Below are 50,820 nucleotides of genomic sequence, written 5' to 3'. Positions count from 1 at the left end.
TATTTCCATCAAGTTATTTTCATTCCTTCCATTGGTATGTTTTACCCTCAGCATTGCCCCCCTCCCCCCAGCCCATACCATCCTACTTGAGCAACCCTGTCGCCAATTGTTCGCTGACACACTGCTTACTTTGTTCTGCTATTAACACATTCTGATCTCTTGAGGCGCCACTATCAGCACCTTTGTTAGCCTTGATTAGCCTCATTTACATTCCCTTTTTCTTTCTGTCCGAGACATTTTCGTCATTTTCCACCTATTGCTGACCACTCTATCGAGGCCCAATAGGGCACGCCAACCCCGCCCCATCCACATTAGTCTGAATCTGACCCCATTTCCAGTTCTCCAGCTTTGACAAAGAGTCACCCAGGCCCGGAACGACCGCTGCCATCTCGCTCCACAGAGGCTGTCAGTCCTGCTGAGATTGTCCAGTATGTTCTGTTTTTGTTTCAGAATGAAGCATCCGTAGTAAGTTGCATTTGTCGTTTATTTAGACATGTTTGAGATGGTGAATAAGTATGTTTATCTGCATTTGTAAATGCATGAAATTCTGTTGTGGATGAACTAGCTCCGAATATCCAAAATAGGAAGGTCCTTTCCTTCTCTTTGCCTGTCGATAATTCAGTGCTTGTGACTTAATGTGGAATTTATTTTAGTGGCTCATGAGAGACTAAACCTCATAATCCTCGAACATACGAGATGGGGGAACAAAAGTACTTTGTGCAAACATTCCTCACACAACATGAGAAGCACTTGATGTTTCTACCCGGTATGGCCCCGGGGACCTTTCGCATGTTAGGGGAATGTGCTAACCACTACACTACAGAAACCGCTGGCGGTGCAGTAATCAATGGACTTATGCAATGTTCAACCTCACTGTGTTGCTGCAGCTTCTCATGGTTCGTCTGAGAGGCCATGTCACTTATGACAAGAAGACAGCCGTTTCTTTAAAACCGATGTCTCAACTTAGAAAACAATCAGGAATCGAAATTTACAGACCTGAAGATAAGTTATGTTTTGCTTGAAGTGGAAGTTAAATTGAGAAGGCAGGGCTTTCGAAAATAACCACAACCTTACGGGTGCATGCATTTTGCTATTTTTCAGTGATGAAGACCAGTTATGATATTGCGGCAAAAGTCAGCAACAGAACAACCTGGTAGCCCGAGATGTTTCTGCCCGGTTTCGAACCGGGGACCTTTCGCGTGTGAGGCGAATGTGATAACCACTACACTACAGAAACAGCTGGCAATCCACGGACGTGTACAATGTGCAACCTCACTGTGCTGCTGCAGATTCGCATGGTGAGGCTGAGAGGCTAGGCCACTTATTACAAGACGACTGCCTTTTCTCATTTAATCTCTCCTGACTTGCACCCTGTCAGAGCGCTTTCCTGTTGTTCTGTTTGCTCCCACCGGGATTTGACTTGGTTAAAACGTCCGACATTTCTAACCCGTCCCGGTTTTAATGAAAGGTGATGGTGAAAGACGAGCTTTGTTGTCCTGTCGACAAATCCCGCCTGACTCGCTGAGTTGTTCCAGTATCTTCCGCAGATGTTGGATCAACTTTCGATGGCTATAACAGCGTGCTTCTGTGCCAGTTCCGCGGCTCGTTGGTCTAGGAGTATGATTCTCGCTTTGGGTGTCTCGATTGCGAAACTTGCGGGAGGTCCCGGGTTCAAATCCCGGGCGAGCCCTTTGATAACGTTTTCTGTTGGTCTGGCGATATGTTTTCTTCATTTCTATGCGGCTCATTCGGCGGGATTCATTCACATTGGGTTTGCTTTGAGAAGCTGAGCTCACACAGCAGGGAACCAATAGGTTCGCGAGACAATCGCGACATTGTCTAAAAGCTTGTCTATGTGTGGACATTCACTTACCTCTATTGACTTATTCCAGTAGATTCAGGCAGCTCTCTGTATGTTTCATTTTATTCAGTTCAACAACATCAGACTGTGTAATCTCTCTTCTCCCTCCACCATCTGTTTATTTCCATCAAGTTATTTTCATTCCTTCCATTGGTATGTTTTACCCTCAGCATTGCCCCCCTCCACCCAGCCCATACCATCCTACTTGAGCAATCTGATCCCTGTGGCCAATTGTTCGCTGACACACTGCTTACTTTGTTCTGCTATTAACACATTCTGATCTCTTGAGGCGCCACTATCAGCACCTTTGTTAGCCTTGATTAGCCTCATTTACATTCCCTTTTTCTTTCTGTCTGAGACATTTTCGTCATTTTCCACCTATTGCTGACCACTCTATCGAGGCCCAATCGGGCACGCCAACCCCGCCCCATCCACATTAGTCTGAATCTGACCCCATTTCCAGTTCTCCAGCTTTGACAAAGAGTCACCCAGGCCCGGAACGACCGCTGCCATCTCGCTCCACAGAGGCTGTCAGTCCTGCTGAGATTGTCCAGTATGTTCTGTTTTTGTTTCAGAATGAAGCATCCGCAGTAAGTTGCATTTGTCGTTCATTTAGACATGTTTGAGATGGTGAATAAGTATGTTTATCTGCATTTGTAAATGCATGAAATTCTGTTGTGGATGAACTAGCTCCGAATATCCAAAATAAGAAGGTCCTTTTCTTCTCATTGCCTGTCGAAAATTCAGTGCTTGTGACTTAATGTGGAATTTATTTTAGTGGCTCATGAGAGACTAAACCTCATAATCCTCGAACATACGAGATGGGGGAACAAAAGTACTTTGTGCAAACATTCCTCACACAACATGAGAAGCACTTGATGTTTCTACCCGGTATGGCCTCGGGGACCTTTCGCATGTTAGGGGAATGTGCTAACCACTACACTACAGAAACCGCTGGCGGTGCAGTAATCAATGGACTTGCGCAGTGTTCAACCTCACTGTGTTGCTGCAGATTCTCATGGTTCGTCTGAGAGGCCATGTCACTTATTACAAGAAGACAGCCGTTTCTTTAAAACCGATGTCTCAACTTATAAAACAATCAGGAATCGAACTTTACAGACCTGAAGATAAGTTATGCTTGAAGTGGAAGTTAAATTGAGAAGGCAGGGCTTTCGAAAATAACCACAACCATACGGGTGCATGCATTTTGCTATTCCTCGTTGATGAAGACCAGTTACGAGATTGCGGCAATAGTCAGCAACAGACTAAACTGGAAGTACGAGAAGTTTCTGCTCGGTTTCGAACTTTTCGCGTGTTAGGCGAATGTGATAACCACTACACTACAGAAACAGCTGGCAATCAACGGACGTGTACAATGTGCAACCTCACTGTGTTGCTGCAGATTCGCATGGTGAGGCTGAGAGGCCAGGCCACTTATTACAAGACGACTGCTGTTTCTTTCAAAAACAGATGTTTCAACATATAAAACCACAAGATGTAGAAATTAGATCGAACTTAACATGATCTGCGTTACCTTCACAGGGACGTGACCCATCTAATCCACAGAACCAAAGTGGAGAATTGAACTGACTGGAGAGCTGCATCTTAACGCTGACCTCCCGGACCTCGGCCTCCTGAAATGTTCCAAAGAAGCTCAACAAACACTCGAGGAACAGCAGCGCATCTTTCCACTGGGCTCAATACAGCTTGCACACTCATAGTGTGTGCAACAGTCTCACACTGCAAATGCTGCCCCCATTCTGTGTGTACTTCCATCGCAGATTTGGGTTTGAATCTTGTTTCCACTTCTTCTTTGTATCCGGGCGGTAGTTGTTGAGAGCTGGCACAGACACAGCGGCTAGAATGGCCTCATACTGTGGTGTAATTATCCTCTCATTCGATGCTCACCTCTCTCTGTGGCCAGGGAACCCTAGGCCTTTTCTCATTTAATCTCTCCTGACTTGCACCCTGTCAGAGCGCTTTCCTGTTGTTCTGTTTGCTCCCACCAGGATTTGACTTGGTTAAAACGTCCGACATTTCTAACCCGCCCCGGTTTAAATGAAAGGTGATGGTGAAAGACGAGCTTTGTTGTCCTGTCGACAAATCCCGCCTGACTCGCTGAGTTGTTCCAGTATTTTCCGCAGATGTTAGATCGACTTTCGATGGCAATAACAGCGTGCTTCTGTTACGTTCCCGGGGCTCGTTGGTCTAGGGGTATGACATTCACTTACCTCTATTGACTAATTCCAGTTGATTCAGGCAGCTCTCTGTATGTTTCATTTTATTCAGTTCAACAACATCAGACTGTGTAATCTCTCTTCTACCTCCACCATCTGTTTATTTCCATCAAGTTATTTTCATTCCTTCCATTGGTATGTTTTACCCTCAGCATTGCCCCCCTCCCCCCAGCCCATACCATCCTACTTGAGCAACCCTGTCGCCAATTGTTCGCTGACACACTGCTTACTTTGTTCTGCTATTAACACATTCTGATCTCTTGAGGCGCCACTATCAGCACCTTTGTTAGCCTTGATTAGCCTCATTTACATTCCCTTTTTCTTTCTGTCCGAGACATTTTCGTCATTTTCCACCTATTGCTGACCACTCTATCGAGGCCCAATAGGGCACGCCAACCCCGCCCCATCCACATTAGTCTGAATCTGACCCCATTTCCAGTTCTCCAGCTTTGACAAAGAGTCACCCAGGCCCGGAACGACCGCTGCCATCTCGCTCCACAGAGGCTGTCAGTCCTGCTGAGAGTGTCCAGTATGTTCTGTTTTTGTTTCAGAATGAAGCATCCGCAGTAAGTTGCATTTGTCGTTTATTTAGACATGTTTGAGATGGTGAATAAGTATGTTTATCTGCATTTGTAAATGCATGAAATTCTGTTGTGGATGAACTAGCTCCGAATATCCAAAATAGGAAGGTCCTTTTCTTCTCTTTGCCTGTCGATAATTCAGTGCTTGTGACTTAATGTGGAATTTATTTTAGTGGCTCATGAGAGACTAAACCTCATAATCCTCGAACATACGAGATGGGGGAACAAAAGTACTTTGTGCAAACATTCCTCACACAACATGAGAAGCACTTGATGTTTCTACCCGGTATGGCCCCGGGGACCTTTCGCATGTTAGGGGAATGTGCTAACCACTACACTACAGAAACCGCTGGCGGTGCAGTAATCAATGGACTTATGCAATGTTCAACCTCACTGTGTTGCTGCAGCTTCTCATGGTTCGTCTGAGAGGCCATGTCACTTATGACAAGAAGACAGCCGTTTCTTTAAAACCGATGTCTCAACTTAGAAAACAATCAGGAATCGAAATTTACAGACCTGAAGATGAGTTATGTTTTGCTTGAAGTGGAAGTTAAATTGAGAAGGCAGGGCTTTCGAAAATAACCACAACCATACGGGTGCATGCATTTTGCTATTCTTCGGTGATGAAGACCAGTTATGAGATTGCGGCAATAGTCAGCAACAGACTAACCTGGTAGTACGAGATGTTTCTGCCCGGTTTCGAACCGGGGACTTTTCGCGTGTGAGGCGAATGTGATAACCACTACACTACAGAAACAGCTGGCAATCCACGGACGTGTACAATGTGCAACCTCACTGTGCTGCTGCAGATTCGCATGGTGAGGCTGAGAGGCTAGGCCACTTATTACAAGACGACTGCCTTTTCTCATTTAATCTCTCCTGACTTGCACCCTGTCAGAGCGCTTTCCTGTTGTTCTGTTTGCTCCCACCGGGATTTGACTTGGTTAAAACGTCCGACATTTCTAACCCGCCCCGGTTTAAATGAAAGGTGATGGTGAAAGACGAGCTTTGTTGTCCTGTCGACAAATCCCGCCTGACTCGCTGAGTTGTTCCAGTATTTTCCGCAGATGTTAGATCGACTTTCGATGGCAATAACAGCGTGCTTCTGTTACGTTCCCGGGGCTCGTTGGTCTAGGGGTATGACATTCACTTACCTCTATTGACTAATTCCAGTTGATTCAGGCAGCTCTCTGTATGTTTCATTTTATTCAGTTCAACAACATCAGACTGTGTAATCTCTCTTCTACCTCCACCATCTGTTTATTTCCATCAAGTTATTTTCATTCCTTCCATTGGTATGTTTTACCCTCAGCATTGCCCCCCTCCCCCCAGCCCATACCATCCTACTTGAGCAACCCTGTCGCCAATTGTTCGCTGACACACTGCTTACTTTGTTCTGCTATTAACACATTCTGATCTCTTGAGGCGCCACTATCAGCACCTTTGTTAGCCTTGATTAGCCTCATTTACATTCCCTTTTTCTTTCTGTCCGAGACATTTTCGTCATTTTCCACCTATTGCTGACCACTCTATCGAGGCCCAATAGGGCACGCCAACCCCGCCCCATCCACATTAGTCTGAATCTGACCCCATTTCCAGTTCTCCAGCTTTGACAAAGAGTCACCCAGGCCCGGAACGACCGCTGCCATCTCGCTCCACAGAGGCTGTCAGTCCTGCTGAGAGTGTCCAGTATGTTCTGTTTTTGTTTCAGAATGAAGCATCCGCAGTAAGTTGCATTTGTCGTTTATTTAGACATGTTTGAGATGGTGAATAAGTATGTTTATCTGCATTTGTAAATGCATGAAATTCTGTTGTGGATGAACTAGCTCCGAATATCCAAAATAGGAAGGTCCTTTTCTTCTCTTTGCCTGTCGATAATTCAGTGCTTGTGACTTAATGTGGAATTTATTTTAGTGGCTCATGAGAGACTAAAACTCATAATCCTCGAACATACGAGATGGGGGAACAAAAGTACTTTGTGCAAACATTCCTCACACAACATGAGAAGCACTTGATGTTTCTACCCGGTATGGCCCCGGGGACCTTTCGCATGTTAGGGGAATGTGCTAACCACTACACTACAGAAACCGCTGGCGGTGCAGTAATCAATGGACTTATGCAATGTTCAACCTCACTGTGTTGCTGCAGCTTCTCATGGTTCGTCTGAGAGGCCATGTCACTTATGACAAGAAGACAGCCGTTTCTTTAAAACCGATGTCTCAACTTAGAAAACAATCAGGAATCTAAATTTACAGACCTGAAGATGAGTTATGTTTTGCTTGAAGTGGAAGTTAAATTGAGAAGGCAGGGCTTTCGAAAATAACCACAACCATACGGGTGCATGCATTTTGCTATTCCTCGGTGATGAAGACCAGTTATTAGATTGCGGCAATAGTCAGCAACAGACTAACTTGGTAGTACGAGATGTTTCTGCCCGGTTTCGAACCGGGGACCTTTCGCGTGTGAGGCGAATGTGATAACCACTACACTACAGAAACAGCTGGCAATCCACGGACGTGTACAATGTGCAACCTCACTGTGCTGCTGCAGATTCGCATGGTGAGGCTGAGAGGCTAGGCCACTTATTACAAGACGACTGCCTTTTCTCATTTAATCTCTCCTGACTTGCACCCTGTCAGAGCGCTTTCCTGTTGTTCTGTTTGCTCCCACCGGGATTTGACTTGGTTAAAACGTCCGACATTTCTAACCCGTCCCGGTTTTAATGAAAGGTGATGGTGAAAGACGAGCTTTGTTGTCCTGTCGACAAATCCCGCCTGACTCGCTGAGTTGTTCCAGTATCTGCCGCAGATGTTGGATCAACTTTCGATGGCTATAACAGCGTGCTTCTGTGCCAGTTCCGCGGCTCGTTGGTCTAGGAGTATGATTCTCGCTTTGGGTGTCTCGATTGCGAAACTTGCGGGAGGTCCCGGGTTCAAATCCCGGACGAGCCCTTTGATAACGTTTTCTGTTGGTCAGGCGATATGTTTTCTTCATTTCTATGCGGCTCATTCGGCGGGATTCATTCACATTGGGTTTGCTTTGAGAAGCTGAGCTCACACAGCAGGGAACCAATCGGTTCGCGAGACAATCGCGACATTGTCGAAAAGCTTGTCTATGTGTGGACATTCACTTACCTCTATTGACTTATTCCAGTAGATTCAGGCAGCTCTCTGTATGTTTCATTTTATTCAGTTCAACAACATCAGACTGTGTAATCTCTCTTCTCCCTCCACCATCTGTTTATTTCCATCAAGTTATTTTCATTCCTTCCATTGGTATGTTTTACCCTCAGCATTGCCCCCCTCCCCCCAGCCCATACCATCCTACTTGAGCAATCTGATCCCTGTGGCCAATTGTTCGCTGACACACTGCTTACTTTGTTCTGCTATTAACACATTCTGATCTCTTGAGGCGCCACTATCAGCACCTTTGTTAGCCTTGATTAGCCTCATTTACATTCCCTTTTTCTTTCTGTCCGAGACATTTTCGTCATTTTCCACCTATTGCTGACCACTCTATCGAGGCCCAATCGGGCACGCCAACCCCGCCCCATCCACATTAGTCTGAATCTGACCCCATTTCCAGTTCTCCAGCTTTGACAAAGAGTCACCCAGGCCCGGAACGACCGCTGCCATCTCGCTCCACAGAGGCTGTCAGTCCTGCTGAGATTGTCCAGTATGTTCTGTTTTTGTTTCAGAATGAAGCATCCGCAGTAAGTTGCATTTGTCGTTCATTTAGACATGTTTGAGATGGTGAATAAGTATGTTTATCTGCATTTGTAAATGCATGAAATTCTGTTGTGGATGAACTAGCTCCGAATATGCAAAATAAGAAGGTCCTTTTCTTCTCATTGCCTGTCGAAAATTCAGTGCTTGTGACTTAATGTGGAATTTATTTTAGTGGCTCATGAGAGACTAATCCTCATAATCCTCGAACATACGAGATGGGGGAACAAAAGTACTTTGAGCAAACATTCCTCACACAACATGAGAAGCACTTGATGTTTCTACCCGGTATGGCTCCGGGGACCTTTCGCATGTTAGGGGAATGTGCTAACCACTACACTACAGAAACCGCTGGCGGTGCAGTAATCAATGGACTTATGCAATGTTCAACCTCACTGTGTTGCTGCAGCTTCTCATGGTTCGTCTGAGAGGCCATGTCACTTATGACAAGAAGACAGCCGTTTCTTTAAAACCGATGTCTCAACTTAGAAAACAATCAGGAATCGAAATTTACAGACTTGAAGATAAGTTATGTTTTGCTTGAAGTGGAAGTTAAATTGAGAAGGCAGGGCTTTCGAAAATAACCACAACCATACGGGTGCATGCATTTTGCTATTCTTCGGTGATGAAGACCAGTTATGAGATTGCGGCAATAGTCAGCAACAGACTAAACTGGAAGTACGAGAAGTTTCTGCTCGGTTTCGAACTTTTCGCGTGTTAGGCGAATGTGATAACCACTACACTACAGAAACAGCTGGCAATCAACGGACGTGTACAATGTGCAACCTCACTGTGTTGCTGCAGATTCGCATGGTGAGGCTGAGAGGCCAAGCCACTTATTACAAGACGACTGCTGTTTCTTTCAAAAACAGATGTTTCAACATATAAAACCACAAGATGTAGAAATTAGATCGAACTTAACATGATCTGCGTTAACTTCACAGGGACGTGACCCATCTAATCCACAGAGCCAAAGTGGAGAATTGAACTGACTGGAGAGCTGCATCTTAACGCTGACCTCCCGGACCTCGGCCTCCTGAAATGTTCCAAAGAAGCTCAACAAACACTCGAGGAACAGCAGCGCATCTTTCCACTGGGCTCAATACAGCTTGCACACTCATAGTGTGTGCAACAGTCTCACACTGCAAATGCTGCCCCCATTCTGTGTGTACTTCCATCGCAGATTTGGGTTTGAATCTTGTTTCCACTTCTTCTTTGTATCCGGGCGGTAGTTGTTGAGAGCTGGCACAGACACAGCGGCTAGAATGGCCTCATACTGTGGTGTAATTATCCTCTCATTCGATGCTCACCTCACTCTGTGGCCAGGGAACCCTAGGCCTTTTCTCATTTAATCTCTCCTGACTTGCACCCTGTCAGAGCGCTTTCCTGTTGTTCTGTTTGCTCCCACCAGGATTTGACTTGGTTAAAACGTCCGACATTTCTAACCCGCCCCGGTTTAAATGAAAGGTGATGGTGAAAGACGAGCTTTGTTGTCCTGTCGACAAATCCCGCCTGACTCGCTGAGTTGTTCCAGTATTTTCCGCAGATGTTAGATCGACTTTCGATGGCAATAACAGCGTGCTTCTGTTACGTTCCCGGGGCTCGTTGGTCTAGGGGTATGACATTCACTTACCTCTCTTGACTAATTCCAGTTGATTCAGGCAGCTCTCTGTATGTTTCATTTTATTCAGTTCAACAACATCAGACTGTGTAATCTCTCTTCTACCTCCACCATCTGTTTATTTCCATCAAGTTATTTTCATTCCTTCCATTGGTATGTTTTACCCTCAGCATTGCCCCCCTCCCCCCAGCCCATACCATCCTACTTGAGCAACCCTGTCGCCAATTGTTCGCTGACACACTGCTTACTTTGTTCTGCTATTAACACATTCTGATCTCTTGAGGCGCCACTATCAGCACCTTTGTTAGCCTTGATTAGCCTCATTTACATTCCCTTTTTCTTTCTGTCCGAGACATTTTCGTCATTTTCCACCTATTGCTGACCACTCTATCGAGGCCCAATAGGGCACGCCAACCCCGCCCCATCCACATTAGTCTGAATCTGACCCCATTTCCAGTTCTCCAGCTTTGACAAAGAGTCACCCAGGCCCGGAACGACCGCTGCCATCTCGCTCCACAGAGGCTGTCAGTCCTGCTGAGAGTGTCCAGTATGTTCTGTTTTTGTTTCAGAATGAAGCATCCGCAGTAAGTTGCATTTGTCGTTTATTTAGACATGTTTGAGATGGTGAATAAGTATGTTTATCTGCATTTGTAAATGCATGAAATTCTGTTGTGGATGAACTAGCTCCGAATATCCAAAATAGGAAGGTCCTTTTCTTCTCTTTGCCTGTCGATAATTCAGTGCTTGTGACTTAATGTGGAATTTATTTTAGTGGCTCATGAGAGGCTAAACCTCATAATCCTCGAACATACGAGATGGGGGAACAAAAGTACTTTGTGCAAACATTCCTCACACAACATGAGAAGCACTTGATGTTTCTACCCGGTATGGCCCCGCGGACCTTTCGCATGTTAGGGGAATGTGCTAACCACTAAACTACAGAAACCGCTGGCGGTGCAGTAATCAATGGACTTATGCAATGTTCAACCTCACTGTGTTGCTGCAGCTTCTCATGGTTCGTCTGAGAGGCCATGTCACTTATGACAAGAAGACAGCCGTTTCTTTAAAACCGATGTCTCAACTTAGAAAACAATCAGGAATCGAAATTTGCAGACCTGAAGATAAGTTATGTTTTGCTTGAAGTGGAAGTTAAATCGAGAAGGCAGGGCTTTCGAAAATAACCACAACCATACGGGTGCATGCATTTTGCTATTCCTCGGTGATGAAGACCAGTTATGAGATTGCGGCAATCGTCAGCAACAGACTAAACTGGTAGTACGAGATGTTTCTGCCCGGTTTCGAACCGGAGACCTTTCGCGTGTGAGGCGAATGTGATAACCACTACACTACAGAAACAGCTGGCAATCCACGGACGTGTACAATGTGCAACCTCACTGTGCTGCTGCAGATTCGCATGGTGAGGCTGAGAGGCTAGGCCACTTATTACAAGACGACTGCCTTTTCTCATTTAATCTCTCCTGACTTGCACCCTGTCAGAGCGCTTTCCTGTTGTTCTGTTTGCTCCCACCGGGATTTGACTTGGTTAAAACGTCCGACATTTCTAACCCGTCCCGGTTTTAATGAAAGGTGATGGTGAAAGACGAGCTTTGTTGTCCTGTCGACAAATCCCGCCTGACTCGCTGAGTTGTTCCAGTATCTTCCGCAGATGTTGGATCAACTTTCGATGGCTATAACAGCGTGCTTCTGTACCAGTTCCGCGGCTCGTTGGTCTAGGAGTATGATTCTCGCTTTGGGTGTCTCGATTGCGAAACTTGCGGGAGGTCCCGGGTTCAAATCCCGGACGAGCCCTTTGATAACGTTTTCTGTTGGTCAGGCGATATGTTTTCTTCATTTCTATGCGGCTCATTCGGCGGGATTCATTCACATTGGGTTTGCTTTGAGAAGCTGAGCTCACACAGCAGGGAACCAATCGGTTCGCGAGACAATCGCGACATTGTCTAAAAGCTTGTCTATGTGTGGACATTCACTTACCTCTATTGACTTATTCCAGTAGATTCAGGCAGCTCTCTGTATGTTTCATTTTATTCAGTTCAACAACATCAGACTGTGTAATCTCTCTTCTCCCTCCACCATCTGTTTATTTCCATCAAGTTATTTTCATTCCTTCCATTGGTATGTTTTACCCTCAGCATTGCCCCCCTCCCCCCAGCCCATACCATCCTACTTGAGCAATCTGATCCCTGTGGCCAATTGTTCGCTGACACACTGCTTACTTTGTTCTGCTATTAACACATTCTGATCTCTTGAGGCGCCACTATCAGCACCTTTGTTAGCCTTGATTAGCCTCATTTACATTCCCTTTTTCTTTCTGTCCGAGACATTTTCGTCATTTTCCACCTATTGCTGACCACTCTATCGAGGCCCAATCGGGCACGCCAACCCCGCCCCATCCACATTAGTCTGAATCTGACCCCATTTCCAGTTCTCCAGCTTTGACAAAGAGTCACCCAGGCCCGGAACGACCGCTGCCATCTCGCTCCACAGAGGCTGTCAGTCCTGCTGAGATTGTCCAGTATGTTCTGTTTTTGTTTCAGAATGAAGCATCCGCAGTAAGTTGCATTTGTCGTTCATTTAGACATGTTTGAGATGGTGAATAAGTATGTTTATCTGCATTTGTAAATGCATGAAATTCTGTTGTGGATGAACTAGCTCCGAATATCCAAAATAAGAAGGTCCTTTTCTTCTCATTGCCTGTCGAAAATTCAGTGCTTGTGACTTAATGTGGAATTTATTTTAGTGGCTCATGAGAGACTAAACCTCATAATCCTCGAACATACGAGATGGGGGAACAAAAGTACTTTGTGCAAACATTCCTCACACAACATGAGAAGCACTTGATGTTTCTACCCGGTATGGCCTCGGGGACCTTTCGCATGTTAGGGGAATGTGCTAACCACTACACTACAGAAACCGCTGGCGGTGCAGTAATCAATGGACTTATGCAATGTTCAACCTCACTGTGTTGCTGCAGCTTCTCATGGTTCGTCTGAGAGGCCATGTCACTTATGACAAGAAGACAGCCGTTTCTTTAAAACCGATGTCTCAACTTAGAAAACAATCAGGAATCGAAATTTACAGACCTGAAGATAAGTTATGCTTGAAGTGGAAGTTAAATTGAGAAGGCAGGGCTTTCGAAAATAACCACAACCATACGGGTGCATGCATTTTGCTATTCCTCGTTGATGAAGACCAGTTACGAGATTGCGGCAATAGTCAGCAACAGACTAAACTGGAAGTACGAGAAGTTTCTGCTCGGTTTCGAACTTTTCGCGTGTTCGGCGAATGTGATAACCACTACACTACAGAAACAGCTGGCAATCAACGGACGTGTACAATGTGCAACCTCACTGTGTTGCTGCAGATTCGCATGGTGAGGCTGAGAGGCCAGGCCACTTATTACAAGACGACTGCTGTTTCTTTCAAAAACAGATGTTTCAACATATAAAACCACAAGATGTAGAAATTAGATCGAACTTAACATGATCTGCGTTAACTTCACAGGGACGTGACCCATCTAATCCACAGAGCCAAAGTGGAGAATTGAACTGACTGGAGAGCTGCATCTTAACGCTGACCTCCCGGACCTCGGCCTCCTGAAATGTTCCAAAGAAGCTCAACAAACACTCGAGGAACAGCAGCGCATCTTTCCACTGGGCTCAATACAGCTTGCACACTCATAGTGTGTGCAACAGTCTCACACTGCAAATGCTGCCCCCATTCTGTGTGTACTTCCATCGCAGATTTGGGTTTGAATCTTGTTTCCACTTCTTCTTTGTATCCGGGCGGTAGTTGTTGAGAGCTGGCACAGACACAGCGGCTAGAATGGCCTCATACTGTGGTGTAATTATCCTCTAATTCGATGCTCACCTCACTCTGTGGCCAGGGAACCCTAGGCCTTTTCTCATTTAATCTCTCCTGACTTGCACCCTTTCAGAGCGCTTTCCTGTTGTTCTGTTTGCTCCCACCAGGATTTGACTTGTTTAAAACGTCCGACATTTCTAACCCGCCCCGGTTTAAATGAAAGGTGATGGTGAAAGACGAGCTTTGTTGTCCTGTCGACAAATCCCGCCTGACTCGCTGAGTTGTTCCAGTATTTTCCGCAGATGTTAGATCGACTTTCGATGGCAATAACAGCGTGCTTCTGTTACGTTCCCGGGGCTCGTTGGTCTAGGGGTATGACATTCACTTACCTCTATTGACTAATTCCAGTTGATTCAGGCAGCTCTCTGTATGTTTCATTTTATTCAGTTCAACAACATCAGACTGTGTAATCTCTCTTCTACCTCCACCATCTGTTTATTTCCATCAAGTTATTTTCATTCCTTCCATTGGTATGTTTTACCCTCAGCATTGCCCCCCTCCCCCCAGCCCATACCATCCTACTTGAGCAACCCTGTCGCCAATTGTTCGCTGACACACTGCTTACTTTGTTCTGCTATTAACACATTCTGATCTCTTGAGGCGCCACTATCAGCACCTTTGTTAGCCTTGATTAGCCTCATTTACATTCCCTTTTTCTTTCTGTCCGAGACATTTTCGTCATTTTCCACCTATTGCTGACCACTCTATCGAGGCCCAATAGGGCACGCCAACCCCGCCCCATCCACATTAGTCTGAATCTGACCCCATTTCCAGTTCTCCAGCTTTGACAAAGAGTCACCCAGGCCCGGAACGACCGCTGCCATCTCGCTCCACAGAGGCTGTCAGTCCTGCTGAGAGTGTCCAGTATGTTCTGTTTTTGTTTCAGAATGAAGCATCCGCAGTAAGTTGCATTTGTCGTTTATTTAGACATGTTTGAGATGGTGAATAAGTATGTTTATCTGCATTTGTAAATGCATGAAATTCTGTTGTGGATGAACTAGCTCCGAATATCCAAAATAGGAAGGTCCTTTTCTTCTCTTTGCCTGTCGATAATTCAGTGCTTGTGACTTAATGTGGAATTTATTTTAGTGGCTCATGAGAGACTAAACCTCATAATCCTCGAACATACGAGATGGGGGAACAAAAGTACTTTGTGCAAACATTCCTCACACAACATGAGAAGCACTTGATGTTTCTACCCGGTATGGCCCCGGGGACCTTTCGCATGTTAGGGGAATGTGCTAACCACTACACTACAGAAACCGCTGGCGGTGCAGTAATCAATGGACTTATGCAATGTTCAACCTCACTGTGTTGCTGCAGCTTCTCATGGTTCGTCTGAGAGGCCATGTCACTTATGACAAGAAGACAGCCGTTTCTTTAAAACCGATGTCTCAACTTAGAAAACAATCAGGAATCGAAATTTACAGAACTGAAGATAAGTTATGTTTTGCTTGAAGTGGAAGTTAAATTGAGAAGGCAGGGCTTTCGAAAATAACCACAACCATACGGGTGCATGCATTTTGCTATTCCTCGGTGATGAAGACCAGTTATGAGATTGCGGCTGTAGTCAGCAACAGACTAACCTGGTAGTACGAGATGTTTCTGCCCGGTTTCGAACCGGGGACCTTTCGCGTGTGAGGCGAATGTGATAACCACTACACTACAGAAACAGCTGGCAATCCACGGACGTGTACAATGTGCAACCTCACTGTGCTGCTGCAGATTCGCATGGTGAGGCTGAGAGGCTAGGCCACTTATTACAAGACGACTGCCTTTTCTCATTTAATCTCTCCTGACTTGCACCCTGTCAGAGCGCTTTCCTGTTGTTCTGTTTGCTCCCACCGGGATTTGACTTGGTTAAAACGTCCGACATTTCTAACCCGTCCCGGTTTTCATGAAAGGTGATGGTGAAAGACGAGCTTTGTTGTCCTGTCGACAAATCCCGCCTGACTCGCTGAGTTGTTCCAGTATCTTCCGCAGATGTTGGATCAACTTTCGATGGCTATAACAGCGTGCTTCTGTGCCAGTTCCGCGGCTCGTTGGTCTAGGAGTATGATTCTCGCTTTGGGTGTCTCGATTGCGAAACTTGCGGGAGGTCCCGGGTTCAAATCCCGGACGAGCCCTTTGATAACGTTTTCTGTTGGTCAGGCGATATGTTTTCTTCATTTCTATGCGGCTCATTCGGCGGGATTCATTCACATTGGGTTTGCTTTGAGAAGCTGAGCTCACACAGCAGGGAACCAATAGGTTCGCGAGACAATCGCGACATTGTCTAAAAGCTTGTCTATGTGTGGACATTCACTTACCTCTATTGACTTATTCCAGTAGATTCAGGCAGCTCTCTGTATGTTTCATTTTATTCAGTTCAACAACATCAGACTGTGTAATCTCTCTTCTCCCTCCACCATCTGTTTATTTCCATCAAGTTATTTGCATTCCTTCCATTGGTATGTTTTACCCTCAGCATTGCCCCCCTCCCCCCAGCCCATACCATCCTACTTGAGCAATCTGATCCCTGTGGCCAATTGTTCGCTGACACACTGCTTACTTTGTTCTGCTATTAACACATTCTGATCTCTTGAGGCGCCACTATCAGCACCTTTGTTAGCCTTGATTAGCCTCATTTACATTCCCTTTTTCTTTCTGTCCGAGACATTTTCGTCATTTTCCACCTATTGCTGACCACTCTATCGAGGCCCAATCGGGCACGCCAACCCCGCCCCATCCACATTAGTCTGAATCTGACCCCATTTCCAGTTCTCCAGCTTTGACAAAGAGTCACCCAGGCCCGGAACGACCGCTGCCATCTCGCTCCACAGAGGCTGTCAGTCCTGCTGAGATTGTCCAGTATGTTCTGTTTTTGTTTCAGAATGAAGCATCCGCAGTAAGTTGCATTTGTCGTTCATTTAGACATGTTTGAGATGGTGAATAAGTATGTTTATCTGCATTTGTAAATGCATGAAATTCTGTTGTGGATGAACTAGCTCCGAATATCCAAAATAAGAAGGTCCTTTTCTTCTCATTGCCTGTCGAAAATTCAGTGCTTGTGACTTAATGTGGAATTTATTTTAGTGGCTCATGAGAGACTAAACCTCATAATCCTCGAACATACGAGATGGGGGAACAAAAGTACTTTGTGCAAACATTCCTCACACAACATGAGAAGCACTTGATGTTTCTACCCGGTATGGCCTCGGGGACCTTTCGCATGTTAGGGGAATGTGCTAACCACTACACTACAGAAACCGCTGGCGGTGCAGTAATCAATGGACTTGTGCAGTGTTCAACCTCACTGTGTTGCTGCAGATTCTCATGGTTCGTCTGAGAGGCCATGTCACTTATTACAAGAAGACAGCCGTTTCTTTAAAACCGATGTCTCAACTTATAAAACAATCAGGAATCGAACTTTACAGACCTGAAGATAGGTTATGCTTGAAGTGGAAGTTAAATTGAGAAGGCAGGGCTTTCGAAAATAACCACAACCATACGGGTGCATGCATTTTGCTATTCCTCGTTGATGAAGACCAGTTACGAGATTGCGGCAATAGTCAGCAACAGACTAAACTGGAAGTACGAGAAGTTTCTGCTCGGTTTCGAACTTTGCGCGTGTTAGGCGAATGTGATAACCACTACACTACAGAAACAGCTGGCAATCAACGGACGTGTACAATGTGCAACCTCTCTGTGTTGCTGCAGATTCGCATGGTGAGGCTGAGAGGCCAGGCCACTTATTACAAGACGACTGCTGTTTCTTTCAAAAACAGATGTTTCAACATATAAAACCACAAGATGTAGAAATTAGATCGAACTTAACATGATCTGCGTTAACTTCACAGGGACGTGACCCATCTAATCCACAGAGCCAAAGTGGAGAATTGAACTGACTGGAGAGCTGCATCTTAACGCTGACCTCCCGGACCTCGGCCTCCTGAAATGTTCCAAAGAAGCTCAACAAACACTCGAGGAACAGCAGCGCATCTTTCCACTGGGCTCAATACAGCTTGCACACTCATAGTGTGTGCAACAGTCTGACACTGTAAATGCTGCCCCACTCTGTGTGTACTTCCATCGCAGATTTGGGTTTGAATCTTGTTTCCACTTCTTCTTTGTATCCGGGCGGTAGTTGTTGAGAGCTGGCACAGACACAGCGGCTGGAATGGCCTCATACTGTGGTGTAATTATTCTCTCATTCGATGCTCACCTCACTCTGTGGCCAGGGAACCCTAGGCCTTTTCTCATTTAATCTCTCCTGACTTGCACCCTGTCAGAGCGCTTTCCTGTTGTTCTGTTTGCTCCCACCAGGATTTGACTTGGTTAAAACGTCCGACATTTCTAACCCGCCCCGGTTTAAATGAAAGGTGATGGTGAAAGACGAGCTTTGTTGTCCTGTCGACAAATCCCGCCTGACTCGCTGAGTTGTTCCAGTATTTTCCGCAGATGTTAGATCGACTTTCGATGGCAATAACAGCGTGCTTCTGTTACGTTCCCGGGGCTCGTTGGTCTAGGGATATGACATTCACTTACCTCTATTGACTAATTCCTGTTGATTCAGGCAGCTCTCTGTATGTTTCATTTTATTCAGTTCAACAACATCAGACTGTGTAATCTCTCTTCTACCTCCACCATCTGTTTATTTCCATCAAGTTATTTTCATTCCTTTCATTGGTATGTTTTACCCTCAGCATTGCCCCCCAGCCCATACCATCCTACTTGAGCAACCCTGTCGCCAATTGTTCGCTGACACACTGCTTACTTTGTTCTGCTATTAACACATTCTGATCTCTTGAGGCGCCACTATCAGCACCTTTGTTAGCCTTGATTAGCCTCATTTACATTCCCTTTTTCTTTCTGTCCGAGACATTTTCGTCATTTTCCACCTATTGCTGACCACTCTATCGAGGCCCAATAGGGCACGCCAACCCCGCCCCATCCACATTAGTCTGAATCTGACCCCATTTCCAGTTCTCCAGCTTTGACAAAGAGTCACCCAGGCCCGGAACGACCGCTGCCATCTCGCTCCACAGAGGCTGTCAGTCCTGCTGAGATTGTGCAGTATGTTCTGTTTTTGTTTCAGAATGAAGCATCCGCAGTAAGTTGCATTTGTCGTTTATTTAGACATGTTTGAGATGGTGAATAAGTATGTTAATCTGCATTTGTAAATGCATGAAATTCTGTTGTGGATGAACTAGCTCCGAATGTCCAAAATAAGAAGGTCCTTTTCTTCTCATTGCCTGTCGATAATTCAGTGCTTGTGACTTAATGTGGAATTTATTTTAGTGGCTCATAAGAGACTAAACCTCATAATCCTCGAACATACGAGATGGGGGAACAAAAGTACTTTGTGCAAACATTCCTCACACAACTGAGAAGCACTTGATGTTTCTACCCGGTATGGCCTCGGGGACCTTTCCCATGTTAGGGGAATGTGCTAACCACTACACTACAGAAACCGCTGGCGGTGCAGTAATCAATGGACTTGTGCAATGTTCAACCTCACTGTGTTGCTGCAGATTCTCATGGTTCGTCTGAGAGGCCATGTCACTTATGACAAGAAGACAGCCGTTTCTTTAAAACCGATGTCTCAACTTATAAAACAATCAGGAATCGAACTTTACAGACCTGAAGATAAGTTATGCTTGAAGTGGAAGTTAAATTGAGAAGGCAGGGCTTTCGAAAATAACCACAACCATACGGGTGCATGCATTTTGCTATTCCTCGTTGATGAAGACCAGTTACGAGATTGCGGCAATAGTCAGCAACAGACTAAACTGGAAGTAAGAGAACTTTCTGCTCGGTTTCGAACTTTTCCCGTGTTAGGCGAATGTGATAACCACTACACTATAGAAACAGATGGAAATCAACGGACGTGTACAATGTGCAACCTCACTGTGTTGCTGCAGATTCGCATGGTGAGGCTGAGAGGCCAGGCCACTTATTACAAGACGACTGCTGTTTCTTTCAAAGCAGATGTTTCAACATATAAAACCACAAGATGTAGAAATTAGATCGAACTTAACATGATCTGCGTTAACTTCACAGGGACGTGACCCATCTAATCCACAGAGCCAAAGTGGAGAATTGAACTGACTGGAGAGCTGCATCTTAACGCTGACCTCCCGGACCTCGGCCTCCTGAAATGTTCCAAAGAAGCTCAACAAACACTCGAGGAACAGCAGCGCATCTTTCCACTGGGCTCAATACAGCTTGCACACTCATAGTGTGTGCAACAGTCTCACACTGTAAATGCAGCCCCCATTCTGTGTGTACTTCCATCGCAGATTTGGGTTTGAATCTTGTTTCCACTTCTTCTTTGTATCCGGGCGGTAGTTGTTGAGAGCTGGCACAGACACAGCGGCTAGAATGGCCTCATACTGTGGTGTAATTATTCTCTCATTCGATGCTCACCTCACTCTGTGGCCAGGGAACCCTAGGCCTTTTCTCATTTAATCTCTCCTGACTTGCACCCTGTCAGAGCGCTTTCCTGTTGTTCTGTTTGCTCCCACCAGGATTTGGCTTGGTTAAAACGTCCGACATTTCTAACCTTCCCCGGTTTTAATGAAAGGTGATGGTGAAAGACGAGCTTTGTTGTCCTGTCGACAAATCCCGCCTGACTCGCTGAGTTGTTCCAGTATTTTCCGCAGATGTTAGATCGACTTTCGATGGCAATAACAGCGTGCTTCTGTTACGTTCCCGGGGCTCGTTGGTCTAGGGGTATGACATTCACTTACCTCTATTGACTAATTCCAGTTGATTCAGGCAGCTCTCTGTATGTTTCATTTTATTCAGTTCAACAACATCAGACTGTGTAATCTCTCTTCTACCTCCACCATCTGTTTATTTCCATCAAGTTATTTTCATTCCTTCCATTGGTATGTTTTACCCTCAGCATTGCCCCCCTCCCCCCAGCCCATACCATCCTACTTGAGCAACCCTGTCGCCAATTGTTCGCTGACACACTGCTTACTTTGTTCTGCTATTAACACATTCTGATCTCTTGAGGCGCCACTATCAGCACCTTTGTTAGCCTTGATTAGCCTCATTTACATTCCCTTTTTCTTTCTGTCCGAGACATTTTCGTCATTTTCCACCTATTGCTGACCACTCTATCGAGGCCCAATAGGGCACGCCAACCCCGCCCCATCCACATTAGTCTGAATCTGACCCCATTTCCAGTTCTCCAGCTTTGACAAAGAGTCACCCAGGCCCGGAACGACCGCTGCCATCTCGCTCCACAGAGGCTGTCAGTCCTGCTGAGATTGTCCAGTATGTTCTGTTTTTGTTTCAGAATGAAGCATCCGCAGTAAGTTGCATTTGTCGTTTATTTAGACATGTTTGAGATGGTGAATAAGTATGTTTATCTGCATTTGTAAATGCATGAAATTCTGTTGTGGATGAACTAGCTCCGAATATCCAAAATAGTAAGGTCCTTTTCTTCTCATTGCCTGTCGAAAATTCAGTGCTTGTGGCTTAATGTGGAATTTATTTTAGTGGCTCATGAGAGACTAAACCTCATAATCCTCGAACATACGAGATGGGGGAACAAAAGTACTTTGTGCAAACATTCCTCACACAACATGAGAAGCACTTGATGTTTCTACCCGGTATGGCCCCGGGGACCTTTCGCATGTTAGGGGAATGTGCTAACCACTACACTACAGAAACCGCTGGCGGTGCAGTAATCAATGCACTTATGCAATGTTCAACCTCACTGTGTTGCTGCAGCTTCTCATGGTTCGTCTGAGAGGCCATGTCACTTATGACAAGAAGACAGCCGTTTCTTTAAAACCGATGTCTCAACTTAGAAAACAATCAGGAATCGAAATTTACAGACCTGAAGATAAGTTATGTTTTGCTTGAAGTGGAAGTTAAATTGAGAAGGCAGGGCTTTCGCAAATAACCACAACCATACGGGTGCATGCATTTTGCTATTCCTCGGTGATGAAGACCAGTTATGAGATTGCGGCTGTAGTCAGCAACAGACTAACCTGGTACTACGAGATGTTTCTGCCCGGTTTCGAACCGGGGACCTTTCGCGTGTGAGGCGAATGTGATAACCACTACACTACAGAAACAGCTGGCAATCCACGGACGTGTACAATGTGCAACCTCACTGTGCTGCTGCAGATTCGCATGGTGAGGCTGAGAGGCTAGGCCACTTATTACAAGACGACTGCCTTTTCTCATTTAATCTCTCCTGACTTGCACCCTGTCAGAGCGCTTTCCTGTTGTTCTGTTTGCTCCCACCGGGATTTGACTTGGTTAAAACGTCCGACATTTCTAACCCGTCCCGGTTTTAATGAAAGGTGATGGTGAAAGACGAGCTTTGTTGTCCTGTCGACAAATCCCGCCTGACTCGCTGAGTTGTTCCAGTATCTTCCGCAGATGTTGGATCAACTTTCGATGGCTATAACAGCGTGCTTCTGTGCCAGTTTCGCGGCTCGTTGGTCTAGGAGTATGATTCTCGCTTTGGGTGTCTCGATTGCGAAACTTGCGGGAGGTCCCGGGTTCAAATCCCGGGCGAGCCCTTTGATAACGTTTTCTGTTGGTCAGGCGATATGTTTATTTCATTTCTATGCGGCTCATTCGGCGGGATTCATTCACATTGGGTTTGCTTTGAGAAGCTGAGCTCATACAGCAGGGAACCAATAGGTTCGCGAGACAATCGCGACATTGTCTAAAAGCTTGTCTATGTGTGGACATTCACTTACCTCTATTGACTTATTCCAGTAGATTCAGGCAGCTCTCTGTATGTTTCATTTTATTCAGTTCAACAACATCAGACTGTGTAATCTCTCTTCTCCCTCCACCATCTGTTTATTTCCATCAAGTTATTTTCATTCCTTCCATTGGTATGTTTTACCCTCAGCATTGCCCCCCTCCCCCCAGCCCATACCATCCTACTTGAGCAATCTGATCCCTGTGGCCAATTGTTCGCTGACACACTGCTTACTTTGTTCTGCTATTAACACATTCTGATCTCTTGAGGCGCCACTATCAGCACCTTTGTTAGCCTTGATTAGCCTCATTTACATTCCCTTTTTCTTTCTGTCCGAGACATTTTCGTCATTTTCCACCTATTGCTGACCACTCTATCGAGGCCCAATAGGGCACGCCAACCCCGCCCCATCCACATTAGTCTGAATCTGACCCCATTTCCAGTTCTCCAGCTTTGACAAAGAGTCACCCAGGCCCGGAACGACCGCTGCCATCTCGCTCCACAGAGGCTGTCAGTCCTGCTGAGATTGTCCAGTATGTTCTGTTTTTGTTTCAGAATGAAGCATCCGCAGTAAGTTACTTTTGTCGTTTATTTAGACATGTTTGAGATGGTGAATAAGTATGTTTATCTGCATTTGTAAATGCATGAAATTCTGTTGTGGATGAACTAGCTCCGAATATCCAAAATAGGAAGGTCCTTTCCTTCTCTTTGCCTGTCGATAATTCAGTGCTTGTGACTTAATGTGGAATTTATTTTAGTGGCTCATGAGAGACTAAACCTCATAATCCTCGAACATACGAGATGGGGGAACAAAAGTACTTTGTGCAAACATTCCTCACACAACATGAGAAGCACTTGATGTTTCTACCCGGTATGGCCCCGGGGACCTTTCGCATGTTAGGGGAATGTGCTAACCACTACACTACAGAAACCGCTGGCGGTGCAGTAATCAATGGACTTATGCAATGTTCAACCTCACTGTGTTGCTGCAGCTTCTCATGGTTCGTCTGAGAGGCCATGTCACTTATGACAAGAAGACAGCCGTTTCTTTAAAACCGATGTCTCAACTTAGAAAACAATCAGGAATCGAAATTTACAGACCTGAAGATAAGTTATGTTTTGCTTGAAGTGGAAGTTAAATTGAGAAGGCAGGGCTTTCGAAAATAACCACAACCATACGGGTGCATGCATTTTGCTATTTTTCGGTGATGAAGACCAGTTATGAGATTGCGGCAAAAGTCAGCAACAGAACAACCTGGTAGCCCGTGATGTTTCTGCCCGGTTTCGAACCGGGGACATTTCGCGTGTGAGGCGAATGTGATAACCACTACACTACAGAAACAGCTGGCAATCCACGGACGTGTACAATGTGCAACCTCACTGTGCTGCTGCAGATTCGCATGGTGAGGCTGAGAGGCTAGGCCACTTATTACAAGACGACTGCCTTTTCTCATTTAATCTCTCCTGACTTGCACCCTGTCAGAGCGCTTTCCTGTTGTTCTGTTTGCTCCCACCGGGATTTGACTTGGTTAAAACGTCCGACATTTCTAACCCGTCCCGGTTTTAATGAAAGGTGATGGTGAAAGACGAGCTTTGTTGTCCTGTCGACAAATCCCGCCTGACTCGCTGAGTTGTTCCAGTATCTTCCGCAGATGTTGGATCAACTTTCGATGGCTATAACAGCGTGCTTCTGTGCCAGTTTCGCGGCTCGTTGGTCTAGGAGTATGATTCTCGCTTTGGGTGTCTCAATTGCGAAACTTGCGGGAGGTCCCGGGTTCAAATCCCGGACGAGCCCTTTGATAACGTTTTCTGTTGGTCAGGCGATATGTTTTCTTCATTTCTATGCGGCTCATTCGGCGGGATTCATTCACATTGGGTTTGCTTTGAGAAGCTGAGCTCACACAGCAGGGAACCAATAGGTTCGCGTGACAATCGCGACATTGTCTAAAAGCTTGTCTATGTGTGGACATTCACTTACCTCTATTGACTTATTCCAGTAGATTCAGGCAGCTCTCTGTATGTTTCATTTTATTCAGTTCAACAACATCAGACTGTGTAATCTCTCTTCTCCCTCCATCATCTGTTTATTTCCATCAAGTTATTTTCATTCCTTCCATTAGTATGTTTTACCCTCAGCATTGCCCCCCTCCCCCCAGCCCATACCATCCTACTTGAGCAATCTGATCCCTGTGGCCAATTGTTCGCTGACACACTGCTTACTTTGTTCTGCTATTAACACATTCTGATCTCTTGAGGCGCCACTATCAGCACCTTTGTTAGCCTTGATTAGCCTCATTTACATTCCCTTTTTCTTTCTGTCCGAGACATTTTCGTCATTTTCCACCTATTGCTGACCACTCTATCGAGGCCCAATCGGGCACGCCAACCCCGCCCCATCCACATTAGTCTGAATCTGACCCCATTTCCAGTTCTCCAGCTTTGACAAAGAGTCACCCAGGCCCGGAACGACCGCTGCCATCTCGCTCCACAGAGGCTGTCAGTCCTGCTGAGATTGTCCAGTATGTTCTGTTTTTGTTTCAGAATGAAGCATCCGCAGTAAGTTGCATTTGTCGTTCATTTAGACATGTTTGAGATGGTGAATAAGTATGTTTATCTGCATTTGTAAATGCATGAAATTCTGTTGTGGATGAACTAGCTCCGAATATCCAAAATAAGAAGGTCCTTTTCTTCTCATTGCCTGTCGAAAATTCAGTGCTTGTGACTTAATGTGGAATTTATTTTAGTGGCTCATGAGAGACTAAACCTCATAATCCTCGAACATACGAGATGGGGGAACAAAAGTACTTTGTGCAAACATTCCTCACACAACATGAGAAGCACTTGATGTTTCTACCCGGTATGGCCTCGGGGACCTTTCGCATGTTAGGGGAATGTGCTCAGCACTACACTACAGAAACCGCTGGCGGTGCAGTAATCAATGGACTTGTGCAGTGTTCAACCTCACTGTGTTGCTGCAGATTCTCATGGTTCGTCTGAGAGGCCATGTCACTTATTACAAGAAGACAGCCGTTTCTTTAAAACCGATGTCTCAACTTATAAAACAATCAGGAATCGAACTTTACAGACCTGAAGATAAGTTATGCTTGAAGTGGAAGTTAAATTGAGAAGGCAGGGCTTTCGAAAATAACCACAACCATACGGGTGCATGCATTTTGCTATTCCTCGTTGATGAAGACCAGTTACGAGATTGCGGCAATAGTCAGCAACAGACTAAACTGGAAGTACGAGAAGTTTCTGCTCGGTTTCGAACTTTTCGCGTGTTAGGCGAATGTGATAACCACTACACTATAGAAACAGCTGGAAATCAACGGACGTGTACAATGTGCAACCTCACTGTGTTGCTGCAGATTCGCATGGTGAGGCTGAGAGGCCAGGCCACTTATTACAAGACGACTGCTGTTTCTTTCAAAAGCAGATGTTTCAACATATAAAACCACAAGATGTAGAAATTAGATCGAACTTAACATGATCTGCGTTAACTTCACAGGGACGTGACCCATCTAATCCACAGAGCCAAAGTGGAGAATTGAACTGACTGGAGAGCTGCATCTTAACGCTGACCTCCCGGACCTCGGCCTCCTGAAATGTTCCAAAGAAGCTCAACAAACACTCGAGGAACAGCAGCGCATCTTTCCACTGGGCTCAATACAGCTTGCACACTCATAGTGTGTGCAACAGTCTCACACTGTAAATGCTGCCCCCATTCTGTGTGTACTTCCATCGCAGATTTGGTTTGAATCTTGTTTCCACTTCTTCTTTGTATCCGGGCGGTAGTTGTTGAGAGCTGGCACAGACACAGCGGCTAGAATGGCCTCATACTGTGGTGTAATTATTCTCTCATTCGATGCTCACCTCACTCTGTGGCCAGGGAACCCTAGGCCTTTTCTCATTTAATCTCTCCTGACTTGCACCCTGTCAGACCGCTTTCCTGTTGTTCTGTTTGCTCCCACCAGGATTTGGCTTGGTTAAAACGTCCGACATTTCTAACCTTCCCCGGTTTTAATGAAAGGTGATGGTGAAAGACGAGCTTTGTTGTCCTGTCGACAAATCCCGCCTGACTCGCTGAGTTGTTCCAGTATTTTCCGCAGATGTTAGATCGACTTTCGATGGCAATAACAGCGTGCTTCTGTTACGTTCCCGGGGCTCGTTGGTCTAGGGGTATGACATTCACTTACCTCTATTGACTAATTCCAGTTGATTCAGGCAGCTCTCTGTATGTTTCATTTTATTCAGTTCAACAACATCAGACTGTGTAATCTCTCTTCTACCTCCACCATCTGTTTATTTCCATCAAGTTATTTTCATTCCTTCCATTGGTATGTTTTACCCTCAGCATTGCCCCCCTCCCCCCAGCCCATACCATCCTACTTGAGCAACCCTGTCGCCAATTGTTCGCTGACACACTGCTTACTTTGTTCTGCTATTAACACATTCTGATCTCTTGAGGCGCCACTATCAGCACCTTTGTTAGCCTTGATTAGCCTCATTTACATTCCCTTTTTCTTTCTGTCCGAGACATTTTCGTCATTTTCCACCTATTGCTGACCACTCTATCGAGGCCCAATAGGGCACGCCAACCCCGCCCCATCCACATTAGTCTGAATCTGACCCCATTTCCAGTTCTCCAGCTTTGACAAAGAGTCACCCAGGCCCGGAACGACCGCTGCCATCTCGCTCCACAGAGGCTGTCAGTCCTGCTGAGATTGTCCAGTATGTTCTGTTTTTGTTTCAGAATGAAGCATCCGTAGTAAGTTGCATTTGTCGTTTATTTAGACATGTTTGAGATGGTGAATAAGTATGTTTATCTGCATTTGTAAATGCATGAAATTCTGTTGTGGATGAACTAGCTCCGAATATCCAAAATAGGAAGGTCCTTTCCTTCTCTTTGCCTGTCGATAATTCAGTGCTTGTGACTTAATGTGGAATTTATTTTAGTGGCTCATGAGAGACTAAACCTCATAATCCTCGAACATACGAGATGGGGGAACAAAAGTACTTTGTGCAAACATTCCTCACACAACATGAGAAGCACTTGATGTTTCTACCCGGTATGGCCCCGGGGACCTTTCGCATGTTAGGGGAATGTGCTAACCACTACACTACAGAAACCGCTGGCGGTGCAGTAATCAATGGACTTATGCAATGTTCAACCTCACTGTGTTGCTGCAGCTTCTCATGGTTCGTCTGAGAGGCCATGTCACTTATGACAAGAAGACAGCCGTTTCTTTAAAACCGATGTCTCAACTTAGAAAACAATCAGGAATCGAAATTTACAGACCTGAAGATAAGTTATGTTTTGCTTGAAGTGGAAGTTAAATTGAGAAGGCAGGGCTTTCGAAAATAACCACAACCATACGGGTGCATGCATTTTGCTATTTTTCGGTGATGTAGACCAGTTATGAGATTGCGGCAAAAGTCAGCAACAGAACAACCTGGTAGCCCGAGATGTTTCTGCCCGGTTTCGAACCGGGGACCTTTCGCGGGTGAGGCGAATGTGATAATCACTACACTAGAGAAACAGCTGGCAATCCACGGACGTGTACAATGTGCAACCTCACTGTGCTGCTGCAGATTCGCATGGTGAGGCTGAGAGGCTACGCCACTTATTACAAGACGACTGCCTTTTCTCATTTAATCTCTCCTGACTTGCACCCTGTCAGAGCGCTTTCCTGTTGTTCTGTTTGCTCCCACCGGGATTTGACTTGGTTAAAACGTCCGACATTTCTAACCCGTCCCGGTTTTAATGAAAGGTGATGGTGAAAGACGAGCTTTGTTGTCCTGTCGACAAATCCCGCCTGACTCGCTGAGTTGTTCCAGTATCTTCCGCAGATGTTGGATCAACTTTCGATGGCTATAACAGCGTGCTTCTGTGCCAGTTCCGCGGCTCGTTGGTCTAGGAGTATGATTCTCGCTTTGGGTGTCTCGATTGTGAAACTTGCGCGAGGTCCCGGGTTCAAATCTCGGACGAGCCCTTTGATAACGTTTTCTGTTGGTCAGGCGATATGTTTTCTTCATTTCTATGCGGCTCATTCGGCGGGATTCATTCACATTGGGTTTGCTTTGAGAAGTTGAGCTCACACAGCAGGGAACCAATAGGTTCGCGAGACAATCGCGACATTGTCTAAAAGCTTGTCTATGTGTGGACATTCACTTACCTCTATTGACTTATTCCAGTAGATTCAGGCAGCTCTTTGTATGTTTCATTTTATTCAGTTCAACAACATCAGACTGTGTAATCTCTCTTCTCCCTCCACCATCTGTTTATTTCCATCAAGTTATTTTCATTCCTTCCATTGGTATGTTTTACCCTCAGCATTGCCCCCCTCCCCCCAGCCCATACCATCCTACTTGAGCAATCTGATCCCTGTGGCCAATTGTTCGCTGACACACTGCTTACTTTGTTCTGCTATTAACACATTCTGATCTCTTGAGGCGCCACTATCAGCACCTTTGTTAGCCTTGATTAGCCTCATTTACATTCCCTTTTTCTTTCTGTCCGAGACATTTTCGTCATTTTCCACCTATTGCTGACCACTCTATCGAGGCCCAATCGGGCACGCCAACCCCGCCCCATCCACATTAGTCTGAATCTGACCCCATTTCCAGTTCTCCAGCTTTGACAAAGAGTCACCCAGGCCCGGAACGACCGCTGCCATCTCGCTCCACAGAGGCTGTCAGTCCTGCTGAGATTGTCCAGTATGTTCTGTTTTTGTTTCAGAATGAAGCATCCGCAGTAAGTTGCATTTGTCGTTCATTTAGACATGTTTGAGATGGTGAATAAGTATGTTTATCTGCATTTGTAAATGCATGAAATTCTGTTGTGGATGAACTAGCTCCGAATATCCAAAATAAGAAGGTCCTTTTCTTCTCATTGCCTGTCGAAAATTCAGTGCTTGTGACTTAATGTGGAATTTATTTTAGTGGCTCATGAGAGACTAAACCTCATAATCCTCGAACATACGAGATGGGGGAACAAAAGTACTTTGTGCAAACATTCCTCACACAACATGAGAAGCACTTGATGTTTCTAACCGGTATGGCCTCGGGGACCTTTCGCATGTTAGGGGAATGTGCTAACCACTACACTACAGAAACCGCTGGCGGTGCAGTAATCAATGGACTTGTGCAGTGTTCAACCTCACTGTGTTGCTGCAGCTTCTCATGGTTCGTCTGAGAGGCCATGTCACTTATTACAAGAAGACAGCCGTTTCTTTAAAACCGATGTCTCAACTTATAAAACAATCAGGAATCGAACTTTACAGACCTGAAGATAAGTTATGCTTGAAGTGGAAGTTAAATTGAGAAGGCAGGGCTTTCGAAAATAACCACAACCATACGGGTGCATGCATTTTGCTATTCCTCGTTGATGAAGACCAGTTACGAGATTGCGGCAATAGTCAGCAACAGACTAAACTGGAAGTACGAGAAGTTTCTGCTCGGTTTCGAACTTTTCGCGTGTTAGGCGAATGTGATAACCACTACACTACAGAAACAGCTGGCAATCAACGGACGTGTACAATGTGCAACCTCTCTGTGTTGCTGCAGATTCGCATGGTGAGGCTGAGAGGCCAGGCCACTTATTACAAGACGACTGCTGTTTCTTTCAAAAACAGATGTTTCAACATATAAAACCACAAGATGTAGAAATTAGATCGAACTTAACATGATCTGCGTTAACTTCACAGGGACGTGACCCATCTAATCCACAGAGCCAAAGTGGAGAATTGAACTGACTGGAGAGCTGCATCTTAACGCTGACCTCCCGGACCTCGGCCTCCTGAAATGTTCCAAAGAAGCTCAACAAACACTCGAGGAACAGCAGCGCATCTTTCCACTGGGCTCAATACAGCTTGCACACTCATAGTGTGTGCAACAGTCTCACACTGCAAATGCTGCCCCCATTCTGTGTGTACTTCCATCGCAGATTTGGGTTTGAATCTTGTTTCCACTTCTTCTTTGTATCCGGGCGGTAGTTGTTGAGAGCTGGCACAGACACAGCGGCTAGAATGGCCTCATACTGTGGTGTAATTATCCTCTCATTCGATGCTCACCTCACTCTGTGGCCAGGGAACCCTAGGCCTTTTCTCATTTAATCTCTCCTGACTTGCACCCTGTCAGACCGCTTTCCTGTTGTTCTGTTTGCTCCCACCAGGATTTGACTTGGTTAAAACGTCCGACATTTCTCACCCGCCCCGGTTTAAATGAAAGGTGATGGTGAAAGACAAGCTTTGTTGTCCTGTCGACAAATCCCGCCTGACTCGCTGAGTTGTTCCAGTATTTTCCGCAGATGTTAGATCGACTTTCGATGGCAATAACAGTGTGCTTCTGTTACGTTCCCGGGGCTCGTTGGTCTAGGGGTATGACATTCACTTACCTCTATTGACTAATTCCAGTTGATTCAGGCAGCTCTCTGTATGTTTCATTTTATTCAGTTCAACAACATCAGACTGTGTAATCTCTCTTCTACCTCCACCATCTGTTTATTTCCATCAAGTTATTTTCATTCCTTTCATTGGTATGTTTTACCCTCAACATTGCCCCCCTCCCCCCAGCCCATACCATCCTACTTGAGCAACCCTGTCGCCAATTGTTCGCTGACACACTGCTTACTTTGTTCTGCTATTAACACATTCTGATCTCTTGAGGCGCCACTATCAGCACCTTTGTTAGCCTTGATTAGCCTCATTTACATTCCCTTTTTCTTTCTGTCCGAGACATTTTCGTCATTTTCCACCTATTGCTGACCACTCTATCGAGGCCCAATAGGGCACGCCAACCCCGCCCCATCCACATTAGTCTGAATCTGACCCCATTTCCAGTTCTCCAGCTTTGACAAAGAGTCACCCAGGCCCGGAACGACCGCTGCCATCTCGCTCCACAGAGGCTGTCAGTCCTGCTGAGATTGTCCAGTATGTTCTGTTTTTGTTTCAGAATGAAGCATCCGCAGTAAGTTACATTTGTCGTTTATTTAGACATGTTTGAGATGGTGAATAAGTATGTTAATCTGCATTTGTAAATGCATGAAATTCTGTTGTGGATGAACTAGCTCCGAATATCCAAAATAAGAAGGTCCTTTTCTTCTCATTGCCTGTCGAAAATTCAGTGCTTGTGAGTTAATGTGGAATTTATTTTAGTGGCTCATGAGAGACTAAACCTCATAATCCTCGAACATACGAGATGGGGGAACAAAAGTACTTTGTGCAAACATTCCTCACACAACATGAGAAGCACTTGATGTTTCTACCCGGTATGGCCTCGGGGACCTTTCCCATGTTAGGGGAATGTGCTAACCACTACACTACAGAAACCGCTGGCGGTGCAGTAATCAATGGACTTGTGCAATGTTCAACCTCACTGTGTTGCTGCAGATTCTCATGGTTCGTCTGAGAGGCCATGTCACTTATTACAAGAAGACAGCCGTTTCTTTAAAACCGATGTCTCAACTTATAAAACAATCAGGAATCGAACTTTACAGACCTGAAGATAAGTTATGCTTGAAGTGGAAGTTAAATTGAGAAGGCAGGGCTTTCGAAAATAACCACAACCATACGGGTGCATGCATTTTGCTATTCCTCGTTGATGAAGACCAGTTACGAGATTGCGGCAATAGTCAGCAACAGACTAAACTGGAAGTACGAGAAGTTTCTGCTCGGTTTCGAACTTTTCGCGTGTTAGGCGAATGTGATAACCACTACACTACAGAAACAGCTGGCAATCAACGGACGTGTACAATGTGCAACCTCTCTGTGTTGCTGCAGATTCGCATGGTGAGGCTGAGAGGCCAGGCCACTTATTACAAGACGACTGCTGTTTCTTTCAAAAACAGATGTTTCAACATATAAAACCACAAGATGTAGAAATTAGATCGAACTTAACATGATCTGCGTTAACTTCACAGGGACGTGACCCATCTAATCCACAGAGCCAAAGTGGAGAATTGAACTGACTGGAGAGCTGCATCTTAACGCTGACCTCCCGGACCTCGGCCTCCTGAAATGTTCCAAAGAAGCTCAACAAACACTCGAGGAACAGCAGCGCATCTTTCCACTGGGCTCAATACAGCTTGCACACTCATAGTGTGTGCAACAGTCTCACACTGCAAATGCTGCCCCCATTCTGTGTGTACTTCCATCGCAGATTTGGGTTTGAATCTTGTTTCCACTTCTTCTTTGTATCCGGGCGGTAGTTGTTGAGAGCTGGCACAGACACAGCGGCTAGAATGGCCTCATACTGTGGTGTAATTATCCTCTCATTCGATGCTCACCTCACTCTGTGGCCAGGGAACCCTAGGCCTTTTCTCATTTAATCTCTCCTGACTTGCACCCTGTCAGACCGCTTTCCTGTTGTTCTGTTTGCTCCCACCAGGATTTGACTTGGTTAAAACGTCCGACATTTCTAACCCGCCCCGGTTTAAATGAAAGGTGATGGTGAAAGACGAGCTTTGTTGTCCTGTCGACAAATCCCGCCTGACTCGCTGAGTTGTTCCAGTATTTTCCGCAGATGTTAGATCGACTTTCGATGGCTATAACAGCGTGCTTCTGTTACGTTCCCGGGGCTCGTTGGTCTAGGGGTATGACATTCACTTACCTCTATTGACTAATTCCAGTTGATTCAGGCAGCTCTCTGTATGTTTCATTTTATTCAGTTCAACAACATCAGACTGTGTAATCTCTCTTCTACCTCCACCATCTGTTTATTTCCATCAAGTTATTTTCATTCCTTTCATTGGTATGTTTTACCCTCAGCATTGCCCCCCTCCCCCCAGCCCATACCATCCTACTTGAGCAACCCTGTCGCCAATTGTTCGCTGACACACTGCTTACTTTGTTCTGCTATTAACACATTCTGATCTCTTGAGGCGCCACTATCAGCACCTTTGTTAGCCTTGATTAGCCTCATTTACATTCCCTTTTTCTTTCTGTCCGAGACATTTTCGTCATTTTCCACCTATTGCTGACCACTCTATCGAGGCCCAATAGGGCACGCCAACCCCGCCCCATCCACATTAGTCTGAATCTGACCCCATTTCCAGTTCTCCAGCTTTGACAAAGAGTCACCCAGGCCCGGAACGACCGCTGCCATCTCGCTCCACAGAGGCTGTCAGTCCTGCTGAGATTGTCCAGTATGTTCTGTTTTTGTTTCAGAATGAAGCATCCGCAGTAAGTTGCATTTGTCGTTTATTTAGACATGTTTGAGATGGTGAATAAGTATGTTTATCTGCATTTGTAAATGCATGAAATTCTGTTGTGGATGAACTAGCTCCGAATATCCAAAATAGGAAGGTCCTTTCCTTCTCTTTGCCTGTCGATAATTCAGTGCTTGTGACTTAATGTGGAATTTATTTTAGTGGCTCATGAGAGACTAAACCTCATAATCCTCGAACATACGAGATGGGGGAACAAAAGTGCTTTGTGCAAACATTCCTCACACAACATGAGAAGCACTTGATGTTTCTACCCGGTATGGCCCCGGGGACCTTTCGCATGTTAGGGGAATGTGCTAACCACTACACTACAGAAACCGCTGGCGGTGCAGTAATCAATGGACTTATGCAATGTTCAACCTCACTGTGTTGCTGCAGCTTCTCATGGTTCGTCTGAGAGGCCATGTCACTTATGACAAGAAGACAGCCGTTTCTTTAAAACCGATGTCTCAACTTAGAAAACAATCAGGAATCGAAATTTACAGACCTGAAGATAAGTTATGTTTTGCTTGAAGTGGAAGTTAAATTGAGAAGGCAGGGCTTTCGAAAATAACCACAACCTTACGGGTGCATGCATTTTGCTATTTTTCAGTGATGAAGACCAGTTATGATATTGCGGCAAAAGTCAGCAACAGAACAACCTGGTAGCCCGAGATGTTTCTGCCCGGTTTCGAACCGGGGACCTTTCGCGTGTGAGGCGAATGTGATAACCACTACACTACAGAAACAGCTGGCAATCCACGGACGTGTACAATGTGCAACCTCACTGTGCTGCTGCAGATTCGCATGGTGAGGCTGAGAGGCTAGGCCACTTATTACAAGACGACTGCCTTTTCTCATTTAATCTCTCCTGACTTGCACCCTGTCAGAGCGCTTTCCTGTTGTTCTGTTTGCTCCCACCGGGATTTGACTTGGTTAAAACGTCCGACATTTCTAACCCGTCCCGGTTTTAATGAAAGGTGATGGTGAAAGACGAGCTTTGTTGTCCTGTCGACAAATCCCGCCTGACTCGCTGAGTTGTTCCAGTATCTTCCGCAGATGTTGGATCAACTTTCGATGGCTATAACAGCGTGCTTCTGTGCCAGTTTCGCGGCTCGTTGGTCTAGGAGTATGATTCTCGCTTTGGGTGTCTCAATTGCGAAACTTGCGGGAGGTCCCGGGTTCAAATCCCGGACGAGCCCTTTGATAACGTTTTCTGTTGGTCAGGCGATATGTTTTCTTCATTTCTATGCGGCTCATTCGGCGGGATTCATTCACATTGGGTTTGCTTTGAGAAGCTGAGCTCACACAGCAGGGAACCAATAGGTTCGCGTGACAATCGCGACATTGTCTAAAAGCTTGTCTATGTGTGGACATTCACTTACCTCTATTGACTTATTCCAGTAGATTCAGGCAGCTCTCTGTATGTTTCATTTTATTCAGTTCAACAACATCAGACTGTGTAATCTCTCTTCTCCCTCCATCATCTGTTTATTTCCATCAAGTTATTTTCATTCCTTCCATTGGTATGTTTTACCCTCAGCATTGCCCCCCTCCCCCCAGCCCATACCATCCTACTTGAGCAATCTGATCCCTGTGGCCAATTGTTCGCTGACACACTGCTTACTTTGTTCTGCTATTAACACATTCTGATCTCTTGAGGCGCCACTATCAGCACCTTTGTTAGCCTTGATTAGCCTCATTTACATTCCCTTTTTCTTTCTGTCCGAGACATTTTCGTCATTTTCCACCTATTGCTGACCACTCTATCGAGGCCCAATCGGGCACGCCAACCCCGCCCCATCCACATTAGTCTGAATCTGACCCCATTTCCAGTTCTCCAGCTTTGACAAAGAGTCACCCAGGCCCGGAACGACCGCTGCCATCTCGCTCCACAGAGGCTGTCAGTCCTGCTGAGATTGTCCAGTATGTTCTGTTTTTGTTTCAGAATGAAGCATCCGCAGTAAGTTGCATTTGTCGTTCATTTAGACATGTTTGAGATGGTGAATAAGTATGTTTATCTGCATTTGTAAATGCATGAAATTCTGTTGTGGATGAACTAGCTCCGAATATCCAAAATAAGAAGGTCCTTTTCTTCTCATTGCCTGTCGAAAATTCAGTGCTTGTGACTTAATGTGGAATTTATTTTAGTGGCTCATGAGAGACTAAACCTCATAATCCTCGAACATACGAGATGGGGGAACAAAAGTACTTTGTGCAAACATTCCTCACACAACATGAGAAGCACTTGATGTTTCTACCCGGTATGGCCTCGGGGACCTTTCGCATGTTAGGGGAATGTGCTCAGCACTACACTACAGAAACCGCTGGCGGTGCAGTAATCAATGGACTTGTGCAGTGTTCAACCTCACTGTGTTGCTGCAGATTCTCATGGTTCGTCTGAGAGGCCATGTCACTTATTACAAGAAGACAGCCGTTTCTTTAAAACCGATGTCTCAACTTATAAAACAATCAGGAATCGAACTTTACAGACCTGAAGATAAGTTATGCTTGAAGTGGAAGTTAAATTGAGAAGGCAGGGCTTTCGAAAATAACCACAACCATACGGGTGCATGCATTTTGCTATTCCTCGTTGATGAAGACCAGTTACGAGATTGCGGCAATAGTCAGCAACAGACTAAACTGGAAGTACGAGAAGTTTCTGCTCGGTTTCGAACTTTTCGCGTGTTAGGCGAATGTGATAACCACTACACTATAGAAACAGCTGGAAATCAACGGACGTGTACAATGTGCAACCTCACTGTGTTGCTGCAGATTCGCATGGTGAGGCTGAGAGGCCAGGCCACTTATTACAAGACGACTGCTGTTTCTTTCAAAAGCAGATGTTTCAACATATAAAACCACAAGATGTAGAAATTAGATCGAACTTAACATGATCTGCGTTAACTTCACAGGGACGTGACCCATCTAATCCACAGAGCCAAAGTGGAGAATTGAACTGACTGGAGAGCTGCATCTTAACGCTGACCGCCCGGACCTCGGCCTCCTGAAATGTTCCAAAGAAGCTCAACAAACACTCGAGGAACAGCAGCGCATCTTTCCACTGGGCTCAATACAGCTTGCACACTCATAGTGTGTGCAACAGTCTCACACTGTAAATGCTGCCCCCATTCTGTGTGTACTTCCATCGCAGATTTGGTTTGAATCTTGTTTCCACTTCTTCTTTGTATCCGGGCGGTCGTTGTTGAGAGCTGGCACAGACACAGCGGCTAGAATGGCCTCATACTGTGGTGTAATTATTCTCTCATTCGATGCTCACCTCACTCTGTGGCCAGGGAACCCTAGGCCTTTTCTCATTTAATCTCTCCTGACTTGCACCCTGTCAGACCGCTTTCCTGTTGTTCTGTTTGCTCCCACCAGGATTTGGCTTGGTTAAAACGTCCGACATTTCTAACCTTCCCCGGTTTTAATGAAAGGTGATGGTGAAAGACGAGCTTTGTTGTCCTGTCCACAAATCCCGCCTGACTCGCTGAGTTGTTCCAGTATTTTCCGCAGATGTTAGATCGACTTTCGATGGCAATAACAGCGTGCTTCTGTTACGTTCCCGGGGCTGGTTGGTCTAGGGGTATGACATTCACTTACCTCTATTGACTAATTCCAGTTGATTCAGGCAGCTCTCTGTATGTTTCATTTTATTCAGTTCAACAACATCAGACTGTGTAATCTCTCTTCTACCTCCACCATCTGTTTATTTCCATCAAGTTATTTTCATTCCTTCCATTGGTATGTTTTACCCTCAGCATTGCCCCCCTCCCCCCAGCCCATACCATCCTACTTGAGCAACCCTGTCGCCAATTGTTCGCTGACACACTGCTTACTTTGTTCTGCTATTAACACATTCTGATCTCTTGAGGCGCCACTATCAGCACCTTTGTTAGCCTTGATTAGCCTCATTTACATTCCCTTTTTCTTTCTGTCCGAGACATTTTCGTCATTTTCCACCTATTGCTGACCACTCTATCGAGGCCCAATAGGGCACGCCAACCCCGCCCCATCCACATTAGTCTGAATCTGACCCCATTTCCAGTTCTCCAGCTTTGACAAAGAGTCACCCAGGCCCGGAACGACCGCTGCCATCTCGCTCCACAGAGGCTGTCAGTCCTGCTGAGATTGTCCAGTATGTTCTGTTTTTGTTTCAGAATGAAGCATCCGTAGTAAGTTGCATTTGTCGTTTATTTAGACATGTTTGAGATGGTGAATAAGTATGTTTATCTGCATTTGTAAATGCATGAAATTCTGTTGTGGATGAACTAGCTCCGAATATCCAAAATAGGAAGGTCCTTTCCTTCTCTTTGCCTGTCGATAATTCAGTGCTTGTGACTTAATGTGGAATTTATTTTAGTGGCTCATGAGAGACTAAACCTCATAATCCTCGAACATACGAGATGGGGGAACAAAAGTACTTTGTGCAAACATTCCTCACACAACATGAGAAGCACTTGATGTTTCTACCCGGTATGGCCCCGGGGACCTTTCGCATGTTAGGGGAATGTGCTAACCACTACACTACAGAAACCGCTGGCGGTGCAGTAATCAATGGACTTATGCAATGTTCAACCTCACTGTGTTGCTGCAGCTTCTCATGGTTCGTCTGAGAGGCCATGTCACTTATGACAAGAAGACAGCCGTTTCTTTAAAACCGATGTCTCAACTTAGAAAACAATCAGGAATCGAAATTTACAGACCTGAAGATAAGTTATGTTTTGCTTGAAGTGGAAGTTAAATTGAGAAGGCAGGGCTTTCGAAAATAACCACAACCATACGGGTGCATGCATTTTGCTATTTTTCGGTGATGAAGACCAGTTATGAGATTGCGGCAAAAGTCAGCAACAGAACAACCTGGTAGCCCGAGATGTTTCTGCCCGGTTTCGAACCGGGGACCTTTCGCGGGTGAGGCGAATGTGATAATCACTACACTAGAGAAACAGCTGGCAATCCACGGACGTGTACAATGTGCAACCTCACTGTGCTGCTGCAGATTCGCATGGTGAGGCTGAGAGGCTACGCCACTTATTACAAGACGACTGCCTTTTCTCATTTAATCTCTCCTGACTTGCACCCTGTCAGAGCGCTTTCCTGTTGTTCTGTTTGCTCCCACCGGGATTTGACTTGGTTAAAACGTCCGACATTTCTAACCCGTCCCGGTTTTAATGAAAGGTGATGGTGAAAGACGAGCTTTGTTGTCCTGTCGACAAATCCCGCCTGACTCGCTGAGTTGTTCCAGTATCTTCCGCAGATGTTGGATCAACTTTCGATGGCTATAACAGCGTGCTTCTGTGCCAGTTCCGCGGCTCGTTGGTCTAGGAGTATGATTCTCGCTTTGGGTGTCTCGATTGTGAAACTTGCGGGAGGTCCCGGGTTCAAATCTCGGACGAGCCCTTTGATAACGTTTTCTGTTGGTCAGGCGATATGTTTTCTTCATTTCTATGCGGCTCATTCGGCGGGATTCATTCACATTGGGTTTGCTTTGAGAAGTTGAGCTCACACAGCAGGGAACCAATAGGTTCGCGAGACAATCGCGACATTGTCTAAAAGCTTGTCTATGTGTGGACATTCACTTACCTCTATTGACTTATTCCAGTAGATTCAGGCAGCTCTTTGTATGTTTCATTTTATTCAGTTCAACAACATCAGACTGTGTAATCTCTCTTCTCCCTCCACCATCTGTTTATTTCCTTCAAGTTATTTTCATTCCTTCCATTGGTATGTTTTACCCTCAGCATTGCCCCCCTCCCCCCAGCCCATACCATCCTACTTGAGCAATCTGATCCCTGTGGCCAATTGTTCGCTGACACACTGCTTACTTTGTTCTGCTATTAACACATTCTGATCTCTTCAGGCGCCACTATCAGCACCTTTCTTAGCCTTGATTAGCCTCATTTACATTCCCTTTTTCTTTCTGTCCGAGACATTTTCGTCATTTTCCACCTATTGCTGACCACTCTATCGAGGCCCAATCGGGCACGCCAACCCCGCCCCATCCACATTAGTCTGAATCTGACCCCATTTCCAGTTCTCCAGCTTTGACAAAGAGTCACCCAGGCCCGGAACGACCGCTGCCATCTCGCTCCACAGAGGCTGTCAGTCCTGCTGAGATTGTCCAGTATGTTCTGTTTTTGTTTCAGAATGAAGCATCCGCAGTAAGTTGCATTTGTCGTTCATTTAGACATGTTTGAGATGGTGAATAAGTATGTTTATCTGCATTTGTAAATGCATGAAATTCTGTTGTGGATGAACTAGCTCCGAATATCCAAAATAAGAAGGTCCTTTTCTTCTCATTGCCTGTCGAAAATTCAGTGCTTGTGACTTAATGTGGAATTTATTTTAGTGGCTCATGAGAGACTAAATCTCATAATCCTCGAACATACGAGATGGGGGAACAAAAGTACTTTGTGCAAACATTCCTCACACAACATGAGAAGCACTTGATGTTTCTAACCGGTATGGCCTCGGGGACCTTTCGCATGTTAGGGGAATGTGCTAACCACTACACTACAGAAACCGCTGGCGGTGCAGTAATCAATGGACTTGTGCAGTGTTCAACCTCACTGTGTTGCTGCAGCTTCTCATGGTTCGTCTGAGAGGCCATGTCACTTATTACAAGAAGACAGCCGTTTCTTTAAAACCGATGTCTCAACTTATAAAACAATCAGGAATCGAACTTTACAGACCTGAAGATAAGTTATGCTTGAAGTGGAAGTTAAATTGAGAAGGCAGGGCTTTCGAAAATAACCACAACCATACGGGTGCATGCATTTTGCTATTCCTCGTTGATGAAGACCAGTTACGAGATTGCGGCAATAGTCAGCAACAGACTAAACTGGAAGTACGAGAAGTTTCTGCTCGGTTTCGAACTTTTCGCGTGTTAGGCGAATGTGATAACCACTACACTACAGAAACAGCTGGCAATCAACGGACGTGTACAATGTGCAACCTCTCTGTGTTGCTGCAGATTCGCATGGTGAGGCTGAGAGGCCAGGCCACTTATTACAAGACGACTGCTGTTTCTTTCAAAAACAGATGTTTCAACATATAAAACCACAAGATGTAGAAATTAGATCGAACTTAACATGATCTGCGTTAACTTCACAGGGACGTGACCCATCTAATCCACAGAGCCAAAGTGGAGAATTGAACTGACTGGAGAGCTGCATCTTAACGCTGACCTCCCGGACCTCGGCCTCCTGAAATGTTCCAAAGAAGCTCAACAAACACTCGAGGAACAGCAGCGCATCTTTCCACTGGGCTCAATACAGCTTGCACACTCATAGTGTGTGCAACAGTCTCACACTGCAAATGCTGCCCCCATTCTGTGTGTACTTCCATCGCAGATTTGGGTTTGAATCTTGTTTCCACTTCTTCTTTGTATCCGGGCGGTAGTTGTTGAGAGCTGGCACAGACACAGCGGCTAGAATGGCCTCATACTGTGGTGTAATTATCCTCTCATTCGATGCTCACCTCACTCTGTGGCCAGGGAACCCTAGGCCTTTTCTCATTTAATCTCTCCTGACTTGCACCCTGTCAGACCGCTTTCCTGTTGTTCTGTTTGCTCCCACCAGGATTTGACTTGGTTAAAACGTCCGACATTTCTAACCCGCCCCGGTTTAAATGAAAGGTGATGGTGAAAGACGAGCTTTGTTGTCCTGTCGACAAATCCCGCCTGACTCGCTGAGTTGTTCCAGTATTTTCCGCAGATGTTAGATCGACTTTCGATGGCTATAACAGCGTGCTTCTGTTACGTTCCCGGGGCTCGTTGGTCTAGGGGTATGACATTCACTTACCTCTATTGACTAATTCCAGTTGATTCAGGCAGCTCTCTGTATGTTTCATTTTATTCAGTTCAACAACATCAGACTGTGTAATCTCTCTTCTACCTCCACCATCTGTTTATTTCCATCAAGTTATTTTCATTCCTTTCATTGGTATGTTTTACCCTCAGCATTGCCCCCCTCCCCCCAGCCCATACCATCCTACTTGAGCAACCCTGTCGCCAATTGTTCGCTGACACACTGCTTACTTTGTTCTGCTATTAACACATTCTGATCTCTTGAGGCGCCACTATCAGCACCTTTGTTAGCCTTGATTAGCCTCATTTACATTCCCTTTTTCTTTCTGTCCGAGACATTTTCGTCATTTTCCACCTATTGCTGACCACTCTATCGAGGCCCAATAGGGCACGCCAACCCCGCCCCATCCACATTAGTCTGAATCTGACCCCATTTCCAGTTCTCCAGCTTTGACAAAGAGTCACCCAGGCCCGGAACGACCGCTGCCATCTCGCTCCACAGAGGCTGTCAGTCCTGCTGAGATTGTCCAGTATGTTCTGTTTTTGTTTCAGAATGAAGCATCCGCAGTAAGTTGCATTTGTCGTTTATTTAGACATGTTTGAGATGGTGAATAAGTATGTTTATCTGCATTTGTAAATGCATGAAATTCTGTTGTGGATGAACTAGCTCCGAATATCCAAAATAGGAAGGTCCTTTCCTTCTCTTTGCCTGTCGATAATTCAGTGCTTGTGACTTAATGTGGAATTTATTTTAGTGGCTCATGAGAGACTAAACCTCATAATCCTCGAACATACGAGATGGGGGAACAAAAGTGCTTTGTGCAAACATTCCTCACACAACATGAGAAGCACTTGATGTTTCTACCCGGTATGGCCCCGGGGACCTTTCGCATGTTAGGGGAATGTGCTAACCACTACACTACAGAAACCGCTGGCGGTGCAGTAATCAATGGACTTATGCAATGTTCAACCTCACTGTGTTGCTGCAGCTTCTCATGGTTCGTCTGAGAGGCCATGTCACTTATGACAAGAAGACAGCCGTTTCTTTAAAACCGATGTCTCAACTTAGAAAACAATCAGGAATCGAAATTTACAGACCTGAAGATAAGTTATGTTTTGCTTGAAGTGGAAGTTAAATTGAGAAGGCAGGGCTTTCGAAAATAACCACAACCTTACGGGTGCATGCATTTTGCTATTTTTCAGTGATGAAGACCAGTTATGATATTGCGGCAAAAGTCAGCAACAGAACAACCTGGTAGCCCGAGATGTTTCTGCCCGGTTTCGAACCGGGGACCTTTCGCGTGTGAGGCGAATGTGATAACCACTACACTACAGAAACAGCTGGCAATCCACGGACGTGTACAATGTGCAACCTCACTGTGCTGCTGCAGATTCGCATGGTGAGGCTGAGAGGCTAGGCCACTTATTACAAGACGACTGCCTTTTCTCATTTAATCTCTCCTGACTTGCACCCTGTCAGAGCGCTTTCCTGTTGTTCTGTTTGCTCCCACCGGGATTTGACTTGGTTAAAACGTCCGACATTTCTAACCCGTCCCGGTTTTAATGAAAGGTGATGGTGAAAGACGAGCTTTGTTGTCCTGTCGACAAATCCCGCCTGACTCGCTGAGTTGTTCCAGTATCTTCCGCAGATGTTGGATCAACTTTCGATGGCTATAACAGCGTGCTTCTGTGCCAGTTCCGCGGCTCGTTGGTCTAGGAGTATGATTCTCGCTTTGGGTGTCTCGATTGCGAAACTTGCGGGAGGTCCCGGGTTCAAATCCCGGACGAGCCCTTTGATAACGTTTTCTGTTGGTCTGGCGATATGTTTTCTTCATTTCTATGCGGCTCATTCGGCGGGATTCATTCACATTGGGTTTGCTTTGAGAAGCTGAGCTCACACAGCAGGGAACCAATAGGTTCGCGAGACAATCGCGACATTGTCTAAAAGCTTGTCTATGTGTGGACATTCACTTACCTCTATTGACTTATTCCAGTAGATTCAGGCAGCTCTCTGTATGTTTCATTTTATTCAGTTCAACAACATCAGACTGTGTAATCTCTCTTCTCCCTCCACCATCTGTTTATTTCCATCAAGTTATTTTCATTCCTTCCATTGGTATGTTTTACCCTCAGCATTGCCCCCCTCCACCCAGCCCATACCATCCTACTTGAGCAATCTGATCCCTGTGGCCAATTGTTCGCTGACACACTGCTTACTTTGTTCTGCTATTAACACATTCTGATCTCTTGAGGCGCCACTATCAGCACCTTTGTTAGCCTTGATTAGCCTCATTTACATTCCCTTTTTCTTTCTGTCTGAGACATTTTCGTCATTTTCCACCTATTGCTGACCACTCTATCGAGGCCCAATCGGGCACGCCAACCCCGCCCCATCCACATTAGTCTGAATCTGACCCCATTTCCAGTTCTCCAGCTTTGACAAAGAGTCACCCAGGCCCGGAACGACCGCTGCCATCTCGCTCCACAGAGGCTGTCAGTCCTGCTGAGATTGTCCAGTATGTTCTGTTTTTGTTTCAGAATGAAGCATCCGCAGTAAGTTGCATTTGTCGTTCATTTAGACATGTTTGAGATGGTGAATAAGTATGTTTATCTGCATTTGTAAATGCATGAAATTCTGTTGTGGATGAACTAGCTCCGAATATCCAAAATAAGAAGGTCCTTTTCTTCTCATTGCCTGTCGAAAATTCAGTGCTTGTGACTTAATGTGGAATTTATTTTAGTGGCTCATGAGAGACTAAACCTCATAATCCTCGAACATACGAGATGGGGGAACAAAAGTACTTTGTGCAAACATTCCTCACACAACATGAGAAGCACTTGATGTTTCTACCCGGTATGGCCTCGGGGACCTTTCGCATGTTAGGGGAATGTGCTAACCACTACACTACAGAAACCGCTGGCGGTGCAGTAATCAAAGTACTTGTGCAGTGTTCAACCTCACTGTGTTGCTGCAGATTCTCATGGTTCGTCTGAGAGGCCATGTCACTTATTACAAGAAGACAGCCGTTTCTTTAAAACCGATGTCTCAACTTATAAAACAATCAGGAATCGAACTTTACAGACCTGAAGATAAGTTATGCTTGAAGTGGAAGTTAAATTGAGAAGGCAGGGCTTTCGAAAATAACCACAACCATACGGGTGCATGCATTTTGCTATTCCTCGTTGATGAAGACCAGTTACGAGATTGCGGCAATAGTCAGCAACAGACTAAACTGGAAGTACGAGAAGTTTCTGCTCGGTTTCGAACTTTTCGCGTGTTAGGCGAATGTGATAACCACTACACTACAGAAACAGCTGGCAATCAACGGACGTGTACAATGTGCAACCTCACTGTGTTGCTGCAGATTCGCATGGTGAGGCTGAGAGGCCAGGCCACTTATTACAAGACGACTGCTGTTTCTTTCAAAAACAGATGTTTCAACATATAAAACCACAAGATGTAGAAATTAGATCGAACTTAACATGATCTGCGTTACCTTCACAGGGACGTGACCCATCTAATCCACAGAACCAAAGTGGAGAATTGAACTGACTGGAGAGCTGCATCTTAACGCTGACCTCCCGGACCTCGGCCTCCTGAAATGTTCCAAAGAAGCTCAACAAACACTCGAGGAACAGCAGCGCATCTTTCCACTGGGCTCAATACAGCTTGCACACTCATAGTGTGTGCAACAGTCTCACACTGCAAATGCTGCCCCCATTCTGTGTGTACTTCCATCGCAGATTTGGGTTTGAATCTTGTTTCCACTTCTTCTTTGTATCCGGGCGGTAGTTGTTGAGAGCTGGCACAGACACAGCGGCTAGAATGGCCTCATACTGTGGTGTAATTATCCTCTCATTCGATGCTCACCTCTCTCTGTGGCCAGGGAACCCTAGGCCTTTTCTCATTTAATCTCTCCTGACTTGCACCCTGTCAGAGCGCTTTCCTGTTGTTCTGTTTGCTCCCACCAGGATTTGACTTGGTTAAAACGTCCGACATTTCTAACCCGCCCCGGTTTAAATGAAAGGTGATGGTGAAAGACGAGCTTTGTTGTCCTGTCGACAAATCCCGCCTGACTCGCTGAGTTGTTCCAGTATTTTCCGCAGATGTTAGATCGACTTTCGATGGCAATAACAGCGTGCTTCTGTTACGTTCCCGGGGCTCGTTGGTCTAGGGGTATGACATTCACTTACCTCTATTGACTAATTCCAGTTGATTCAGGCAGCTCTCTGTATGTTTCATTTTATTCAGTTCAACAACATCAGACTGTGTAATCTCTCTTCTACCTCCACCATCTGTTTATTTCCATCAAGTTATTTTCATTCCTTCCATTGGTATGTTTTACCCTCAGCATTGCCCCCCTCCCCCCAGCCCATACCATCCTACTTGAGCAACCCTGTCGCCAATTGTTCGCTGACACACTGCTTACTTTGTTCTGCTATTAACACATTCTGATCTCTTGAGGCGCCACTATCAGCACCTTTGTTAGCCTTGATTAGCCTCATTTACATTCCCTTTTTCTTTCTGTCCGAGACATTTTCGTCACTTTCCACCTATTGCTGACCACTCTATCGAGGCCCAATAGGGCACGCCAACCCCGCCCCATCCACATTAGTCTGAATCTGACCCCATTTCCAGTTCTCCAGCTTTGACAAAGAGTCACCCAGGCCCGGAACGACCGCTGCCATCTCGCTCCACAGAGGCTGTCAGTCCTGCTGAGAGTGTCCAGTATGTTCTGTTTTTGTTTCAGAATGAAGCATCCGCAGTAAGTTGCATTTGTCGTTTATTTAGACATGTTTGAGATGGTGAATAAGTATGTTTATCTGCATTTGTAAATGCATGAAATTCTGTTGTGGATGAACTAGCTCCGAATATCCAAAATAGGAAGGTCCTTTTCTTCTCTTTGCCTGTCGATAATTCAGTGCTTGTGACTTAATGTGGAATTTATTTTAGTGGCTCATGAGAGACTAAACCTCATAATCCTCGAACATACGAGATGGGGGAACAAAAGTACTTTGTGCAAACATTCCTCACACAACATGAGAAGCACTTGATGTTTCTACCCGGTATGGCCCCGGGGACCTTTCGCATGTTAGGGGAATGTGCTAACCACTACACTACAGAAACCGCTGGCGGTGCAGTAATCAATGGACTTATGCAATGTTCAACCTCACTGTGTTGCTGCAGCTTCTCATGGTTCGTCTGAGAGGCCATGTCACTTATGACAAGAAGACAGCCGTTTCTTTAAAACCGATGTCTCAACTTAGAAAACAATCAGGAATCGAAATTTACAGACCTGAAGATGAGTTATGTTTTGCTTGAAGTGGAAGTTAAATTGAGAAGGCAGGGCTTTCGAAAATAACCACAACCATACGGGTGCATGCATTTTGCTATTCCTCGGTGATGAAGACCAGTTATGAGATTGCGGCAATAGTCAGCAACAGACTAACCTGGTAGTACGAGATGTTTCTGCCCGGTTTCGAACCGGGGACTTTTCGCGTGTGAGGCGAATGTGATAACCACTACACTACAGAAACAGCTGGCAATCCACGGACGTGTACAATGTGCAACCTCACTGTGCTGCTGCAGATTCGCATGGTGAGGCTGAGAGGCTAGGCCACTTATTACAAGACGACTGCCTTTTCTCATTTAATCTCTCCTGACTTGCACCCTGTCAGAGCGCTTTCCTGTTGTTCTGTTTGCTCCCACCGGGATTTGACTTGGTTAAAACGTCCGACATTTCTAACCCGCCCCGGTTTAAATGAAAGGTGATGGTGAAAGACGAGCTTTGTTGTCCTGTCGACAAATCCCGCCTGACTCGCTGAGTTGTTCCAGTATTTTCCGCAGATGTTAGATCGACTTTCGATGGCAATAACAGCGTGCTTCTGTTACGTTCCCGGGGCTCGTTGGTCTAGGGGTATGACATTCACTTACCTCTATTGACTAATTCCAGTTGATTCAGGCAGCTCTCTGTATGTTTCATTTTATTCAGTTCAACAACATCAGACTGTGTAATCTCTCTTCTACCTCCACCATCTGTTTATTTCCATCAAGTTATTTTCATTCCTTCCATTGGTATGTTTTACCCTCAGCATTGCCCCCCTCCCCCCAGCCCATACCATCCTACTTGAGCAACCCTGTCGCCAATTGTTCGCTGACACACTGCTTACTTTGTTCTGCTATTAACACATTCTGATCTCTTGAGGCGCCACTATCAGCACCTTTGTTAGCCTTGATTAGCCTCATTTACATTCCCTTTTTCTTTCTGTCCGAGACATTTTCGTCATTTTCCACCTATTGCTGACCACTCTATCGAGGCCCAATAGGGCACGCCAACCCCGCCCCATCCACATTAGTCTGAATCTGACCCCATTTCCAGTTCTCCAGCTTTGACAAAGAGTCACCCAGGCCCGGAACGACCGCTGCCATCTCGCTCCACAGAGGCTGTCAGTCCTGCTGAGAGTGTCCAGTATGTTCTGTTTTTGTTTCAGAATGAAGCATCCGCAGTAAGTTGCATTTGTCGTTTATTTAGACATGTTTGAGATGGTGAATAAGTATGTTTATCTGCATTTGTAAATGCATGAAATTCTGTTGTGGATGAACTAGCTCCGAATATCCAAAATAGGAAGGTCCTTTTCTTCTCTTTGCCTGTCGATAATTCAGTGCTTGTGACTTAATGTGGAATTTATTTTAGTGGCTCATGAGAGACTAAAACTCATAATCCTCGAACATACGAGATGGGGGAACAAAAGTACTTTGTGCAAACATTCCTCACACAACATGAGAAGCACTTGATGTTTCTACCCGGTATGGCCCCGGGGACCTTTCGCATGTTAGGGGAATGTGCTAACCACTACACTACAGAAACCGCTGGCGGTGCAGTAATCAATGGACTTATGCAATGTTCAACCTCACTGTGTTGCTGCAGCTTCTCATGGTTCGTCTGAGAGGCCATGTCACTTATGACAAGAAGACAGCCGTTTCTTTAAAACCGATGTCTCAACTTAGAAAACAATCAGGAATCGAAATATACAGACCTGAAGATGAGTTATGTTTTGCTTGAAGTGGAAGTTAAATTGAGAAGGCAGGGCTTTCGAAAATAACCACAACCATACGGGTGCATGCATTTTGCAATTCCTCGGTGATGAAGACCAGTTATTAGATTGCGGCAATAGTCAGCAACAGACTAACTTGGTAGTACGAGATGTTTCTGCCCGGTTTCGAACCGGGGACCTTTCGCGTGTGAGGCGAATGTGATAACCACTACACTACAGAAACAGCTGGCAATCCACGGACGTGTACAATGTGCAACCTCACTGTGCTGCTGCAGATTCGCATGGTGAGGCTGAGAGGCTAGGCCACTTATTACAAGACGACTGCCTTTTCTCATTTAATCTCTCCTGAATTGCACCCTGTCAGAGCGCTTTCCTGTTGTTCTGTTTGCTCCCACCGGGATTTGACTTGGTTAAAACGTCCGACATTTCTAACCCGTCCCGGTTTTAATGAAAGGTGATGGTGAAAGACGAGCTTTGTTGTCCTGTCGACAAATCCCGCCTGACTCGCTGAGTTGTTCCAGTATCTGCCGCAGATGTTGGATCAACTTTCGATGGCTATAACAGCGTGCTTCTGTGCCAGTTCCGCGGCTCGTTGGTCTAGGAGTATGATTCTCGCTTTGGGTGTCTCGATTGCGAAACTTGCGGGAGGTCCCGGGTTCAAATCCCGGACGAGCCCTTTGATAACGTTTTCTGTTGGTCAGGCGATATGTTTTCTTCATTTCTATGCGGCTCATTCGGCGGGATTCATTCACATTGGGTTTGCTTTGAGAAGCTGAGCTCACACAGCAGGGAACCAATCGGTTCGCGAGACAATCGCGACATTGTCGAAAAGCTTGTCTATGTGTGGACATTCACTTACCTCTATTGACTTATTCCAGTAGATTCAGGCAGCTCTCTGTATGTTTCATTTTATTCAGTTCAACAACATCAGACTGTGTAATCTCTCTTCTCCCTCCACCATCTGTTTATTTCCATCAAGTTATTTTCATTCCTTCCATTGGTATGTTTTACCCTCAGCATTGCCCCCCTCCCCCCAGCCCATACCATCCTACTTGAGCAATCTGATCCCTGTGGCCAATTGTTCGCTGACACACTGCTTACTTTGTTCTGCTATTAACACATTCTGATCTCTTGAGGCGCCACTATCAGCACCTTTGTTAGCCTTGATTAGCCTCATTTACATTCCCTTTTTCTTTCTGTCCGAGACATTTTCGTCATTTTCCACCTATTGCTGACCACTCTATCGAGGCCCAATCGGGCACGCCAACCCCGCCCCATCCACATTAGTCTGAATCTGACCCCATTTCCAGTTCTCCAGCTTTGACAAAGAGTCACCCAGGCCCGGAACGACCGCTGCCATCTCGCTCCACAGAGGCTGTCAGTCCTGCTGAGATTGTCCAGTATGTTCTGTTTTTGTTTCAGAATGAAGCATCCGCAGTAAGTTGCATTTGTCGTTCATTTAGACATGTTTGAGATGGTGAATAAGTATGTTTATCTGCATTTGTAAATGCATGAAATTCTGTTGTGGATGAACTAGCTCCGAATATGCAAAATAAGAAGGTCCTTTTCTTCTCATTGCCTGTCGAAAATTCAGTGCTTGTGACTTAATGTGGAATTTATTTTAGTGGCTCATGAGAGACTAATCCTCATAATCCTCGAACATACGAGATGGGGGAACAAAAGTACTTTGAGCAAACATTCCTCACACAACATGAGAAGCACTTGATGTTTCTACCCGGTATGGCTCCGGGGACCTTTCGCATGTTAGGGGAATGTGCTAACCACTACACTACAGAAACCGCTGGCGGTGCAGTAATCAATGGACTTATGCAATGTTCAACCTCACTGTGTTGCTGCAGCTTCTCATGGTTCGTCTGAGAGGCCATGTCACTTATGACAAGAAGACAGCCGTTTCTTTAAAACCGATGTCTCAACTTAGAAAACAATCAGGAATCGAAATTTACAGACTTGAAGATAAGTTATGTTTTGCTTGAAGTGGAAGTTAAATTGAGAAGGCAGGGCTTTCGAAAATAACCACAACCATACGGGTGCATGCATTTTGCTATTCTTCGGTGATGAAGACCAGTTATGAGATTGCGGCAATAGTCAGCAACAGACTAAACTGGAA

The 50,820-nt window shown here is 45.5% G+C and overlaps 11 non-coding genes across 11 annotated transcripts; all 11 read right to left on the bottom strand.

Annotated features, from left to right (window-relative positions):
- Window positions 1-1,164: 1,164 nt before the first annotated feature.
- trnav-cac (transfer RNA valine (anticodon CAC)) lies at window positions 1,165-1,237 on the bottom strand. Its single transcript has one exon. It is a non-coding gene; the product is annotated as a tRNA-Val (tRNA).
- A 4,126-nt stretch (window positions 1,238-5,363) lies between these two features.
- trnav-cac (transfer RNA valine (anticodon CAC)) lies at window positions 5,364-5,436 on the bottom strand. The gene has a single exon. It is a non-coding gene; the product is annotated as a tRNA-Val (tRNA).
- A 1,668-nt stretch (window positions 5,437-7,104) lies between these two features.
- trnav-cac (transfer RNA valine (anticodon CAC)) lies at window positions 7,105-7,177 on the bottom strand. The gene has a single exon. It is a non-coding gene; the product is annotated as a tRNA-Val (tRNA).
- Window positions 7,178-11,308: 4,131 nt separating this feature from the next.
- On the bottom strand, window positions 11,309-11,381 carry trnav-cac (transfer RNA valine (anticodon CAC)). Its single transcript has one exon. It is a non-coding gene; the product is annotated as a tRNA-Val (tRNA).
- Window positions 11,382-15,507: 4,126 nt separating this feature from the next.
- trnav-cac (transfer RNA valine (anticodon CAC)) lies at window positions 15,508-15,580 on the bottom strand. The gene has a single exon. It is a non-coding gene; the product is annotated as a tRNA-Val (tRNA).
- Window positions 15,581-21,909: 6,329 nt separating this feature from the next.
- On the bottom strand, window positions 21,910-21,982 carry trnav-cac (transfer RNA valine (anticodon CAC)). The gene has a single exon. It is a non-coding gene; the product is annotated as a tRNA-Val (tRNA).
- A 1,913-nt stretch (window positions 21,983-23,895) lies between these two features.
- trnav-cac (transfer RNA valine (anticodon CAC)) lies at window positions 23,896-23,968 on the bottom strand. Its single transcript has one exon. It is a non-coding gene; the product is annotated as a tRNA-Val (tRNA).
- Window positions 23,969-34,505: 10,537 nt separating this feature from the next.
- Window positions 34,506-34,578, bottom strand: trnav-cac (transfer RNA valine (anticodon CAC)). Its single transcript has one exon. It is a non-coding gene; the product is annotated as a tRNA-Val (tRNA).
- Window positions 34,579-42,902: 8,324 nt separating this feature from the next.
- Window positions 42,903-42,975, bottom strand: trnav-cac (transfer RNA valine (anticodon CAC)). The gene has a single exon. It is a non-coding gene; the product is annotated as a tRNA-Val (tRNA).
- Window positions 42,976-47,101: 4,126 nt separating this feature from the next.
- trnav-cac (transfer RNA valine (anticodon CAC)) lies at window positions 47,102-47,174 on the bottom strand. The gene has a single exon. It is a non-coding gene; the product is annotated as a tRNA-Val (tRNA).
- A 1,668-nt stretch (window positions 47,175-48,842) lies between these two features.
- trnav-cac (transfer RNA valine (anticodon CAC)) lies at window positions 48,843-48,915 on the bottom strand. Its single transcript has one exon. It is a non-coding gene; the product is annotated as a tRNA-Val (tRNA).
- Window positions 48,916-50,820: the final 1,905 nt, after the last annotated feature.

This window comes from Scyliorhinus torazame, chromosome 5 (genome assembly GCF_047496885.1).
Source record: "Scyliorhinus torazame isolate Kashiwa2021f chromosome 5, sScyTor2.1, whole genome shotgun sequence".
Lineage (NCBI taxonomy): Eukaryota > Metazoa > Chordata > Chondrichthyes > Carcharhiniformes > Scyliorhinidae > Scyliorhinus > Scyliorhinus torazame.
The sequence above is the reverse complement of the archived record's forward strand: the minus strand, read 5'-3'. Positions and strand labels throughout refer to the sequence as shown.